This window comes from Salvia miltiorrhiza, chromosome 1 (assembly GCF_028751815.1).
Source record: "Salvia miltiorrhiza cultivar Shanhuang (shh) chromosome 1, IMPLAD_Smil_shh, whole genome shotgun sequence".
Lineage (NCBI taxonomy): Eukaryota > Viridiplantae > Streptophyta > Magnoliopsida > Lamiales > Lamiaceae > Salvia > Salvia miltiorrhiza.
In genome coordinates, this window is record NC_080387.1 from 33,744,415 (window position 1) to 33,801,372 (window position 56,958).

Sequence of the window (56,958 nt, forward strand, 5' to 3'; positions counted from 1 at the left end):
ACTAACTGCTAGAGAAACCTTAATCCAACTATCTGCTCCACCAAGGCTATTCGAAACTAAGTTTAATTTCCGCTGCGTGTGATATCAATCTGACTGAACTATCATCTGATAGTAAGGAAGAGTGATATCATCTCTATCTTTGCAAACACGACTGAAGCCCTTACGTGGATCAGTTAAGTTCTTGTGACTTAACTGATAACTCTTTACTGAAGAGCTTTCAGTATCAGTCGTCAACCCTGTTGGTCAAAACTAATTTCGGTTAAACAGGTGTCTGGTTTGCTTGTAAAGTTTCTTTTCTATCTCTAACTGAGATCCCTCTGATTGAGGTTGGTAGATAGACCAAAAATAGCCTATAGGTGTATTCCCCCCCCCCCCATACACCTATTCGAGATCCCCACGGACCTAACAAAGGATAAAACAAATTATTTGATGGTGCATATGCAGTAACTGAAATTAATTGTGAGCCAAACATGATTGAAAAATATTGTGGTCCACATATGGATGTTGAAGCAAGTTCTTAGCATGGTTTGAGGCAAATAAAAAAATATTTCAAAGCAAAAAAACTTATATATGCATAGTTTCTAACACGATTTGTTTGGCATATAGATAAAAATAAAAATGCATGAGAGCCAAAAAAAAAGAAAGGTGTTCAATTAGAAGAATTTTTTATTTGCCTCTTGGGAGTGGAGAAATGTAGTATTTGATATGTTTACTCAACATAGTACGTGAACCCACATGTTATGAAGACATAAGAACTGTTAGTGGAGTTGTATATGGTCCTTTTAAAGAAGCTTACTATGCAATGAGATTTGTTGAATGATGATAGAGAATACATTGATGGTATAATTGAGGCAAGTTACTGGGCATCTGGAAAATATTTAAGAAAGTTGTTTGTCATATTATTATCGTCAGATTTGTTAGGATGCGTGAGAGATGTTTGGAACACATGTTGGACATACTTATCAGATGATATCTTATACAATCGAAGAGCTTTGTTGCATCATCTAGGTAAAATTAATTATAAATTTTTATGGTATAGATGTACATATTTATCATTTAAAAATTTAAATTAGATTATGTAAATTTATTTATTTTATTTGCAGAACTACATTTAATTGAAGATCAAATTAAGTGTTATACACTTATGAAAATTGAGAAATTATTGAGTAGCCTTGGTAGAACTTTACGAGAGTTTGAAGGTATCATTTACCCAAGTTCAGAGTTCTTTGAATTTGATCAATGATGAATTGCGATATGATTGAAAAGCATTATCAGATGAATATAAAGTTTTGGTTACTAAGCTTACAGATGAACAATGAATGCGATAGAATCAAATTATGGAGGAATATTTTTCATATATAGATATGGGGGTACTGAAAAAAATTTCATATAGAACACGCTGTCTGCAACTCTTATATCTAAAGGGGAAATTGTTTTAAATGTTGCTTCAAGTGGTATTGCATCCTTGCTATTGCTTGGTGGAAGGACAACGTACTTATGCACGATTCAAGATTCATATTAATGTTAATGAGGATTCAACGTGCAACATTCATCAAGTATCTCCACTTGCAGAATTGATTGTTAGATCTAAGCTTATTATTTGGGATGAGACACCGATGATGCACAAGTTTTGTTTTGAAGCATTGGAACGAAGTCTATGAGATATAATGCGGTTTGTCAATCCGTCAAGTGCATCCACCCCTTTTGGAGGCAAGACAATTGTCTTTGGAGGTGATTTCAGATAGATATTGCATGTTATTCCAATAGAAAATAGACAAGATATTATTTTTTCAAAAAAAAATTCTTCATATCTTTGGAGATATTGTAAAGTTTTACGGTTGACAAAAAATATGAGGTTTCAAAATATGGGTTCCAATGCTGAAGCTATGGAGTTAGAAGAGTTCTCTAAATGGATTGTGAGTATAGGCAATGGAACAATTAGAAATGCAAATGATGGTCATGTCAACATTGATATTTCGAAAGATTTAATAAAATGGTCAGGAGATCCGATAGAACACATTGTTAATACCATTTATCCATTATATTGTGCTGATAATGTAGATACACGTTATCTACAAGAAAGAGCAATGATGTGTGTGTTTTAGTTATATTTAGATTCGTGTTGTTTGTCGTGGTTTATATTCGATATTATCCAATTTCGTTGGTGTTTTGGAGCAGGAATTGTATGGATGGTGAATAGAAGCTGGCGGATGCCGAGAGATCGAAAAAAGGCGGGAATTTGATGAAGATTAGAGTTGATTGTGGAGGAGTTTAGAGATTGGGCTTGGAGTTAATTATTTTACATTTAATTAAGCTCAAAACTCTTATTTTAATTATTTTGGGAGCTTATATTTTTGTTAGGGGCCGAAAAGCCCAAGGTTTTGGCTTGGGCGGTACTTTAGAGATTTTATTCTCATATATATGTTTTTGTTTTTCCTAGTAGTGGCCGAACTTTATTCCAATACACATTAGACTTGATTAGTTGTGAATTGAGTTTTTAGCTTAGCTTTAGTTTGGAGTAGAGATTTCGAGAACCAATTGTTGAAGAATTGTGGAGTTGACTTCGCATATCATCTTGGCAGACATGTTATTTTCTTCAACTTGGAGTGATTTGCTTTTTAGTTCTAAGTTATTTTATTAGTTCGAAATTATTTATTTTATGATTGCTTTTATTTATTTTATTGTTTTTAGTTTGATCATGAGTAGCTAAACCTTTGCTTGAAATAGAGCTTTTAACTATTTTGAATTTGTTGAGTTTGTAGATTTGTGGTCTCTTTTGTGCACGGTCACTCGAAGACTGATTCCATCGTGTGGAAATTGGAATGGATCAAGTTTTGGAAGTTTTCAACAAGAGAGATGTATTTTCTTCTTCATAGAGATCCGATGATTGTGGACAACATCCCGACAGCCTTCACGGTCATCTGGTTGAAATGCATCCTGTTCACAGTGTCCTCCTTCGTCTAGAAAGTTTTTCAAGATAGGATTCTTACGAGAGAGAATTTGATGAAGATAAGAGTTAATATCGATAATAATAACCACAATTGCCCATTCTGCCTTTCTCAAGTAGAGTTCGCCAATCATATTCTGCTACAATACTCTTTTTCTGGTATGGTGTGAATTAAAATTTGCAGTAGGTTGAAGATCCCCCTCAATTCTTCGCCCTCGATTTTAGGTCACTTCTATTTCCTCCGTCCCATAAGAATGTGCCCTTATTTTTATTTTAGAACGTCCCACAAGAGTGTGCATTTGCCATTTTTGGACACTACCCCACCACTAACTCCTTATTTCATACTCTTATTTTATACTCCCTCTGCCCTATTTCAAATGGCCCAAAACTATAGGATTGTCCTATAGTTTTGGGCCATTTGAAGTGGGACGGAGGGAGTAATAAAGTGAATCACTTTTTCAACTCTCAGTACACTCATCTAACATTTCATTAAAATCCGTGCCACCAAAAGTGATGCACACTCTTATAGGACGGAGGGAGTATGAGTTTGTTGAGGTGGGTGGGAACAAGGTGGGAAAGGTGCTCTTCAACAGTATCTGGCAATGTGTTTGTTGGAAGATCTGGAAAGTCAGAAGCTAAAGTGTCTTCATTGATAGAACTCATGATATTTGCTCGAACGATGGATGTTAGTATATTTTGTATATGGAGATGGGTGAAGGCGTGAGTTCCATTAATTTATGCTATACATCCCATGATTGGGCTCTCTTATATGACTATCTTAATGCAGTAGCGGAGCCGAAGGGGCTAGAGCCCCCTCACAATTATATATATATATATATATAAGAATTTAGGATTCTATAAGGTTGAATCTTAATTTGTCATAAAAAAACCGAGGATCCTTTGTAATTAGTTAAGAATGATAAAGAAAGGTTAACCAAAATGTTCAAAATAAGAGGTATTAACAATTAACTTAACCTATTGCATAACTAGGCTATCAATTATGCTTGAAAATAATGCTAGGAGTTACTATTATATTCATGCCATGAATGTATCATAAACACGAACCAATAAACATTACATACATTTTCTCTTGAAAGTAGTTGTCATTACTTTCTCAAATACAAATATCTAGCTCACCAAATATTTATTTATAAGTTATTTGTAATGCATTGAAACTATATAATCTATGAAAATATTGCTCGTTATTATTACTATTATGCTTATTTTTTTTAAATGTCTAAAATGTATGAAATACTTAGAAAAAAAAAATTGGAATCCGAACTCCCATATGAGTTCAACCCTCCCAACTAAATTCATGGCTTCATCATTCTCTTTTTTTTTTTTTTTTTTTTGAGGGGAATCATCATTCTGTTAATGTAACATAGATTTACGATTTTAACATAATTTTTAATTTTATTAAATTATAACCTTTAAAAATTACTACTATAACCTAAACTGCCACCATCTCATCTTGCGTGTCAGGCTTGACACACCAACTATTTTGGCATGGGAAATGATGACACTTTTGAATTATAAATGGGTTAGCCGGAAAATACACGAACTATTTTCAAATTTGCATATTGCACATGACCTTAAAAATTAGCCCCATAATACATCACCTTTCAATTTGATTGCAAATTGCACACGGCGACTTTTCCGGTTAGGCTTAAGTTTGACCGGTGATTATGTGGCAATTACATGGCATATGACGTGGCTATTTTTACATGCGGACTATACAACTGTAAAAAACGACGTCGTTTTTTACTTCTAATTAAAATTATCAATTTAACACAATCAATCCCCCTAATTAGCATGCCCTAATCCTCCGATGGCCCCAGCCACCAAGCCGCCGCCTCATCTCCATCTCTTCTCTCCCGGTGACACACACAAACAGCGCCGCTGCCTGTAAGACCCTAGGTGCGGAGACATGCCTCGAGGTGTGAAGCCACAGACCGCGGTCGCCGAAATCGAAGGGGTGGCGTCTGGATTGGCGATCTGGATTGGGGATCTAGACCGCGGTCGCCGAAATCGGAGGCAGGCGCAACCTCACCGGGAGTGTGCGTATGTTACAGAGGGAAGGTGTGAGGCGAGAGAAGGAAGACGACGACGTCGTCAACGTCAGTGAGGAAGAAGGGGGTGGCGCCTCTATGTGGAGGGAGAGAGAAGGGAGAAGCTGGGGGTTTTGGGGGTGGCCTCGCTAGGAGTGTAGTTCTGCGCATGGGGGTTTGTGGGGGTGAAGAAGCTTTGGGGTGGCGCGAATTTCCTGCTGGCTGTCGATGGAGATGAGAAATCGATTAGCGGCAGCCCTAATTTCGATGTGGGGGTTCCTCGTCGCCGTTGATGTCGGAGAGGTGTTCCTCGTCGGAGAAGCAGGGGGCGGCTCCAGATCTGGAAGGGTGGAGGTGGCGGTTGAGTAGAGGTGGGGGTTGAACGGAGCTGTTCCCGTCGCGGTTGATGTCGGAGAGGCCTCGCCGGAGAAGTAGGGGGCGGCTCCAGATCTGGAAGGATGGAGGTGGCGGTTGAGTGGAGGTGGGGGTTGAACGGCGCTGTAAAACAATTCCGGCGAGTCGGCGATTGCTGGAGAAGAAGACCCAAATTTCTTCTTTTTATTTTTTTATTTTTTTTAATTATATTCACGAAACGACGTCGTTTTGGATGTTGTAATGTAACAACAAAACGACGTCGTATTCCTACATCGGAAAATCGTCCACGTCAACAAAATCCGATAGCCACATCACCACCGATCAAGGTGGTGGTCAACGCATGTGCAATTTGCAATCAAATTGAAAGGTGATGTATTATGAGGCTAATTTTTAAGGTCATGTGCAATATGCAAATTTGAAAATAGTTCGTGTATTTTCCGGCTATTAACCCATTATAAATCTTTAAAAGTTCAGGATTGAAATCGAGATATTAACGATGACTATAGTCAATATACACTAGTATTTTGACATATATAATTAATTTAGCATTGTATTATATGGAAAATACGACTGGGATCAAATTATATTGACTATTGAGGAAACATTATTAATTATTAATTCATTTACCCTTTTTCTAACAAAAAATAGACTTTACGTATATATTTTGAGGGAGGCAACAAACTTAAAATATGAATTCACGAGAAAACAAGAGGCGAAAATGAGTTGCTGTGGACACGTGCGAAATGCCACGTGGATAAAGGGAGGCAAAAGCAGAAATGAAAAAGAAAGTAAAGAAAATGAGAAGAAAAAAACTAAATTCCGCAGTCACGTGCTCTGCTTTATTTTCTTCTTCTTTAAAACTCAGCCTCCTATTTTTGTTCCCACAAAACTGCCCTTCTCCTCATCTCTCTCTCTTTCTCTCTCTACATATACATACATATAAATTCCCACACACACCTACACACACTCTCTCTTCCTTCGCCCCGCCTCTTCGAAACACAGCTGCAACTCTCTGTTTCTCGCTCATCATCGAATCAGGTGAGTGCCTCCAGCTCGGAAACGGGTCAACTCTAGGGCTCTTTGATTTCTTATTTCACTTCACCTGCTCATGCGTCTAATTAGGTTTTCTTGTCACCGTCTGAGTTCATCGCGTGCGTCTCTCGTGGTCTTTCTTTTTGTTTGTTTTTTTTTATATATTTTTTGGGGGGATTTTCCTCCGGAATTTCCGAATCTCTAGCTCCTCGATTTATCCTTCGAAGTTGATTTTTGCGTTAAAAATATGCACGTTTTGTTTCCCTAGGATTGGGGTAGATATGTTTCTATTCGTTTAAAGATTTACTGCCGTTTCTTTTATTGACGCCGAGCAGTGTGATTTACTTGTGTTCGCTAAATTTAAAATTCTATATCACTCGCTGATTGGTGGTGTGTTGCCTTGTTCTTGAATGGTAAACGTTGAAATGTTAGTTGGGCATCTTGTGCTACCGATTCTGTATTTGTTGGATGTTCTTGTTTGTGTTTGGGTTCAGTAAATGTGCTAAATCCAGTTCTTGTGCGTTGCTTTATTTTGTTCAAATTGTAATTGCGAAATCATGGGCTTGGGCATATGTGGTTTTCTTTTCTTGATGGTAAAATGCTCTGAATCCTTTACTTATGTGTTGCTTTCATTTGTTTAAATTGCAGTTGTGAAGTCTTGGATGTGATTATTCGTTATCTGGGGCTTAATCACGGGTAAATTCGAGTACTCATCTAAAAGAGGGTTTTATTGTTTAAGAATAAAAGATTTGGAGGTCAAGGTCTCATGAGAATTGTCAGGGGAATGCAGAAATTGATTCGTGCTGAACAGAGCTTAGTGGGCTGGAAGAACAAATCACTTACCCGTGGAATTGGTGTGACTGCTCCCAAGGCCAGAACACGTGACAAACTGAAACCTTTAGCTGTTTATCTCTAAGTTGGGTAAAATTAAGGGAATAAAAGTGTCTCCTTGGGTTCTCGGAGAAGAGGGTAAGTATGACTCGGATTTTAGTGCAGCGAGGTTCTTCTGGTTCATCATCGTCATCTAACCAAAACAGATCAGCAACATCATCGACATCAGCGCCTAGTCCGTCGTCTTCTTCAGCTTCTCCGCAGCCACAAGCTACTGGCACCGCACAAGTTATTCCAACAGTAAAGGATGAAAATTTGGTAGAAGTGCAAGAGCAGAATGTACTGGATGAGTTGTCAGATCATTGTGCTGCTTCAGACAACAAAAGTGAGGATCTTTCTCAGGGAAGTTTGAACAGCGACCGGCAAGGTGAAAAATTGGTAGAGGATGAGATAGTGCACAATGATGATAGTGTCAGTTCTGGAAATTTGGTTAAGGGGTTTGCAGGGTTGTCAGTGGTGAAGGAGGAAACTGATGCAATGGTTGAAAGTTCATTCCAGAAGGTCCCTGGCAGTTCATATCCACCACCACCTCCTGTACCACCTCCAAAGCCTTCTTCAGTGAACTCCATATCTAGGAGATCTCCATCTGCAGACCCAAATGCAATGCGAATAGGGCCATCTAGGAGACCTGCTGCTGTCTTGCCTGGTGTATCGAGCAGGTCATCGCCAACTGGATCTCGCCCATCTTCACCTCGTTCTCATTGCGAAGGTGAAGGATATAACAGTGCTGATGAGCAGAGTCCAAACTATAGTCCATGCTATGATGATGCAGTGAGTTTTTTTTGAGGTTCAGCTTTTTCGAACAATGTTGTTTCATTTATACATGCTGCATCCTTGAGTTATACTATTAGACCTTTATAGAAATCAAATTAAGCAGCTATGTACAAGTCATTGATTTGCTTGGTATTGTTTTTACTCTTGCACGGTTGAATTAATCTGGTGGTCCAGGTATTTATGTGTTATAACTTGCTAAAGAATCTTAGTTCATGGACCAGAGTAGTGTGATAACCATTTCTTTTATCTGATACAGGAAAGAGAACACCAGTTTGAGATTGATTTAAGGCGAGTGAAAGGCTTGGAAGTGAGAAAAATGCTAGAGGATGGGAACTGCCTTTTTCGTGCTGTTGCAGATCAAGTATATGGTGATTCAGAATTATATGATTTGGTTAGGCAGATGTGCATTGACTATATGGTAATTTTCTGATTTTCTTAAATTTTCACAAGTAAATCCCTCTTGTGTTTGCGGTCAGTACATGTCACCTAACAAAAGAAAGTATTTGCTAATGAACTTTGGCTGACAACGCACTCAGTTGTACAGGCAAAGAAGAAGTAATCCTAATATTTCTTGTTGTTACTTTTTTACAAATCTTTAACAGACTATGCTGCTTGCAATTTCTCTGGTAATTTCACATTTAAAATGTCCATGCATTTGTAAACGATTTGTCCATTATTTTTTTTTTCCAACTTCCATGAAAGGCACATGCAAAAAGAATGAGTAGATCTTGCTTACATGCTAAGGATCTTTTTTTCTTAAAAACATATTATCTTTGGTCAGATATTTTCTGAAGTGCTCTTGGTGACTTATCATGTAAGTAGATTGGTATAAGTATGTGCATCTACTTACTTTGCTCATTATATATATTTTGCATCTAGTCTTACATTACATGTGTAAACACTCCCACCTTATACATCTGAATCTTTATTTAAAAGACTATTAACTTATCAGAGACCTTTTATGGGCCTTTAAAGATACCTTTGTTGATCGATTGGCACTATGTCGAACTCAATTATTTCTGGAGTTGGGATTTTCAAATCAATTTAACTTTCTGTTTTGGTTATTGATATGCTCTGTTGGGACAACTACAACACATTGATGACAGAAGATATGGAAAACATATACTGGGCTATGATAGTAGAACTTAAAAAAACACATGGGTTATTACTTGAATTATTATGACTGACTCTATGAACTTTTCATAGTTCATATTGCACTTTGTAAGTGAGTTTATAGTTAGCCAAATTAAGTGAATAGTATATGGTACAGTAATGTGGAATGAACAAAACACTATAAGTTTAAGATTGAGAATTCAAATGCAGTGAGGTTATCTCTACAGTTATGCCATTCAAATTATGTTTGATAATTTGGTGCTCTATCATTACTTTTAATGATATGATTTTGAGCAAAATAATTAGCATACGATGTATTTGTTTGGGTTGTTCCTGTTAAGAATGTAATGATAAATATCTGTTATGATTTTCATGCGTATTATAATTATAAACCTTATGTAATTAAACTTTTTTTTTATAGTTTTTTTTGTGTCATGAGAAAAAGGGTAGGCATCTTTTCCAGATGTTCTCTTCATGCATTCACCATATGATGTTCAATTTCTATTGCTGTAGGAGCGGGAAAGAGATCATTTCTCACAGTTCATAACAGAAGGTTTTACTTCCTATTGCAAGAGGAAGAGAAGAGATAAGGTACATATAATCTTGGAAGTTTTCTTCCTTAGCCCTCCCTTTCTTTCTTGTATGATAGAAACTGAAAATGTTACTCAGAAAAATAGTACTATATGATAAATTCTATTTCCTAATGATTTCATTCACCAATAACAAAAAATAAAGTCCCCTAACATGTTTTGCCACTTCATCTACAAATATTGCTGTCCTCGAGTCGAGGAATGAGATTCATCACATTGTTTTTTCACTGAGATTTAGCCAATTCTTCTTTTTGAAACATGAGCTTCAGAATGAGATCAAGTTAGAGCTGATAATTTCTTAGAAATTGAGCACTCGAAGCTCGAGGAAACTTACGAGTCTCTATCAAGGAGGAACTGGCTTTTCATGTTCTCGTAAATGTTATGATTTGAAATTATAAAGAACTAAGTCATTTTATTTATTGTATATCTATTAATAATTGTTTGACCCAACTCTAAAAACCTTGAGTCCCAAACTCTAAAGAGAACCAACAGGGTAAAAGAGAAGGATCCAATCCCAAGTGGTTGTGATTCTAATTTGGGGCTTATTCTTTTGTTTGCAGGTCTATGGAAATAATGTTGAGATTCAGGCTTTATCAGAAATGTACAACCGGCCTATACACATATATTCTTACAGCACAGGTGCTTTATATGCATATAATGATTTTTGAGTCGGAGCTTTCTATGTTATTTCTCTTGTTAGTCTGCCGATTAAATCACTATATGTGTGATGCAGAACCTATAAATATATTCCACGGAACTTACAATACCGACACGCCTCCAATACGGCTAAGCTACCACCACGGAAATCACTACAACTCTCTTGTTGATCCACGTAGGCTGACCATTGGTGCTGGGCTTGGATTTAGCTCCCTTCAAGGGGTAAGTGCATCTGTTTTAGAACATCCTTGGCGTCCAAAGTTCTCATCCATATTCTTATGCTTGCCACTTTTGGTGTTAATAATCTGACAGACGGACATTGATAAGGGTAAGGTAAAAGCAGCAATAAAAGCTCAACAGGATCAACAAATCGATAATGTAAGTAATGTAACATCTCTAAAGAATGAATAATAATCTCTACTCCAAAACTCATGTCAGATTTGTTCCTGTTGGTAGGCACTTCTTGCTGAGGGGCGCTTCTACTCCGATCTTGAGCTGACCGAGAAGGAAATAGAACGCATGGTGATGGAAGCTTCAAGGGCAGAGTATCTAGCCGATGACAAGTTCAAGCAACAAGTCGGTCCAAGGGAGTCCTCGACTTCTAGAGCTGAGCCCTCATCTTCTGCAGCAAGTGAGTGCTTACATTGCCACGCATTTGCTGAAAAGCGTAAGACAATTCTAGGAATTATTTGCAAGTAGCTGAACTTGTTTAACGTCGTTGACTTGTCAGGATCATCAGGAAGCGACGCCAGGCAGGAAGAAGGGCGCGATCAGGGGTCGGCCGGCTCAGTTCTGAGTGGCAGCATGCAGGTGCTGTTGTCTATGGGGTTTAGCTACCTGCAGGTGATCGAGGCATATAGCATTTTTGGTGACGATGTCGATTCCATGATCTGTTACCTAATAGAAATGAGCAGCAGCGGCAGAAATAAAGGCAAAGCAACGGAGAAATAAGAATCAGCAGAGCCTTAGTCAAGACTCTTTCATTCTCATTTACCAGCTTGTAGAATTTTGAACTCTCTCCATTTTATGTTACTTTTATATGAGAAATACTCGACTACAAAATTGGTATCTGTTTTCTTGCATGTTGAAGAGTCTTGTTCTTTGTTTTTTTAGTATGCTTCTATCGATTCATGTTGTGTGTGTTTGCTATTTGTCAAATTGGGTTTGGTTGCGTTTCGATCTCGTATATTATTTGATTGATATAGTATATGTTGGCATGTTGTGTTCTTTTTGGATATTGGTGAATTAAAATACAACGAGATTGAAATGTAATCTGTTTGGCTGCGATTGGAATCGGAATTGAGACTGGTTAGTTTGAATATCGATGAAGGAAATACTATGAGATTGGGATGTGAACGTTTCAATTGTTAGCATGAATGGTAAAATGTGATTTGATGCACCAACTTTGAGTAATATGTAAGAATAAAATATTATTATTAAAAGTTAAATTGAATGTTATGGGAGAATGGAGATGGGTTTAATCATTGTTGTACCAAGAAAATAGATGGTAATCATATATAGTCCTAAAAAGCGAAAATACTTCATTCGTCCCATTATAAATGTTCAATTATTTTTAGGTACGAAGATTAAGAAATGTGTAGAAAATAGATAAAATGGATTGATGAAAATTATTTAAATATTAAATATAGAGAAAATATATTGCTAAAAATGGAATTGAACATTGGGACATTCTATGATGGAAAATAGGACATTTGTAATGAGAGATAATTGGATGAAAGAGAAAACCCAAATCGAAATAAATTTTGAGATGAAATGACTAATATGCCCCTAGTAATAGGAAGAAGGAGAAAACTCAAATCGAAATAAATATTAGATTGAAATGACTAATATGCCCCTAGGCCGAGTTAACAAAAAAAAGGCGAGCAATCTGAATATAAGCGGCGAGTTGAGATAAACTATTCTCCACAAGAGTTTTGAGTTAGTTCTGCTGAAAAAAATAATTTAGGGCTCTCTCTCTCTACAGACGCAAGGAGGAGTGAGATAGAGCCTGAAACGATGTCGCAGAACGGGAAATTGATGCCCAATCTCGACGAGAAGACCACCAAAGTCCTCAACCTGACGGTGCTGCAGCGGATCGATCCATTCGTCGAGGAGATTCTCATCACCGCCGCCCACGTCACCTTCTACGAATTTAACATCGACACTAGCCAATGGGTACGCTGTCTCTATTCGTTAATCCAGCAGGAATTTAGCTGTTGAATTTGATAATTCGTTTAGGGGTTTTGTGTTGTTAATTTTGGGGATTGTGAATGTTGGTTGGCAGAGTCGGAAGGATGTGGAAGGTTCGCTTTTTGTCGTGAAAAGGTGAGGGCGTTCATTGCTTCACTTATCTCTTTTCTGTACTTCCTTTTTCTGATTTCGGGGGAGATTGATTTCTTAGGGTATTTGGAGAAAATTGTGGGATTTTTTATGTCGGCCGGGATATTTTGTGAGAAATTTGCATTACATTTCTGCGTGTGATTTGATATCTGGGGTTTTTGTTTGTTCAGGAATACCCAGCCAAGGTTCCAGTTTATAGTAATGAACAGACGGAATACTGGTTAGTTACTCATTTCCTTTCATTCTGTATAATTACTTGGGGTACTGATGGGGGTTTTGGCTCTTTCAAAAAGTATCTTTAGTCTTGCTTTTAGGTTGTATGCTTAGATAGCACTAAGCTTTTGGATGAATAATAAATTGGACTAATCTACTTGGTATGCCTATTTGGCTTTTCAGAATAAGAGCTCTCAATATCATGCTACACATAAGTGCTTGATAGATCTCTTCATTTACATGATCCAGTGGACCTATACAGTTCTGCTAAATAATCTTGTTAAAAACATCCAATTGTTTTAGGCATGTCATTGCTATCTTTGGATGTTAAATGTTTAAGGCCTGTCATTTCTGTTTCAAGCAGATAATCTAGTGGAGAATCTCTTGGGAGATTTCGAGTATGAAGTCCAGGTTCCGTATCTTTTGTATCGAAATGCTTCCCAAGAAGTGAATGGAATATGGTTTTACAATGCACGTGAATGTGAAGAGGTTGCAAATCTATTTAGCAGGTATTTGATCAAGTATTTGTTACTGTTTTTGTTTGCATCTATCTAACTGTTTATTTTTAGTTATATGGTAATTAAGGTCTATGGATTGTCTTATGATGATGTGTCGTCACTACCTTGGAGTTCAGTGGCACTGGGTCTCATGTGTGCACTTTCTTGATGGTATTGAAACAGTAGCTTATTTCCTGTACAATTGTTTGGATAGTGTAAAAAATGAGAAGATATTAGGTATTGATTTAGGAGCATGTTATTGTAAAATGCCATTTCAAGATTGTGGGCTCTTTACTATGGAAGGTTTGCTTTATATTTATGTTTGCATGAGAAATACATTCTGTGATGCTGATGCTTTTTGCATTAGTCAAGGCAAAGGTTTCTGGTCTCATGTTGGCATGTCGCGCATGATCCTCTGGCTGACTCTTTCGATCGTTTACATTTCAATAAATTTGATAGCAAAACAAAGCACGAGTCAAATGAACATTGCTGAAGCTTAGTTGTACATTTCAATAAATTTGATAGCAAAACAAAACACGAGTCAAATGAACATTGCTGAAGCTTAGTTGTATACTTGTAAAAACTACCTTTTCTTCATATTTGTCCCTTTTCAGACCATCCAGTGCTCTTGAGATCTTTTGTTTCGATAATAGCATAGAATTAATACTTTTTTAAGCAAAAAATCCATGTCTTTATCATCATCTTAATGCTCTGTTTCCTTTTTCTAGGATACTTAATGCATATTCCAAGGTGCCTACAAAGTCCAAAGTATCTTCTGTGAAAAGGTAATTATTTTCTATCTGTTTAATTCTTATTGACCATAGAGGTTCACTTCTGGTATTTTTGAGATTTGATTATCTTGGCTACATCATGATCAGTCTGACTGCTATTTCACAAGAATCAATCGTGCTGTTAGGTGTAGCTAATTAATTTCCACTCACAAATTATTTGGATTTCCATGCTAAAAATAGATATACTCCTTACCTAATTTTATTTATTTTCTTCTCAGTGAATTCGAAGAACTAGAAGCAGTTCCAACACTCGCTGTAATGGATGGTCCCTTAGAGCCAACATCTTCTATTGCTAATGCAACAGAGGTTTCTGATGATCCTTCTTTTATAAACTTCTTCAGTGTACGTTTTCTTTATCTTTTTAAATTCCTGATTGAGAATTAGGCAGAAGGTTAGACTTAAAGATCACCATTCTAAGCATATTTCCTTTTGCCATGTTTCTAACCGTGAAATTCTGTAGATCAATTAGTTAGTTAAGAGACAGATAGATGCACTTATCAATGAGATGTTTGAGTTAGAGAAAGGTGGAATACCCTGTTGTCGTGATTTCAAATTAGTCTCTTTAGAATATTTTTCCATTATTCTACTTCCTTTGGTCAACATAAGTTAGTATCAACAATCGCTCTGCAATGGTCCGAAAATGGGAGTTATAATTTTTTTTATCTACAATCAGGTAATGCAAATACAGTTGAGTCTTTCTGATGGTTAATTCTGCATATTATTACTTAAATGATTAATGTTCAAATTATTTATTCAGTTCCTGTATCAGTAGTGGTTTACCAAATGGTTATTGAAATGATCCATGTGTTGAAATGTATTGAGATAAACTTGATCATAGAAATTATAAATTTGCAGAATGCTATGAACATAGGAGCTGCTCCAAATACAGCAATTTCTGGACAGCCTTTCAACCCCTCTGCAACCGTTATTCCTTCATCCATTCCACAGAATGTTTCTCTGCCCACTTTGACAACTGCTCAGCCACCATCTAATTTATCTGCTTCTACACCTATAATGTCTATTCTTGAGAATACAGAACGTACTACAACACAGCGTTCAGCTGATCTGGTGAAACCATCGACATTTTTCAGCCCTCCTCCCACCTCTGCTGGACTGGTTATTCCTCCCGTGTCATCAGCAATGCCAACTGCACCTCCATTGAATCCTCCAGGAAATCTACAGAGACCTTATGGTGCACCATTACTCCAGCCATTTCCGCCACCAACACCCCCACCATCACTCACTCCAACTGCTCCTACACCAAATTATGGGCCACCTGTCAGCAGAGAAAAAGTTCGGGATGCACTTCAATTGCTTGTTCAGGTATGATATTACGATTCATGAAATCTCTTTTAATTTGCAAAATTCTTCCATGTGACTGAGCCCCTTGCTTCTAGATATTAGCACCCTTGTACATATATATCTTGTAGCAAATTCTTGCGGTATTGTCATCGAGACTATTGTTATGAGTAGTCTGCAGGCGAAGCTCTGTGCTTATAATGATCTTTGCTGAGACAAGTGCGTTTTAACTGTGCATGTATTTGTGCTCATAGGACAATCAATTCATCGACATGGTCTACCGAGCAATGCTTAGTGCAAACCAACAATCGTGATAAGTCCGGAGGTTGCTGCTCGAGTTTCCATTTCCTGCCTCAACTCTCAGTAGGAGGAAAATGTATAAGTCGCTGTTCATTATGTAGTTTTGCTACGAACCATAAATGTTCCTATGCAGTCCTTGTATAGAGTTTGCATTAATTCATAGTTGGTTTTACATTTTGCCATTTCCTTGATATATATCATCTTGTTTCCACATTTTGGTTATTACCTTTGTTAGCTCCGGAAAATCATTTTCGACTAAAAGTCATAAATTTCACGTACTTTCAAAACCTTAAAAATAGAGATGTTTGGACCATTTGGCGTTCGTAAGATTTTCAGCAAAATGAAAGTTAATTTCAATCTCATTTAAACAGAATAGCAGAAAAAAATATCTGCTCCATCCACATCTAAACAAAAATATTCAGCATACAATTACATGGGAGCTCCTGATTCCGTTGAGTACGATGGCGGTCTAAACAAAATTTTTTCTACATTAGTCTATCCCCTAAAACAAACGATTGAGGGACGAATTAACGAGAGATGTGAAACATGCTGAATTGCTTAAAGATGTGAACGAGTGAGCAGGCGCTGCAGGTCCATCCGAGATCTATGCTGCGTTAATCAAACTACGGAAGGGGGGCTGCCGGGACTAACCAAATTCTTTGTGAGAGAACAGTTAAGCTGTCTTCACTTTGCGGGAGGTGGGGCGACGAAATAGACTGATCAGATCATCAAGACCCTGCGGGAATACGGATTCAAATTGAGACTCCAATTCTAAACATACATAGCTGACATGATATGCAAACAAAATTAGTTAAAGCCATTGTTTTCATTTTAACATGTCACATTTGAGGCCTTATTTGTATCAGATGTCTTCCTTTATAAAAGATATATGAAGTGTGGGTGGAAAATGACGAGGCTGACTTACCCTTGTAGTTATAACCAAAAAACTAAATAGAGTAATAAGATAAGACCCGAGAACCAGCAGCAAAAGTAAGTCGAAAGTCACACTTGCGACCTGCAACAAAAGGAGAGTAGTTATTGTCTGTTGATTTCACACAAAAAGGAAAGAATTCCTCTGGACAAGGTAAAATATAATGCAGGGACTGGGACCATTGCATATAAAGTGAACTAGGATGCCAATCATGCCATTCACACAACACGACCATAAAGGCTATGTTTGACTTAGGGTAGGGTAGAAATTCCCGATAAATAAGGCAAAGCCCGCTGACCGTTAATTTCAGAAATTACCCTACTATCAACTTACCTCAAAAAAATATCCATATACTATCAATAATATCCCGATAATTACCCTACGTTCAATTTTTTATCCTAATCTAACCTCCTATTTAATAGTGCAAAGCCCGCTGAACGTTAATTTCAGAAATTAAAGGTTCTATGTTGATGCCACATCAGCAGTCAGTAGAAATTAACAGCTCCATAGTGAAAATAGCGGAGGTTATATTAGAAAAAAAATTCAAAAGTACTTGTATTATTGGATACTATTGATAGTATAAGATATTTTCTGTGATACGTTTTTGGGTTATTTTGGATAATTTAGCCTAAAACCAATTACCATCAAAGTTAGGACATATAGAATGGCAACCGATGTTCTTTTGCTCGCGACATAACCTCGAAAGAGAATAGCTAAACAAGAATATAGAAAAGATAGTTCCAAAGCGGCGCCTCTGAAGTTTTTATCAGATATTTATTCTGGATATGAAAGAGCAAGTGAGATTCAGAATTTCAGATTGTACCTGATAGATATGTAATCTGCCGCTTGTTGAGTCATAAAAAGTGAACATCCCATCAAGTACTTCGTGTTGCACTCTCACCTCAGCAGTGTGATCTTCTAATTCCTGTGGGTGAAAAATCTCACCAGTTAAAAGTGGATAAAAAATAATAATGATCACAGACATGAGATCATTTTCAGAATCCTATGAGAACGATACTAACAAACTACAATTTGGGAAGGAATATCATATGGAACAATGTAACTATGAACTGTTTTTTGAAATAGGAGAAATATACACCACCGGTTCTGATTAGTTAATGAAACAGATCTGATTAGCAACATTACTTAATCACTAGGTCTTAATAACTTATGAATAGGAAATCTTTTTCCAGATAGTATAAAATTAATTGAAAATACAGCCCCTTATAAGAAAATAGAGTGAACAAAAATTAGACCAGAGATATACCTTTTTCAGTGCCATGATAAGAGGATCATTCTTGGAAAGAAATGGAGCCACTCGGGGTGTCGTTGACAAAAATTGTAACCATGAATGTATATAAGAAGGATTTACAGATAAGCTACTATCATCTGCAAATATATCAATGTTTTTTCCCTCCTGGCCATAAATATGCCTCTGTTTATGAGAAAGAAACTTTAATTAGAAAATTGAGAATATAGTATAATTGCCACCATAGAGAAAAAATAGAATTCAAGCAAACACTAGCTACGAGGTCTTACTGCGAGACTTTCAGCAACTAATTTTGTACTTCTAGTTATTGAATCTTCATCAACAAAATGCCTGCAGAGGTGACCAGGGTTGACTAAAGAAAGATTCATACAGGAAAGAGAAGAAAGGAGTTCCAAATTCAAAGACAAAAAATAAGCGATTCTATTTCCTCGAGTTACAACCTGCTATCTGACAGACCTCCAGCACTTTCTAGAAAATCAGGTGCGACAGAAAGCTCGGACAGTGTTGCGGCAGTAACTCTCAGCCTCGAAAATTGTTCGTGCTCCCATGCAACCTAGAATTTTAAACAGCTTGAACATATAAAACCTAGAAAGTTGATGAATAGAGAACAATGAAACAGATCAAAGAAATATATTTGTTTTCATATTTTAAAGATGAAAGACGAGCCTCTTGTGTCATATTGCTTACTGAAACAAACAGTTTAACTCATAAGAAAGCACAAAACAACTAATGTTGACCCACCACATAAAACCCACAGTTCACATGTACTATGTTAACACATGTTGCTTACTGAAACAAAACAGTTTAACTCATACGAAAGCACAAAACAACTAATGTTGACCCACCACATAAAACCCACAGTTCACATGTACTATGTTAACAGAGAGAAATGCTTTTACTCTTATCTTTCTCAATCTCATGTCAATAGTTATACCAACAAGACACTGTTGGTTGGTTTTTTATTTAGGTACTGGCCAACCAATGGCACTTGAATATACATCTTTGCAGGAAAAATAAGTGGGGGTAAATGAACTCAATCCATTTTGTTCCAGAACTTTCATGATATATTTTCAAGAATAGAACTTTTGTGATGTATTAATGCTTCATTAGATATAGACATTTTATCTTTGCACCAAATAAGTCCCACTTTTACCTAGAAATAGAATAACCACAAGTTTAAGAGATAAGAGTAGGCAATTCAGAAGTATGGTCAATTTTGTATGAAGGCTATACTCCAAAATACAATGTTATCCCATCTATAGACAACTATAAATTCAGAAGTCCTTCAAGTATAAGCATTGGAAAAATAAAGTTCTAAAGGTGCAAGTGAAATGATCAGCCATACATATGGAAATTTCAAGAATCCTCAAGCAACCATGAAAAAAGGATAAAAGCATACTTTATCTTAGAATACTACAAACTAATTGTTAGATCATTGTCCAAATAAACAAAAGGGTAGTCAAATAGAATTCACATATATAACATTTTCAGCACTTTAAATATGTCGAGGAATTACTCCATTAATGAAATTCTAAGGTGAACTAGAAGATAAGCCAAATTTTAAATCTCACATTCTGGATCTGATGTTACCTACCCGAGGATTAGAAATGTTAATCTTCTTGTGCTTCAGCCCAACTTTAAGCCCAAGTTCTTCAGACACACTAGAGAAACCCTGCAACAATGCATTTGTAAATACTGCAGGAATCACTTGAGCAAAGAACAACTGTCTGAAGACAATCACGTCTTTTTTCACAAAAGACCTCTTAGGGCTTACCTCAAAGATTTGTTTGATGTAGACATTGTCTGGAGGCTTAGACACATGGATCCATAACTCATCACGGATAGAACCAATGCTATTCAAGCAAATAGAATAATCAATAGTCTCACGCAAGCGTTGATCCAAACTATGAAGCCACTATAACAGAAAGGGAAAATGTCAGAATATTATAACAATGATCCAAGTATATAAAAAGGGAAAATTTCCTTTGAAAGAATAAGCACCTTATGTGTCCCATTGTAGTTATAAGGCCCTCCAGATGTCAGCGCAAAGAGTATATTATACCTTCCTCTTGTCTTAGGATTTGAATATAAAATTGAAAACAATCTAGCTACTTCTAGGAGTGCCACAACACCACTTCCATTGCTGTCACTTCCGACAGATAATCCCTGTTAGCATTGAGATGCATAAGATGCTGGGCTGCCAACAATAATTAGATTTAGGTAGGAAAGAGATTTACTGGTGCAGCCCCAAATGTATCATATGATGCCACAACAGCTATGGTAGGAAGTTGATTTGAATCTCCATCAGCTCTCAGTCCCGGCAGCCAACCCTGAAAAAGTAAAATATTTGAAAAACTTACAAATAAGTTGAAGTCATAGAGGTAGATGAGCTCAATGACACATCAAAGTAGCCACCAAATTCACTAAATAATGTGAACTTTTTAACATAATATTACCGTAGATACCCCAATAGAAAATAGAAGGCAAAACTAGAACCTGAATATTTGCTATAGTTGGAGACACAATTTTCTTAGGTTCAGGGGCAGCAACAACAAGCTTGTATCTGAAACATTTTAGTAAAGGAATCAGCTACAATAAGATTATTTGAGAAGGACTCCCAAACAAATATATCAACTAACCCGCCAGTTGTGGCAGTAGCCAGCTGACCAGTAGCATCATTCTTCTTGACATCAGCAAGGACAGCACTGACATGGTCGTCCTCAAAACCGAAGTACACAGGATACTGTAAATGATAATTATAATCAGGTGACAAACAGTAAAAGCTAATTTCTGAAAATGAGAAATTAATTTATACAATCATATGATCAACTAGAAAATAAGCCATGAACATGTTAGCCAGAAGCTAAGCATATGATGGACAACATCATCGCTTTTCAGATACAAATTCTGTTGTGTGCACAGACTAGACCAGACCAAGACTTCATTTCCTTCTACTGAATGAAGAAGTTGGGAGTAAAAAAATAACGAATTTGATCAAATAAACATAGGGTTCATAAGTACGTCAAATACTAGCTTTTCAAAGGAATAACCTATTTCACTCACAGGGATGTTTGCATGTAAAAGCAACCGTTCCAGTTCAAGCAACACTTTCTTGATGCCTACTGAAGAATCATGACCTGCTTCGTCCTTGCTATCTATGTTTTGTGGATTGAAAACCTGGGGAAGTAGAAGCAATAAACCACCTAATGGCTTCTTCTCCTCGATATATTCTGCGATGATGAGGTGCGAACAAAGGAATAGGTAAGTAGGTAACTATCGTATGATATGAAAAGAATAAACTGGAGAAGTAAACCAAAATAATACATTGTTGGTGAGGATTTTGAGAAGCACAACCAACACTAAAGCATATGTCTTAATGATTATCCATTTACACTGCTAAAAAATGGGATATCCGCCATTTAGGATTTGAAGAATTTAAGTAGATTTAGTAAAGTATGAAAAACAATATAGCTGAGCAAAACGAATTTAACTCGATTACTACTTTATGTAAAAACTAACACCCAGACCCTCCAGCTTTTCTGGAAAACACGAAAAAACGAACCTCCTTTCCCACTTGATTTCAAGTATTCAATCAACTTAATTATCCAAAACAAACAAACACATACAATAATTCGGAACTTCGTAACCTAGAGAATCAGTATAAACTGCTTTAAAATAAAAAGAAAAATAAGTAGAACGAAATGAAGGAAATTAGCGACCTTTGATGAAAGTGAGATTCAAGTCGCGGACGGGGAGTATAAGGACGGTGCGGGAGAGATCGGCAGCTGCACCGGCGACGGCGGAGGATGAGAAGAGAGAAGAGGCGGCGTGGTGGTTGAGGGCGGCTAGTCTGGATCCAAACGGCACGCCGGCCAGATCGTACTGCACGAGGCGGTATACATCTACGACGGCGACGGCGTCGCAGAGCTCGACGCACGCCATCACTATAATCAGCAGCGCAATCGCCGACGAGTACACCGGCTCCACCAACGCCGACTGAGATTTCGCCATTGGTAGAGGTTTTGGAGCTTTGATCTGAAAAGAGTGTGGAGTCTCAAGTCTAAATAGTCTATATATGTGTGTGAGAGATTTTTAATATTGATAGTCTTAATTATACGAGCACTCATTAGTCATTAGTATCATGTAATTTATTATCAGTAATCAATTTTACTGCTGTAGTTTGTTAAATAACTACTAATTAATTTTGGAGTTACTTTTTTAAGTTCTCTGCTGATGATAATTATGAAAAAATTACAGTATCAAAAATATTTATTCTTTTGCAATATTGCAAAATTAGATAAAATAATGTAACAATCATATACCAGAGGCGAGGGTGAAGGCCTGATCCAAACAATAATAAAATTACACATGTATCATTAAATTTAATTCGAATAAAAAATACCTAGAATTTCGACCCTTCATACAGTCTAAGTGAACATAAAGATACGAAATAAAACCAATTATACAAGAGAAAACACAAGTCAGTCAATAAGTTGAAGAAAATTACTGTATCTTTTATAGGGATCTCAATTTTTTGGATCCGACGGATCTGGATCTGGATCTCAGTTTTGAAAACGGATCTGGATCTGAATCTTGAAATTTTAGATCCGGATCCGGCCCAGATCCGACCCGTGGATCCGTTTTATTTTATATATATTTTTTATATTTTATATTTAGTTTACTAATAATACTAACTAAATTAAAAATAATAAATAAATTATATTCAAAAGAATAAAAACTAAAAGTAATTAGATAAAAATATTTTGTGTTATATTTTTCATGATGGAAATTAAGTGTTGTTGATTTTGTGAAATTTTTTTAATTTAATTTAAAAATAGTAGATCCATGGATCTGGACCCGTGGACCCGCGGATCTGGATCTGGATCCAAAATTTTCAGATCCACGGATCTGGATCTGAATCTGGATCTAGTATATGAAAACGGATCTGGATCTAGTATTGGCCAGACCCGGTCCAGATCCGGCCCGTTGCCATCCCTAATCTTTTACAACCAAACCTACTTGTGAAAAAAAGACCATTTTCTGTTGGCAAAAATAAGATAATACAACAAAAGATCGATGAAACCAATCTAAGAAGCGACTCATATAAGCGTCTTTATATACATACGTACATCTACTTCATACTGCAAGAATCCACCCCCATTTCACAATGGTGAATCTGCATGATCCAGATGGCTGTGGAGCCAACATGAGAGCAAAAACTTGAGCTTCACAAAGAATTCCGATATCTGACCTAACAAGGAAGACGTTCCATGATTCGTCTGATTCTACTCGATATCTACTGCTAAACTTGGCCATCTCCATCATCAGTCCTCACAATAGTTTGAGTCGTTCTAGCATCATTACTAAAAGGAGAGGGCGTCAAGAAGTCCACATCAATTGTCCATGGATAAGTCCTCGTTTTACAGCATACGGCGTGGAAGGTTTACAAATGTAGGCTAAGTATGATGCAGGGAAAGCAGTTATAGTTAATTCACCTGCTAGCTGAGAACGAACCAACTCCTTGAACTAACAGAAGTGATGCGTGAAATTCCATGAGTTCAGTCACTTGATCCATCTGCAGCGTCGGGAAAGATAAGCTGAAGGTCTTCATTGTCTCGATAGACTTGTACCAATGCAGCTGCCTTATATGCAAACAGGCCGACCATAGCTGGCACTAGCTGTGAGACAACGAGAATAAGTCTTCAACAATGACAAATGCTCAAGAATTTCCTTATTTAGAGCTCACTCAACTAGGTTTAGCAAATCAAAACTATCAAATGTCGTGATACAATCATAAGAATTACCTGAAAGTCAAAAATGTCGTGGGTGAAATGTTGGGACAGTTCCCACAGACCGTATATTGCAGCAGGGATAACGAGCCTTGGGGATGAAAGGGCAAGACCTGCACCCTTTAGAGTTTTCTCCAATGAATCTTGCAGGTCCTCACTTCTTATCCCAATTCTGATATGATACAATCACTAGTTAGCACAGAGGACGGAATAAACAGAATTAATCGGTAGGTGGAAAAGGCCACACTACTTTTTTGGCTTCTTTTTTCTGAAAATTTCTGGAACCATTTCCCTTGATATGTTGTCTGCCTGTTTGCATAGTAGTTGAAAGTACAAGCAACTGCAGGAACAAAATTACCAAAAGTATCAATTTATCATGTGAGCATTAATATGAAGAACACAATAGGTACTGTTCAACATTTAATGCTCCTCTAGGTAGATATCTCTGAGTTACAAGTCTAAGAGCTTACACAAATAACGAAGATGATAAATCACAAGGGAAACGTACCCAAAGCACACAAGAATCATCAACTATTTATTCGGACTAACAAATGTTTACAAGAGTTACCTGAAAAGAACTCCAGTTGCATAGCTCACAGCAGCCTGAGCAACACATGAAGAGGTGACTTTGTTTTGAGATTTTCAAGGACTTTTATGTTAGATGTCAAAACTGACTTTCAACGAGAAAAATAGAGAAAAGAAAAGGGAGTATAAAGTGGGAATCATAAAACAAACATCGAATCAGGTCTCAAAACAAAGGCTGAGGTTGTGAAAGAAACCCTCGTGAATATCTAGAATGTCATTTACTCCCTCCGTCCCAACAAACTTGATCAATATTCCTTTTTGGGCTATCCCAACTAAGTTGATCAATTTCCTTATATGGAATAAATATAAGCAAAGAAACATCTAATCACTTATTCACTTTATTACCAAACACACTTAAAACACTAGTTTCTTAAATCTTGTGCCGAAAAGAAGTTGATCAACTTAGCTGGAACGGAAGGTGCATTTCAGAGCAGAAAAGCTTTTTCTTGTTTTCCAAAAAAAAACAGGTCTGGAGCTCATGGAAACATGTAGTTACCTGGACTGATAAAGTTACGAGACAGTATCCACTACATGCAGTTCCAATGGCCACAGTCAAAAGAAGCAGCTCCCTCTTCAGCTGCACTCAAAATGGCAAGCATCCACATATTACTACATTGGAGAAATCCTATGGAGCTCCCTCCGTTGAATGCTATATATGAGTGTATATTTCTTAAGACCTATAAGATTGTTTTGTCACACTCCATGACGTTGTAGTTATTACAAGATTCGACTAACACCTAGAAAAGGTACAGATTCAGCTACATGAAACAGGTAATCAAAATTATCTAAGTTTATCATTTTCCCAGCATAATTTACCAAGATTTAATCGGTGCAATGCTTAAAGCTATCAGTACAGTTTAGACAAATAGAAACTAGTGGAGGCGATCACTAGAGTTTCAGAGTTCGTACAGCTTCATATCTGAGAAAATTCAGTCTTTTCCTTTTCTCACTGCCGTCTGCTACTTCCTAACATCATCATCAGCAGCAGTGCAAACAGAGTCAGGGTAATCATCTTAACAGAAAACAAGAATTGCTCGTTGCACAAATAAACCAGATAGTAAAAGTCAATGCACTTTAGTATACAACCTTCATGGTCATTTTCTTATTCATTGGTGCTGAGTCAACGTCTCCCAACAGCCATTCACTTGTTTTCTTCAATTTCAGAAACCCGCCTTCACTTTCCTGCCCAAAAATTGAAATTGTTGGTAAAGCAAATATAGAGCATTATAAGAAATGGAGCTTGAGGCACAAGTAAAATTAGTAGTATTTTAATTGAAGCCTAATTCGTTCAAGAAAACTCAAGGATATATACAGCTGCTAGTAGACCAATCATCACAAAATGCTCACATAAAACATATTGCATCAACGCAAATGCAGCCACAATGCAAACCAACACAGATATATGCCCACTACAGTAATAAACAAAAGGAAAGCAGAAAATTATTGAAAAATTGAAGAGACAAAATGTAGTATACCTCTTCCAAAGCCTGTTCGGCATTGAAGTTCTTATTATCAGAAACATCCTCGAAATTTCTAGAATTTTCGTTGGCACCCCTTAACCAAAGTTCATCGCAGATTCTCGCAATAATATCTCCATCCGATTTCCTCTCTCTGAAGAAAGCTTGCAAGACATCATCTCCGCCCAATTCATCCACTTCCACTATCAAAACAATAACAAATAATTATCATTCACATTTAATTAGGTGATAGTAAAATTTCCCCCCAAAAAATATACTTAAACTAAAAAGTGGGGGCAATTACCAGGAGGAGTCGAAGATTTGAGGCTGGAGAAAACGGCCGGTATTCTGGAGAAGAAGCGACGACGCTTTACGCAGTGAATACGTGAATGATTTGGGAGAAATCCAGTTGCTGAAAGGGAATTCATTGTTTATTTGTTTATTCTTTTTCTTGTTCCTTGATTTGTGCAGCTACTCAGATTGAAGAGTGCAGCCAACAGTTACAGGATAGGCTGATGAGAAATTGATGATGCCACAGTGAAGAAGCCTTTTAAATGACGGATTTGCCCATCCAATTAAACGATTTTTATTTTATCCCACACGCAATTTTCATAATTTTTAAATGCGCGAAACTGATTTTTCTACTTAACAAAGTATGAGATTTTGTTTCAACTATCAATACTCTATATAATTTTTTATTAAAATTCGCATTCCAAACATGAAACATCTATGTATATTTATGGTATTATAAATTAAAGCCTTATCATTAATTTGAGGTCATATGTGATATCTCTATTCTTTATTTTAAGGTGGTCTTGGGTACACTCGAATGTACCGTACATTCGGGTTGACCCGTACCCAAATCCTGACCTGTATCCTAATTCAAATTCGCATTCTGACTCAAATCATATAACTGACACTATTCGATTATACAAATAACACTGCCTATAATTGACACTATTCTGTTATACAAATGATATTGCGTATAAATGACGTTATAACATTGTAAATGACACTGTGTATAATTGACATTGTTCAGAAATATAAATGACACTTCCTGTCATTGACACTATAACATTGTAAATGACACTGTTTATAATTGACACTATTCATAAATATAAATGGTACTTCCTGTAATTGACGCTATTATATATATTTAGAAATTTTTGTAGTTAAAAAATTTATACATATATAAAACTAATTATTAGACCATTGATGAGGACAATATTATGCACATCTCATTGGGCCAAATTTAGTGAATAAAAGATATGAATGACGACAAGGAGTTCAACTTGATGATAGGAAGCTATCAAATAAGAAAGGCAATACACTTGTGTCAACCTTGATGACAGCCCTGCCAGGGTCAGCATCGATCAATCAGCTTTGGTCAAAGTCAACACTGGTCAACTCTACCAAAGCAGTATTGACTGGTCAACTCTCTCATAGTCAGCGCTGACGACTTAGCCCCAACCGCTTAGCGCTGCCCACACATGACAGTTTAGCTCCGAAAATAGGAATATTGTTATGAGGCTTTGGCCCCAACTGATTAAATGAATGAGCCTTTAAAATTAGGGTTTATTTGTATATTATAAATAACATCTTCACTTGTAAGCTAGGGAGACTCTCTCTCTCTTTCCACAAGCAGAAAACTTGTAAATGTAAACTCTCTTAAATATAATTAATTTCTCTGGCGACCTCTCGTGGATGTAGATCATCTGATCAAACCACGTAAAATCCTCGCATTATTTATCGTTTTATTTAGGGTGTTAATTATTGCTTCGCCAAATATAATATTAACCAATTTCTAAGCTCATTGCCAAGTTCAGTCTCAAATAAATAAATAATACTTCCTCTGTCCCATTAAAAATTACTTATATTTTATTTTGGGTCATCTCCTATAAGTGACCTGTTTTCATAAATGAAAAATTTTTACTCTTAAAAAAAATGTATGTCCTACCATTTTTAACAAATTGACATTTTCGCCTTAATTCTCGTGCGGAAAAGTTTTAAGTTATTTATAATAGAACGAGGGGGGGTACAATTTTTTTAAAAATCGTATCACTCTTCCTTAGACATCTTTTTATGGACGGAGAGAGTAAAATATGCTGCTCCCAAAAGGAATGTTCAAATGATGCCAACTACATTTTGTAAGCAACGATTTCTAAAGTTCAAACTTGAATACTTACCTTAGCAAATCAAATAAAAATTAAAAGCATGCATTAGCTCGGGTCGTACATATTTAACTGTCATCATGCAAATGCTCGCACAACAAATAACATAAATAAAAAACTTGTCGCACGAAATGTTTTGGGGTTTAAATTAATTTCATCGAAGTCAGCATCGATCCTATATAAGCCCCACACTCTTCCACATTCAAAATCAAACCCAATCCACAAACATTGCCGCTCCAAATCAAAACTATATAATCTTTTTATTAAGCTTAAGATTAAGTGTGTGTGAATTAAAAGTAGAGAAAGTTTATGGTTATGTCTAGTTTTGGTTATTCTTCCATTTACTCGGAGTCCGCTCCCCTCGCCGGCATCCACCCCGATATCATCCAATCCCACATCTTGAGCAGGCTTGACGGCCCCACTCTCGCCACCGCCACCTGCACCTCCGCCGCACTCCTCTCCATGTGCAGCGCCGATCGCCTCTGGAGGGACATCTGCACCTCCACCTGGCCCTCCACCGCCGCCTTCCCCTCCGGACACCGCTCGCTCTACTCCGATGCCTTCCCCGCCTCCCGCCCCGTCCCCTCCGCCGCGCCGGCGGACACACCGGAATTGATCTCCGCCGTGGATATCTACTACGACGGCGCACCTCTGTACTCGAAGGTTTTCGCGACGGAGGCGCGTTCGGCGTGGTTCCTGAGCACGCCGCTCCGGCTGGAGCTCTTGGGAGGAAAGGAGACCGTGGCGCTTCCCACGGAGCCGGACGGCGGCGGCGGCGAGGCTCCGTGCGCCTCACGCGCCGCGGAGCGGCTCGGTGTGAGCTGGATTGTGATCGACCCGGCGCGGGGGCGGGCGGTGAACGTGGCGGGCCGGGCGGCGGTGGAGGCGGGGCGGGACTGGTTGAGCGGCGACATACAGCTGCGGTACGCCTCCGTGGCGGAGGACGGCGAGATGGTGTGGTGCTCGGTGGCGGTGACGTGCGGCGGGAAGGAAGGGGGCCGGCTGCGCGTGAAGGAGGTGAGCATGCGGGTGGAGGATTTAGAGGGGAGGCTTCTGAGTGGGGCGGAGTGCTTGAGAGTGTTGGGGGCGGCGATGGAGGGGGGAAGGCGGAGGAGCGACGGAGTGGTAGAGAGAGAGAGTTATCAGAGGTTTTTGAGGGTGAGGAGACGGTGTAGAGAGAAAAACCAGAGCAGAGAAAGGGGGTTGGACATGGCCTGCGCCGCCACCGGAATTTCTATTTTCTTTGCATTTTTCTTATTTTTTTTGTTGAGATAGATCATAAAATCAGTGTGTAATTGTATGAATGTGTGGACGTGAGTTCTAATTAAAACATAACTTCTTTTCTTTTTTCACTTGAAGGCGGAGAAGGAATGAAATTTAAATCATAATACTAGAATTTATAAATAAGAGTTTGCACAGCTTTAAATCTCTTTTTTAAGACAACTAAAATTTAAAGATGTTAGATAATTAGTTGCTGGACTGGTTGTTATGACAGTTATGGATAATCGGCGGAAAAAATCCCCAAACATGATAAATATCTGTTTCATTTTGGAATTATTAGAGCATAATAAATCAAATGAATCAACGATCACGCATTAAATTGTATTTCTTGGAATTTTTTCTCTACTACACATTGCCATGCAGAGTATGTATTCTTTTTTATTTGATAAATTACACAAATAAACAAGGAAATTTAACGACCGCACAAGACCTCAAGTTTTGAGCATTAATTAATCACTTACCACTAAATCAAAAAATATGTTTTCTTCTTCTTCTTTTAGTTATATGATGTTTTGGATAGCTATTATTTTATTCTAAATACATTTCAAGTCTAGCTTATTAAATTGTGACTTATTTATTATGAAGACATTTAATTTGATGGATAAGATATAGTATAAAATTAATAGAAATTAAAGGACATGATTAATCTAACTTTTAGAGTATTAAATAATCATTTAATTGAATGATAGAATAACACAAACTAAATATTTAATTAAATTAAATTATTTTATTAATCATACTTTATTACTAAGCTAAACGTTTTCTTAGTAGATATATGATATTGTTTTAAAAATGATTACATGCATAAAAAATAATTCATTTTTAAAAGAAAATGCATTTGAGGGTATTTGAGAGAGGGAAAAAAAAATACTGTCAAGATCAGGAAAGAAGAAATATGTGTAGTAACCTGTTAAGTTTGCTTTAAGAAAATCCCATTCTAGGTGTAGATATTTTGAGAGAGGTAGCATAAAATTGAGCCACTAATTCAAGATATTGGATCAAACCCTATCTGTATCATTCACCACTAATTCAAGATATAATAATAATAATAATAATAATAATAATAATAATAATAATAATAATAATAATAATAATAATAATAATAATAATAATAATAAACTCTATCAAATTTGGAATTAATTATTTTTATATTGAATTCAAATTTGGAAGAACACGAATATTAGTATGAAATTTGTGTTCTTCTCGAATCTTCCAAGACTATCTTTTTATTAATACAAGTACCAATGATACAATTAATTTGACGGGACTCGACTATTACCTAAAAATGACTAATTAATTATAAAGTTAGAGAAAGCGAATAACTATATGTTAGCTATGACTTAGAGCATTGGCAACGCAGCTCCTCGAGCATTACTCGAGTAAGGCAATTTCTTTGTGTATGGCGTTGTAATGGCTGTTTCCTCGAGCATTACTCGAGTGCTCGGGTAGCACTCGAGTGGCGCGTGATGTGCACGCGCCTCAAATAAAAAAAAATTATTTTAATTTTCAATGGCTGTTTTTTTTTGTTTTTTTTTTTATTTTATTAAAGTTTTATGTAATATTTAGGATTTTATAATTAATGCAATTTAAATTTGAAATAAATTGTGTTATTTAAATTTGAGCAATTAAATTTAAATGAAAAACATAAAATCAAAACTAATGTTATCAAGTAACCCCAATGCAGCACTACCTACTCAATAACACAACCACTATCAAGTAGGCTATCAAGTAACCCCATTGCGGATGCTCTTAGTAGTATAGGGGTGTTTATCAGCAAATGTAACTTTCGAACTTTATGATCGAAATTAGGCTTCCTGCATGCGTACCTTTTTACACTTTGCCTAAATTGGTCCCAAATGATAGCTAGGTACTTTAGTTGCGTTAAAATTAACTTCATTTAATTATGGTCAAGGTATAAATTTACGTATATACTCGAATTTTTCTCAATACAAAAGTTCATATAACAATAATAATAAATGGATATATGCTAATGAGGTCTAATAAAGGTGGCAAAGCTGAGGCACTAGAGACTCTTTTTTGTGAGAGGTCTTAAATTCAATCTTACGTGCGTGTGTCTGCTTGCGATGTAATTTTCCTATTTTTGTGTGGATAGTGTTTCCACCTTTAATTGTGTGGATAGTGGTTCCTCATGCGTGCGATTATTTTCCCACTTTTGTCTAGTGTGGAGGTCCCAATGCATATTTTTTCATTTTTATGTGGTGTAGAGGTCCCGTCTGTATGCAGGTTGCTTATTTGATTATATTTAGATACCTCTTGTAATTATAATTAAAAAAAATGTATATATATATATATAGGGTTAAGTACCAAATACCCCCCAACGTTGGGGCCCCTATCGCGTATAGGACCCTATAGTCAGGGTATGTGCTGTTTACTACCCCAACGTGGCTAAACCTAAGCAAATCCCTCCCCCCCCCAACGTGGCTAAACCTAAGCAAATCCCCCCTACGTTAAGTCACCGTTGGGGGGGGGTATTTGGTACTTAATACCCAACGTTGGGGGGGGATTTGCTTAGGTTTAGCCACGTTGAGGTAGTAAACAGCACATACCCTGACTATAGGGTCCTATACGCGATAGGGGCCCCAACGTTGGAGGGTATTTGGTACTTAACCCATATATATATATAGGTGAACTCCATTGATATTGCTATTTTTCGTGAGATCATGAGTACAATGAATAAGTCAGTATATAGTGTTGAACAATGTAGAATGTACTGATAAATAACGATATTAAAAAAATTGGTAAAATTTTCGGTCCCTCCAAAATTCGAATCCTGGTTAAAAAATTCGTTTTCTAGGTAAATATTAGTCATAGAATACATGAAATCAACATTCATAAATTAATTTAAGATCTCACCACATATAATATGAGGGATCTTATTGGAGCACTCCCCTATATATATATATATGTGTGTGTGTGTGTGTGTGTGTGTGTGTGTATATATATATGAATTTTCCTCAACCATGAGCTTACACTAATATCATGTGAATTTATTGTAATTTGTTACTATTATCCTTTAGGTAAGTAGTTTATTGATTAGTGATGGCTAGTTCTTAAAATCATATATACTTTAATCTTAAAGTGTGTTTTATTTGGTTGTAAATTTATCATTAAATTTTTTTTTAAAAAAATAGCATTGAAGATGAAATTAATCTAACAGCAAATTTCTAAAGAAAACATGAAAATTTTGTGAAAGCTTGATGACACAATAAAGAGATAAAAACATAAGAAAATTAATAACACCATCAAAAAAATTTATGTGGTTTGATCGTAAAGATCTACACCCACTTAAGGTTATCAAAAAAGATTCACTATCCATGACTAGAAATTACAATTACAAGATTGCGCGAAGTATAAAGGATGACCTCGTAGTTTTACACATGAGAGTCCTATGTATAGGTTACAAAATAAACCTAGCCCTAAAACCTATTAATCAAGGTAATTGGGCCCAAATCTCGTTACAATAATTTTTGTCTTGGAGTAGATTATCCAGCTTGGCAAAGGTGATATCCAAAGCTAGCATAGCTGAGCGCCAAGGCTGGCGATAAGCGAGGCTGAACCGTCAAAGTTAGTGCTCAACATAGTTGAAGTGTTAAGGTTGAGATGGTGCTAAGTTGTCAAGATTGACGCTTGATATAGCTGGAATGCCAAGGTTGAAGTGGAGCTGAGCTGTCAAGGCTGGCGCTTGACATAGTTGGAGTGCCAAGGTTGAGGCGGAGCTGAGTTGTCAAGGTTGACTCTCGACATAGCTAAAGTGCTAAGGTTGAGGTGGAGATGAGCTGTCAAGATTAGCTCTTGACATAGCTGACTTGCCAAGGCTGAGGTGAAGCTGTAGTGCCAAGGCTGAGGTTGAGCTGAGCTCCAAGATTGACGATTGACATAGCTGAAGTGTCAAGGCTGAGATGGAGCTGAGCTCCAAGGCTGGTGGGAAAGAAAACTCCTTTTTGTCTTATCATTTCGTCTTTTGACCGAATGCTATCCCCTAGACTTGACCCGAAGAGAAGACCATAATATCATTCGCATCAAAAAGAAGAGAAAATTTTATCAAACTTTAGTGGTCTCCACTCTAGTGAAAAATATATAGTATGAAAATATTATGAAGAGAGAGAGAGAGAAAACGAAAAAAATAGAGAGACGAGTTAAATTGTATTCCTCAGTCCCACTATAAATGGTATAAAACTTTTGAGCATGCAAATTAAGGAAAATATGTAAATTGGTTAAAAGTGATAGGACATACAATTTTTTAAAGGTTAAATTTTGTCATTTATGAAAACAGACCACTTATAGTGAGACAATTCAAAATGAAAAAAAAAATGAAATATATATATTCTATCATTTTTCAACAAAGAGAATGCACCCTTATAAATTATATTCACCTTACATAGTGTAATTATAATTATTTTTTCATAACACTCTTTGTGTACATAAGACAGATCTAAGATTTGGATCTCCATTGCTCTTGGAGAAAAAAAGTGTATCTATATTGCAAGATGTGACAAATGCCCTATGCCCTTACATTTGATGATTCAACTAAAACAGTAATTTAACAAATAAAGTTAAAATGTTTTTGCTCGAGATAAAATCATCTAGTTCATAATTGGTGTCCCACGCGCTCTCGCATTTTATGTTTAGAATTTTTTAACACAAAATTTTGGGTGCAACCGGTTGCACCATGTAATCTGATTGTCTGCGCTCCTGATTCGAAATTTGCACCTGATTCGAAACTCGCATCATTTTCCGTACTTTGTAAATGACACTATTTATCTATGTAAATGATACTACCTATAATTGATACTATTCGATTATACAAATGTCACTGCATATAATTGACATTATTCGATTATATAAATGACACTATAAGATTGTAAATGACATTATAACATTTAAAATGTTATAGTGTCAATTTCAATATTATAATGTCATTTGTATAATAGAATAGTGTCAATTTCAATCTTATAGTATCATTTTCAACCTTATAGTTTCATTTAAAATGTTATAGTGTCTACCATAGTGTCAAATATAGGAGATGTCATTTATATTTCTAAATAGTGTCAATAATAAGCAGTGTCATTTACAATGTTATAGTGTCAATTATACGCAATGTCATTTGTATAACCGAATAGTGTCAATTATAGGCAGTGTCATTTGTATAATCGAATAGTGTCATTTACACCATGCAAGTTTCATATCAGAGTGTGGATTTTGAATCAGGAACATAGTGCAATCGATTGCACCTAAAATCACCTCTTTGTTTAATAGGAGTATTATATTTTACTAGTCTCAATCTATATAAACCAATCAAATTGAAAATATACAAGATTATCTACATGAATTTGGAAGTTGCTAATATACCCCAACCCAAACGGCGTGAAACCTATTAGAACTCTCTCTCCCTCTCTCTCTCTCTCTCAAGGCCCAATCCAGACAACCTGAGGCCCATTAAGAGTCTCTCTCTCTCACAGTAGCTGAGTCATGAATATATCCAGAGGCAAGACCAATTTTATCCATAGAAATCTAGGTGGCAAGATAGCATTGTTCCACAGCCAATCCATGCAATCACAGAATCAACCAATCACCACATCATCAAATTCCCACCACTATGTTTGCCCTTTTCTTAAACTAAGATACTCTGTCTCAAATTTGGCCCAATCACACACACACACTAAGAAAGAGAAATGGCAGCAACAACAATGGCTACCGCTTCAACTGTGGTCGGATTGGGCACTTCCACTTTGTCTTCTCCAAAGAAGATAAACCTCTCTTCCGGTAATCATTTTTACAAATATTTAGCATTTTGTTTCTTTATTATTTTTTGGGCCTCTATTTCAACAATCTCATGTCTTAAATGATGATTCAGTTGTTCTGTTATGGACAGATGTGGACTTTTGTGGTGTATTTATTCATAGATTTTTGAATGTTTAAAAAATATTAGAAGAGTTTCATTCATCTGAAATCAAAAGGTAGTTACATTATTGAAACGTTTTAAAAATCGGATTAGAATCACAAATTGTATCAATGGTATTAGTTTATATGTTAACCCAATTTAGAAAGTAGGAGTATTATTAAGTGCAGCATTCTGTATTAGTAATTGATAGCATTTTTGTTTCTTCAAATTTTGTCTTGTCTTAGGATTCCTAAAGTCCCCCATGGCTGCAAGGAACCCTTTAAGGCTTGCACAAGCCTCAGGAGGAAAATTCACATGGTAAAATAATTAGTAGTATCTTTTTAAATACAGTATAAATTTTGAAAGTAAATCATGATTCTGTTTTTTGATGATGAAGCTTTGAAAGAGATTGGCTGCGAAGAGACCTAAATGTGATCGGTTTCGGTTTGATCGGTTGGATTGCGCCGTCGAGCATTCCGGCCATCAACGGCAACAGTTTGACCGGACTTTTCTTCTCAAGCATCGGCACCGAGCTCGCCCACTTCCCCACGGGGCCGGCCCTCACTTCCCCCTTTTGGTAACACTCAACTCTTCTCATCAAAATACTCTTCTTTTATTTTGCATATATTATTTTTTATTTTACCCTTACTTATTATTTTCATATATGTTAAATAAAGTTAATTTGTAAAAGAAAGTTTTAAAACAATTTAAATTATACTTTCAGGTTGTGGCTGGTGCTGTGGCATTTGGGACTCTTCTTGTCCCTCACCTTTGGTCAAATTGGGTTCAAAGGAAGGACTGAGAATTACTTTTGAGATGGATGTTTTCTGTGACATATATTTTATGTTGGATTAAGTGTATGATATTATTACAATTGCCCTGGTTTCTCCTTCTAGTAAATTAGTATTGTGTTTTGTAATATCTTCGCTATAATTCTTATGGTCGCATGCTATCTTTATATATATAAAAAACAAAGTAAATGTAATTTCATTCAATTTGAAGGACATAATTGGAATTGAAGTGAAAAATTATATACAACCGTTTTTTTAGGAAATTATAAAGCAACGTGACTTGATTCCGCTTTCCAAAAATTTCGCATCACTATTTTATGTTTTCTTTCTTATTACAACGTGACTTAATGGTACTATAACTTACCTTATTGTTTTTCTTTATTATTGTTCTTAATGACATAACTTAATTAAAATATATAAGTTTTTTTAATCAAATTTTGTCTTCAAGGCCGCCATTTTTTTAATGTTTTAATTACAAAATTGATTATTATATCTCTAAACATACTCAACAAATTTGATATTAACAATTTTAATATAACTGACTCTTTTAAAAAAATAATGTTAAATAATTGAACTTTTATTTATGTATAAAAATTTAATTGACTCTTTTATTTCTGCAAAAAAATAAATTATTGATAGAATAAAATAATATTACTATCAAAATACATCAAATTATTATAATTTATTCTATGAAAGAAAAATATTACATTCTAAAGGATGATGATGATGTAGCTATATATCTTTTTGAATTCATTGATAATTTATTTTAGTTAAATAATATTAACATAATTATAAATTAAAGTCTAGCTACAAATAAATTATGAGGAGTTAATTAACTAACTAAAATAGAGAAAAACAATGATTAGTTATTATGTCGCAAAATGTTCTAAATATGTTGAAGTTTAATGAAATTAATAGTCTAATAGAGAATATTAAGCATAAGTTACAATTTAAAGTATAAAAAATTCAAATTAGAATCAATTTTTTTCGAAAAAGACATGGAGTGTGTAATTTTTTAATATTATATATATATATATATATATATATATATATATATATATCTAGCGTGGTTTCATCGAATTACATATGTTGCTGAAATGGAAAGTTTATTGAAAAAAAAAGAAAAGCAGAAAACCCTTGAAAGCACAGGCGCAGACAAAGGAGAGAGCCTCAGGAAAGAGAGCTCAAAAAACAAAAAACCCTAACTGCTGAAAAGAAAATAAGAAAAAAGGATAAAAAAACCATGAGAGCACACGCAACAAAGGACCGGATCACAGAGGACCCGAGAAAAAACAAAATAAAACCAGACGAAAGACACCCGCAAGAGATCAACCAAAGAGATCGTCTCCATCCAAAGAATCTTCATCGTCCAACATGTCTCCCCATTTTTTCTTAGGCCGAACAGTGTCAGGAGGAGAATGAGACATTACACCTCCAGCCACAGCCGACATAGCTCGAGCTGCATCGGACTGAGAGTGAATCACAAAATTCTGCATAATTCTGCCTTCAGATTGAGCATGTTGCACTTTGTTCAAGAACTCAGTCGGCGAAGGGGTGTCCAGAACGGTTCTCTGCAACACGGCACCCACAGCAAGGCCAGCTGCTTTTTGAAAATCCGAAGACATACCATTCTTGATTATACGCCGGAGCCGGTGCTTGATAGAGGAATCTGAAACTTTCCCCTTCTTGGTAGCCCCCTTTGGACGCCTTCGGCCTCGATGCTCCACCAACGTCTCTGGCGTCACAATCTTAGCCATATCTAGGCAGACAGTATCAATCTGTGTAACTGAAACAGTATTCGTAACCATCGGTTGTGGGGAAGGAGAAGCAACCTCAGTTAAAGAGCCCATGGCAACCGTGGATGTTGCTGGAACCGCCGTGGGAGTTCCCCGTTCAGACGAAGGATCACCACCTGACATAGCAATGGTATTCGGCTGAGTAAGAGAAGCAGTAGGCTGGTCATCCTCTCCATAATTAAATGGGCGATCATAAACCGAGTTGTGCACCGGCTGCATGAGGGATGCTAGAATATCCGGACCAGACATGTTTTGAGAAACATCGCAAGTAACGTGTTGAGGTTGCGTCTGCGGAAAGGTGGTCGAAGAAGCAGGCTCCGAATGAGCAGTATCAACAGCATGCTCGCCAGGTATTTGAGGAAAAGTGCCAGAACCGAGAGGAACTCCCTCCTTGCTCCCAGAAACTCGCCCCATTTCATGAATAGCATGCGAAGTGTCCTTTTCATCATCTCTATCCATTGCAATAGGATTGCTGCTCTTTCCAGAATTTCGCCACTGTGGCTGCTTGTGATTTTTCTTGTGAGTTACCATAGTGAAACCATCATTTTTCGGTCCACCTTTATCTCCTCCTTTATCTGAGTCAGGAGGAGCATCCTCTGTTGGAGCAGATTTTGGCCGCCGCCGGCAGTGCGTGACCGAATGACCAATCATATGACAAAAACCACAGAAGTGAGGAAGATTCTCATAACTAAATTCAATATCAAAACAATCCGAGCCTCGGCTGACCGGTATGGTGTAAATGAGCTCCTTCGAGATATCAATCTCAATCAAGATTCGAGCAAAATGACCCACATCGCCGTTGTAGGTAGGACCGTCAATTTTGATAGGTGTGCCGATCGCACGAGCAATTCCAGTGAGAAACTCAGGGTGCCAATAATCATGAGGCAGATAGTAAATTCGAGTCCATACTTGTAAAAGAGAAGAATTCTGCTTATAAGGATCGAATTTTGGTGACCAATCTTTGATAATAAGTAAACCATTACGAAGTTTCAATGAAGGATGTAACTTAGCTTTAGCGTAGTCATCCATGGACGAGAGAATGAGAGAGAAAAACCCGCGACCTAAAGGCATGACACGGATCGGTAGAGAGGGCTGCCACAAGCTAACGAGCTCGTCATGAATGTCTGCTGCAAATCGAGGTAAATCTCCCTTGCGAAGAATCAGTCTGGCATGAAGAGCAAAAGTATAAGTTTGCATACGTTCCTGATAAAGACATTCCGGCATCTCAATAGAGCGATGGCCGTTGATCATCGTGGGATGAACCGCGTTGAGCCCGTGGACGAAAACCTCCGGAGGTTTAGGGCTGCGGTTGCCCAGCATCGCAGACTTGAAGCTTCGGGTTTTAGGGTTAGCTTGAGAACCCTTCTCCTTAGTGTAAGGATTAGGGTTAGGGTGTGAAACCCTATTTGGCGGCGGCTCAAAATTAGGAGAAGCCTCGTTAACCCCCGACGGTGATTCAGCGGCAGGAATTATCGAGCCGCCAACAGAAGGAGGTTGGGAGTCTTTCTTGGATTGACGAACTGCCAAGGCGGAAGCCCCACCGCCGGCGCGAGAGTGGGGATTATCAAAGTTAGAAGAGACTTTCGGCAAACCTTTAGAGCTCGAAATAAAACCAGCAGGAAGAGAAGAGCCGCCATGAGAGGCAGAGGTCATGGCGCCGGAGAAGGCACCGGCGAAGTCAGCGAGGTATCGGACCTAGGGTTTTCGTGAGAGAGAGCATCCTAGGGTTTTCAAAAAAACTAGAACTCAGCCCACTATCATCGAATTACATATGCATCTTAAATGAAAAATTGTGGAAAATCATTTAATTTAATATGTACTGACTCTGAAATAAATAAATAAATAGATTATATTATGATATTTTGATTATTATATTATGCATTTAGATTTATTTAATGTATGAAATTTACTAATAGAACAAATTACAAAATATAGTTTAATTTTTTATAATTATGTATCTATATATGGTTCTTATTTTATTTTTTATTATTATTTTAAATATATAATTTGCGTGCATCACACGAGTGGTATACTAATATATATAAAAATGAAAGATTGCGTAAATAAATTCAATTAGAAGAATATAATTGAAAGTTTATAATTAAATTAATCAAATATAAATTATCAACGATTTTATATCATCAAACACGTAATATAAATACTCTAAGTATCCAATGCTCAAACTAAATTCATGTTTATTTCAAAATTGAAAAAGAACAAATGAATTCACTTATCAAATCAACAGTTAGGATGTGATAAATTATGATTTTTTTTTTTTGCAGAGATTATTTTCTTTTTTGCATGTAAATGTGTTTTGAATGGAATGTCAAAATGTATATTAAATAGTAACAACTTATGACGCTAAAAAAAATAAATAGAGATTTAATTAGATATACGATATTTATGAATTGAATTCGTTATGATAATTTAAAGTTTCAACATATTATTTGAATGAAATAACTTTTTTATTTTTTATTATTTTCTTATATATATATATATTACTTGATTTGACTATTAATTATAATTTTGAATCTGAAAGTAGTTGTTAATCCGGTTTATATCATTAGCAACTTATTATATAAGTGATACTATATCTATATATAAACAACTGTTATATATTTGCATAAGTTACATTGGTTATATTAAAATATTAAATCAATTTGCAAATAATAAATTTGATATTAAAATTAATTTTTTTAGGTTATACTAATAATTACTCTCTACGCCCACAAAAACGTTCTATTTTTGCCATTTAAGGACGTTCACAAATATTAGTCTTATTATAGTTTTGGAAAATTTGCATCACATGATGGATCCGATGGATCTTTTTATTCACTCACAATATAATTAATTATCATTATTACACTACTTTCTAAGTGTGATCCTTATTAATTCACAATACACTAACTATTTTTATTAAAATTTATATCATCTTATTTTAGGATCATAATCACCGCGCATAGCGCGGGAGATACACTAGTTGATTTAAAAGACTAAAACAAACAAATATTAGTTTCAACTATCACCAAAACATAACAACATTTACTTTGAATGATTAGTTTTGATAGATAAAAATAGTAAAATTAATACCTTATTTATTTTAATACATTGGAGTTTTGAATATCTCGAGGCTCGTAATTATTTGAATCAATTGAGCTAATTTTGTTTATTTTTTATCTCATTAAAAGAGTGAGATTAGAGAAATCTTCTTTTAAAGATAAAGGTATTCTATCAGGCATTTTATCAATAAGGCAAAGTAAATACCCCCGAAAGAATTAAAGCTAAGACTTCACATCTTAATTTTTTATTTTAATTTTTGTGATTTATATGCGATTGCACCCCTTTTTTCTCTTTCCTTTTTCTATTTTTAGTGATACGAGTGATTAATTTGTAACTGCTATATATGGAATTATTCTAGGTAACTCTGAGGTGATGGCTATTATGCAATAATGGCTCGTTTGCTACGTAATGTGGGATAATATGTGATATCTTTGATTAAAGATGTTACGCTATTACACCTCTCAAGTGTGATACATAATCAAAAAGGCATGGATAGTAGATAGCATACCATTAATTTATAAAGGGCTTTAATTTTTGAAGCAAACAACATATTGAAATGTTATAGGTATCCATCATATATTATTATTATTATTATTATTATTATTATTATTATTATTACTATTATTATTATTATTAGTATTATTATTATTATTATTATTATATGAGATTAAATTTTTCAGAACAAAAAAATAAATAAAGATAATTTGATTAAAAAATAAATACTGAAATTTATTTGACTAATTCCATATTCGTGTGAGTATACAATATCATGAGAGAAGGGAGGAAGGACTAATCCTATGTCCATGAGAATATGTATTTTATCGGAAATGACGATTTCCACTTCAAAAATCGTATTAATTACTCTACAGCACATAAAGGTGAGAAAACTATTGCACGCAGCAAACACGACCACTATCCACACAAATGTAGAAAAATTAACCGCACGCAGACAAGATTGAACCCAAGACACTACCCACACAAAGGTGGGAAAACTAACCACGCACAGACAGAATTGAACCCAACCTCTCACTAAGGTGAGTCTTTGAATACTTCAATTTTACCACTTGAGCTAGACTTTGTTAGGGTGTAAATCTGTATTTCGAAACCTATATTTTCATAGATGAATAATATTGTTGTGTGGGCTTAGATCAGTTGAGCAATACTTTAGCAGATAATTCTATTGATAATATCCATTTTACTTATCATATATGTAGCCTCCTATATAACTCCCTCCATCCACCAATTCGTATCATAGGGAAAGGGTTATTTATCACTTACCCTAGGACTAGGAGTCTAGGACATAAATTGGTGGACGGAGGGAGTATAATAATTATTAATTTATTACTCTATCTCCTATAATCCATATCCCAAATTAAAAAAAATATTTTCTCAAAACCAAATTAAATTTCGAAACTTGGAGGAAGTGAAGCTAAAAAATGAAGTGAGGAAGTGAAGAAAAGCGTCAGAGGAATTTGCATGGATGAGAGGTGCCATTTGCGGATCTCGATCAACTTCTTGTTTCTCGACTGAGAGATAGAAGAATATATGGTGATTTCTAATGTATTGCGTGGTTGGTGAAATTTTATTTGGTTATAAAAAAATCCATCATTAATTTAGGAGTCATGGACTATAAGATAAAATAATAAATTTATTATTATTTTTAATATTCTCTTAAATAGGAGACTATAATAAGTAAAATGGATTGTGAAAAGAATCATCATATCCAATTAGTCAGTGACTACGATCATTCTAAGCCTAAATTTTTTCATATATGTACTACTTCATCTGTCCTAATTTAATAGATAATAAGATTTAAGCACAAATGTTAAGAAACGAATAAGTTATAATAAAATATGAAAGAGAAAATAATTTGTTTGAGGATATATTTATCAAAAAAAATATGAGAGATAAATGAAAATATTTTTTTTAAAATAAAATGAGAGATAATCATGTGTGGAGCACAATAATGTATGGTGTAAATAATGAGTTATATAAAATTATTTATTATGTAATAACTTTTTATTTTAGAAAGAGACATTTAAATAAATAAATATGATATTTAAATAAATATGATCCAGAGGGAATATTAATCCAACCAAAATTTAAAACATTGGAAACAAAACAAAGTTACAAACAAATCAAAATTCAGCTTTAACAGCAGATGGAGCCCAATAATAAAATAAACATCAGTCGCCTGGCCCAATAGTCAACTAAGATATCAATGCTCGTTTAAAACTCCAATTCAAACAAATTTTAATCTTTTTGAGATCGATCTAAATTCAAAATTTGGTGTTATTCCATTGAAAAAAAACTGTAGCAGCCCAATACGCTCGTGAGCTCGACAATAGCTCTATTAGTTATGAATTGTGGGTCAAGTGAGACTAATTTTGATTCGCTAGCTCGTGAGCTGAGATCATATTAAATTTCATTGAATTCGAGCTTGAACTTAACAATTAGTGAAAATAGTTGGTACATGAACTCGATTCAAATAAGTTTGATTTCTAGATGAATTCACAATTTATCGTGAGCCAGTTCTATGATATACAAACTTAGTACCATGTTGAAAACATATGACGAGCTGATATAGTTATTAATAATAATTAATATTGATGGTTTTATTTTTACAATGATAAGAAAAATTTGCATTTGCTATTTAAAATGCTCAAATAATATAGAAATGTTGACGATAAAGTCCAACCAATAGATTGAGGGGAGTCATCTGTGTGTGTGTGAATCTTGAAAAATATCACAAATGAAATAAAATAATTGATGGCATTATTAATATTGTTCACAGTTTTGATTGAGTAAGCACGAAATAAAATGTAATAAGATTTTAGATTATGCATTATTGATTGATGATTAAAATAGGTACGAGTATGAAACGGCTATGTTTTAATAGTTGAAGGATCATATGTTGAAGAGTAGGGCCACGTTAAGAATTAGGACATATCCATCTAATAAAATGGAATTAGTTCGTCTAAGCCACCAGAATTTATTCCCTCACCTATTAAAATAAAATTGGCACATCTATGACTATTACCACCACAAAAACTTCATAACATGTCACTTGGTCAACAAAGATTAGCACCTACGAGCCTCCCATTATTTCTCTTGTTCCCAGATTAACCATGTGCTATCATAATTAAATATAATTTGATTGTTAGAAACTCAGAATTATTAGAGAGAGGCTGCTACCTTTCTTATTTCACTTTCAATAAACAACTTTTTACTAACTATACAACAGTTTTACTTATGGATGTATTCGAATTAAATTATCCTAAAATTATTGAACGTGTTCTAAGATTCGCGGAAACATATATGGGTGAGGAAGGGCTCAAGCCCCCAACCAAATCATTTTTGTTTTATCTAAAGGTGCATTTATTTTGATGAAAAACGAGAATTTTCACAAATTTTCACCATTTTCACGTATTTATTATGATGGATTTTTTTTTCGAATACGGTAAAAAAAGGAGAAAAGAATAATATTTCTCATCTTTTCTCATCCATCATTTTCCAATAAAAAATTTACTAATAAAGTAAAAATGCACCCTTAAAATTTTCGAATTATTTGAATTTAGTGTAATTAAAAGCCCTATTAGTGAATTGAATCGGCCGAAAATCGATATACCTACTTTATGCTGAATTGAAATTTTTATTGAAAAAAAAAACTAAGAACCCATTGATAGCACAAAAACATCAACTAAATACCAAGCTTCATAAAAACTTTTCTCGCGAAAATCGAGATAACGGAACATTTCAATTCAATTTCATATCAAAGTACCCAAATACTCATGTGCTTGCAACAGCAAAATATAATTTCAACAAACGTAGAGGATTTGAATCTGCACCACCCAAAACAATCTTGTACTCATCAAAAATCCAAACGCATGATCATCAAAAATAAATATTGGGTGCATGGAATTGGAATTTGAGGCCAAGTCATGTGGGGATGGGCCCCACTCGTTTATCAGTATGTAGGTGTTTTGTGGAAATTTATGATTCCCCCAAATCCACAATTTCTAAATCCCTAAAAATCCCTTTGCCAATTTCTTATTTGGAGCCGTTAAAATGGGCCCCCGCAAAAAACCTCAGTTCCCCTCTGTTTTATTGATGGAATTCTGCATTGTACAGCCAAATATTTCTTTTTCTTTTTATTATTTTTAAATTAATTTAATCTGCAATTATTATACCTTTCTCCGGTATTTACACACGGCCCCATCCTCTTCCAACATTTTGCATTATCTCCCATCTTTTTCCCCTTTTAAATTCGACATATTTTACGTTGAATTATGGTATTCATGAAACTTTGATTATGATTATAGGACGAAAATTTAAATATTTACATTTGGTAGTGCATATGTAAGTAATATTTATTAAAATTGGTTAATGACTATTTGATTTATCACTGATAAAAAAATATTTCAGGCAATCAATATCAGAGTGTCATTAATTTTTATAGAAATGGATACTTTTACATGCACATTTTAAATGTAAATAGTTTTACCCAAGTAAGGTTTCTTGTTGTCTTGATAAAAAGGAGCGCGTGTCTTTTTTATTTGTTTCATTTTACAAACGTGGTACAATTTATATCAGAATATTTTTATTTTCCTATATATTTGTATACAAAAAAATTGAAACAGTTTATTAGGTAGATAATTGTTCCAACATCTCGGAGGCAATGACTATTTTATTGTGGTCCAATTATTTAAGAAGCCAAGAAAAGTATATCAAGATTGCAAGGCACACATAAGTTGCATTTCATTTTCTTTGGCTATGCTTTCATGATCTAAATCGTGATGTCTAATTCAATCGATACTTTTTTGGGACATAATTAATACTTTTTCGTAATAACACACAATGAAATGAAATGTTTTTGAAGTTACAAGCATGTGTTGGTTTTTTAAATACGATAGCTAAACTTTCTATATATATAATTTGCTACTATTCTTCTTCCAGCGACATTTCCATAGCTCAAGTTAAAGGATTAATTATATTTTATGATCCATCGCTTGAATGGAGATGTCAAAATAAAACCTTTGAAATATATATATATATATATATATATACAAAAAGCTTTCGAGCTTTCAGAAAGTTGTTATAATGGGATTGAACTTGTTGGAGTATGGGAAGAATTCTTTTGCATAAGATTCAGCGGTAGTAGTTCTTGAACAAATTTTTTATGAGCAAATCTGTATAGTTTTAATGAACTTATGATTACAATTCAGTCAGTAGTGGAGTTAGAAATTTTTATTAGCAATAAATCTATGCAGAGAATAAAAAATAAAAAAAAAATAAAAAGAAACAATTAAGTATATGGAGTAGTTAATTAAATTAATTTTTTTAATTAAAAAAAATTATAATTAGATTTGCAATGAACAGTTTTACAAAATAAATTAATTTTTTAATTAATGAACTTATGATTACAATGTATTCTCTACATTGTACTTATTTTTAAATTTTTTTTTTGCATTTTTTAGTTTTATTTTATTAATATAAATAAAAAATTTTATAAAAAATTACAAAAAAATTACTACAATGAAGTTAATACTATAAAATAACTAAATCTTATTTTTATTTTAAAAAATAAGTTAAGTAAATTAATTTTTTTCTATTAAGTAATTTGTGGGTGGTCACAATGTGGCTGTTTAGCATCACTCTTTTATTAGAGGGGCTGAACTTGTATGAGTGCCCCCGAGTCAATTTTTTTTAGTTAGTCAATACAATTATTAAAAAAAAGTATAAGTAATAAAAGAAACAATATTTTCATACATTAAATAAATCTAGGCGAACTAATTGTTTTTGTTTGAGAAACCAATGACAATTGATTTCAATGTGTACTCATAGATTGAAAACATTCTAACATATTTTCGTTAAAAATATCTTTTTAATGTACATGATTATATGTTATGTTATGTTATGTTCCCTCTTTCTTCTCTTAATTCAAAAAAAAAAAAAATTGAAAATGTGAAGGTTGGCTTCAGCCCACCCTAGCCTCCATGTGACTCTGCCACAAAGTTCAGTCATTTGTTATTGGAAATAGTTATTATCTCATTGTATGTTGTATCGGTAAATTATAGTTAAAAATCTTTAACTATAGACAAATTGATAACTAATTTTCGTGTATTTTTTTCATTTTTTTTTGCGATTGTGTGTGTGTTACATTTCTTAACAAGCTCAAACTCAACATTGAAAATTAATTAAGAGAGGAAAATGTACAAAAATAAAATAAATTTAACAAACTAATGCAAAATGCTAAACAATTAGCATGGATGGATGATACAAATTCATAAAACTGAGTACAAAATTTTCTATTGAAAAAATGCTTGTATTGAAAAGTTCGGTTCAGAACCGTTGATCATGGTTTCGGTTTTAAAATTGTTGATGCCGGTTCTGTTCAATGATTGGTTCTCGATTTTGATTTTTTTGAGCATCTCTCTCTATAGAGGAGGCGGGACTTCAACCCCATGGATCCGCCCATTCGTGCTAGGCAAAAATTTTATTTTTCATTGTTCAACTCACCTTTAAAATATACAAAAAGATGAGTTGAATCATTTTTATTAAAAAATTGCAAATAATACGAAACAAAATTTTCAGTTGTTCTATTCATCTTTTTTATCGTAAAATTTATCTCATGCCATATATGGTATTTTTACAAAAAAAATTCAGATCATAAAATGTAATTAACCTTCTAACTTTTCATAAATATTGAGAGCCTTAAGATAAGTGTCATCTTAAGAATTTCAGATACTACTACTAGAGGGGATGACTACCTGCAAATATGTCGGTTGTATTATATCGCTTCAATTGAACATAAATCATGGGGAACCAAATGTAAATGCAAAGAATCAAGTCAAAATTTGCAACTATTCATTATTCACAGCGCCGTACATTATTTCATGTGCGATTTGTAAAATACAAAATTAGGAACATGCAACTATTATTGGTAAGCACACCCTATACAAATTCTACTTTTGTAGAAGAAACCAAAAAAACATAATGAAATGTATCTCAAATATATATATACATTAGGGGTTATTGCCCCTAAATACATAAACTATGACCAAATTCTAATTTATAACACCATCTTTAGATTTTGCCCCATAATACATAAACTTTCAATTTTTCTAGAATCTCCCATGGCCAAAATTTGGAATATTTAAAAATAACCCCATTATAAAATTCTTTGTACTTTGACCCCTAAAACTCTTGGTTTTTGACTAAAAGACAATTTATACCTAAAATATGTTTAAGATGGGGCTTAACTGGTATATCGGCTGGAAACTTTCCTCGTGCCCGATAGATTACTATGTAATCTGGGTCTGGACTGTGAGACAACGCCACGTACTATTAAGCAAAAAACAGTTTAAAAGATCCTTGTTTAAAATGGTATCAGAGCGGGTTTTTATAGAGGAATTATATAATTTTTAATGTATTTTATGATTAACCCATGTGGGAGGAGACTCCGTTTAAAGTTTATGGATCCGGACGAGTGTCCGAGATGTGTACCATACAGGAATTCTCTCCAACATTTGGAGAGTGAAATTACCCGTCTACTAGACGGACTCAACTGGAACAATCGAGCCCTCGTTACCAACGTACGACGAGGAGAAGATGTCGAGATTATTCGTGAAATTATCACGAGTATCCAATTCTACCATGAGAACCTCATGGGACTCGCCGCCACCAGAACGGCGATTGAACGAACCAGAGACGAGGCCCATCAGTCACACGATTGATGGAACCAAAAGACAAGGCGGGAGTAGCTTTTCCAAGCTACCAAAAGATCGAGCCAAGTTCTTCCGACAACGTTAACTTGCGGGAGATCCAAAAGACGGTGGAATATTATGGCATCAAGCTGTACGATCTACCGATGGAGATAAGCAGAATATCACTCAAACAAGAGGAAATATTAACCCTCTTGCGTGATATCCAGAAAAGAATGGAGGAGATCGAAAGGCGAAAACCATGTTCCGGAAAAATTCAGAATCAATGGTCCAAAGACCCGACGTCTACATCTCTATTCGATGCAGCACCCAAGGAGTTGCAGCCGAAGGACATAATCCGAATCATGAAAGGCAAATATCATGAATAGCCTTGACAGAATCGGATTAGAAGATCTACAGGAATTAGCAGAATCTTTTGCTAACCTCAATATGGTTGATCTAAAGATGAACCAAGGAGATGAGGTTCCCAAAACCGAGTCTCACGAAGGAGAATCGTCAAAGAAAGGGTCAGCCCAAGACGATGCAAGCCAGTTCCAAAGAACCAGGCGACAGAGGCCTCAGATGCAGGATACTCCTGTAGGAAAGGTCACATTAGAACCAATCCATCCATACGTATTGATTCTCAACCTTGACGAAGCCAGCTTCAAAGAATGGGAGGGTCTTATCGACGAATGGGCTTCATCATTAAAAGTCGTGGTTGCCACAATTGATTACGACAAAAAAGAATTTGCCAGAGTCTTCGAAGCAAGCTTAGCAGGCATGGCAAAACAATACTGGGAAAAACTTGAAGTTTTGACCTGGGAAGAGTTGTTTAGTAGTACATCATTATATGATATCATTAAGGAAACTACTAAACAGATTAAAATCCATTTCTTGGGAATGAGTTTTTTCGAAGGATCCGCAGAGGAGAAGCGCAAGAAATATCAACAGGCACTTTACAATCTAAGGTTGATGGTGCTAGAGCCAAAAGCTCTCGATGAATTTCTGCGTCTGTATACCCTATATGTTCATATGGGGGAGGTGGAAGATCAGAAGGCCATGGACCTCTTCTTTCCAAAATTTCCAAGTCCATGGAGAGAGATGCTCATCAATGAGTATGTTTCACCAGGAGGATATCCACTTGACAGTGGTTCGAGGAGAATGTCTTATGTTCACAAGAAGCTGTCCGAATGGTGCCAGAAGGCGGCGGACCTGAGGAATCTCAAGAGATTGAGAAGACTCAACAAGAAATCCCCATTGATGTGCGACAACATTGACCTTCCAACAGAGATTGGTGCTGAGTTGCTGTATCAAAAGAGGAGCCGAAAGAAACATAGGTACCAACCCTATGAAAGGAAGTCCAGAAGAAGTTCTTGGAAGCCAAGAACTATGTGGACCAGACAGAAGGCACGCTCCTATAAATCAGGCCAACGGAGCGGACCATCAAGAAACCGTTTCTCTTCTCAAAAGAAAATCCCGGCGAGGAAAACTTTCAGGCGTACTCAAGCCAAAACAAATGAAAGTTTTAAAGATTGCAACTGCTGGACATGCGGTGCAAAAGGGCATATATCTACCAATTGCCCAGACAACGAGAAAAAGATGATAAGGAGATTCGAATCCACACCGGATATCGAAGACGCCATCTATCATCAGGAATTGATACCCGTGTATCAGTTCGAAGATATATCCTCTGATGAGAGTATATATGAGCAGGAAGAAGTCTTTAGTTCTGAGGATTCGGAGATGACCGATGGATCAACCGGAGACGAGTCAGACTAAAGAAGAGCACGAGGTTCATCACACCCAGAAGGAGGATCAGAATGGATTCACTAGCCATTTTCTGATTCCACAGGAAGAAGTGGTGAAGAAGCTCGTGAAGAAACTCAATAGAGAAACCGGAGAGGTACAAACATACCAGGGGTTTTCCAATGGAAGATTGAATCGAGTTTTAAAGAGCTTGATTCCATCCAAGAGGAAGCATCATGTCTATTTTGGTGTTACAAACCGAGAAATGGCGCTTCCAATGGAGATTACAAGTAATCAGGTGGAGATCCAGCTGGTTCCTGCCGAAGATATTATGCAGGATCTTAAGAAAATGAAGCCAGAAGTCGCTAGCACGATGAAATGGATTCATATTGGAGCAGTTCAGTTGGTAATCAAATCGTCCCTCTCCCCAGGAACAGACCAACCAATTGACGTCGCACTTTGCGACAAAAGGATTAGAGAAGCTAGAGCTTCAGTCCTTGGAGCATTTTCGGGCAATCTCTATGCCAAAAGGATTATAACCGAGTTCTACCCACAGATCGCTTATAATCTGCAGGATTCATCTTTCAGCCGAGCCCTGACCCTCTATCAGGACTACAAAAAGAAGGAGTTCATGACGGGAGGAAATAGGCCATACTCACTGACTTATCAAGTCTCGTATGCCTTATCAAATTCCCATCACACGGAGTTATTTCTGGGAAAAGAATTTATTGAAATTCCAGAAATATTCAAGGAGGTGGCCAAGGCAGTCAATCCAAACCGAGTGGAGATTCCTTAGATCGGAGAAATCGACATCGACATTGGAGACAAGCCGGTGCTTAGCCATACTCAGAGTCTCAGACTAGGAGCACCAAGGCTATCATTCCAAGGAAATAGGCTAACCTCAGGGTCTATAACAAGGAGTTTCTCTCATTCATATGAGAGAAGGGCGATCCAAGAAACACCAGTTCCGGACATAAGAATCAAGCTCAAATGTCCCGAAGGGTGGAGACAAATTTCCACAAGATTTGATGCAACAAGCAAGGAGAACAAATTTCCTTGTAGTTCGTTGTATTATTTGGCAAATCCAAGAGATAACCGATACATCGGAACTCTGGAGGTTGGAGGTTTCGAAATCCAAACCGAAGGCCAGGCCGGACAAGAAGCAGATGTCCTGATCTTAGGAAGAGATTTCCTTGACAAATTTAAACCATGGTCATGGAAATCAGGAGGAATGGAGATCACCATTGGACGCCAAAGAGTGATGATCAAATGACCAGCCCATTCTCGATATACATCTCTGTAGGGATGTTATATGAGAAATACAAAGCAGAATATTTTGCTGCTTATGTGGATTCGGGAGCAGGAATCTGTACAGCAAAACGAGGAGTCTTTCCAGCAGAAGTGGAAGAAGATCTACCTCGAATTGCAGGAAGGGATTTCTCCAAAAAGATTTTGCTCCTATCAAAGGGAGTAAAACAAACGGAAATATTGATCGGCGGAGCAGGACAGACACCTTGGTACAAGGTCAAGACTCCACCAATTTATTTCCATGATACCGGAGCAGATATATTATTCGGAAATAATTTTCTGCAAAGCTTCAAGAGGTATATACAGGACAATGAAGCCAGGAGGCTAGTGTTCACAATCAATTGTGATCACAAAATCATTGTGCAAAGGCTCAATGGAGCTTTTCATCGATCAATGCCAATCAAATTCCGCAGCAAGCGTGGTGATGATGGCAGACTCCGGCGACCCCAGATGAAGGATCAAAGGAGATTCGGAGAAGTTTTGCTCAAATGCAGAACTGAGGGATTCCCAAATCTCTCTGAGGAAGAAACTCAAATCCTCAAAGTATCCCTGATATCACACAAAGATATCAAGGAAGAAGAACAGGTGTCCATTGCCGACGTCAAAAGGAGGATTCAGAGATGTTACCATGAGAATCCTTTGGCATGGTGGGACAAGAACCAGCTCAGAGCAACCTTGAAAGTTAAAACTGGAAAGGAGCATGAGTTCGTAAGGTTCAGACCTATCCTGATGAACCCTCGAGATCAACAGGATATGACGAGTATAATCAAGGAACACCTTGATTTAAAGCTGATCGAAGAAGGAAGATCACCCTACAGCAGTCCGGGATTTCTGGTGAGAAATCATGGGGAGATCAAGCGAGGAAAACCAAGACTGGTCATTAATTACAAAGGAATTAATGATATTCTTGAGTTTGACGGATATTTCATCCCGAGCAGAGAACACCTTATCAACTGCATCAGAAGTGCAAGGGTATTCTCAAAGTTCGACTGCAAATCAGGTTTCTACCAGATTCGCATGGAGGAAGGAAGTAAGAAGTTCACAGCCTTCTCAACTCCTCAAGGACATTATGTTTGGAATGTCATGCCAATGGGGCTAGCCAACGCGCCTCAGATATTCCAAAGAAAGATGGATAATCTCTTCAAAGATTATTCTTCGTTTATGTTTGTTTATATTGATGACATTCTTATTGCATCAAAAAACATTCATGAACATGTCAGGCATCTGGAGATCTTTGCGGATGTTTGTCAACAAGAAGGACTTGTGCTGTCTGAAAAGAAGGCAGTCATTGCCACCCAGAAGATGGAGTTTCTGGGGATTGAGATCAATGAATCTGGAATCATTCTACAAGATCATATTGTGGAGAAGGTCCAGAATTTTCCGGAGGATCTCAAGGAGAAGAAGCAGCTCCAAAGTTTTCTCGGAGTTGTCAATTTTGCAGGGATGTTTATCAAAAACCTTGCAGAACACAGAAAGGTCTTCAGTCCACTACTGAAGAAAGATGTTCCATTCATATGGAAGGAGGAACATCGAGAGGGTATGAAGAAGTTGAAAGAGATTTGCAAAAATCTCCCGAAACTTTCGATACCACAAGACGAAGATGACCTGGTCCTCTACACCGACGCGAGTGATTCATGGTGGGCAGCAGTGCTCACAAAGATCACCCCTTTTGGAGAAGAACCTTGCAGATATTGTAGCGGTCTTTTCTCCAACGACGAGGCTGTGCGATGGCACATAAACGAGAAAGAGTTTTTTGCAGTCAGGAAGGCGTTCAAAAAATGGCCGCTATTCTTACTTGCTAAAAAATTTGTTTTGAAAGTAGATAACACCAACGTTAAAGCTTTCTTAACTAAAAAGATTGAATCTAAACCTGAAAAGGCTAGATTAATTAGATGGCAAGCAGAATGCCAATATTATGATTATGATATTGTTGTTTTGAAATCTGATCAGAATGTTCTTGCAGATTTCCTTACAAGGGATGGAGCTCCCTGAAGTGGAAGCCATCGAGGCAATACAGGGGCAGCTCTTTGAAAGTCTAGAGCTGCTACAACAAGAGTGGCACAAGTGTGTGCTACATACCAAACAAGCAGGAAAGATACAAGCGGCTGACGAAGCCAAAGTATCTAGCCAAATCGATGTCTGTTTCATGAAGATGTTCAATCTTCAGGAAGCAACCAACAAGCCGCTCTTGCGCGCTGTCCGTGAAAATCGGGCTAAAGCAATGCTTTCCGTACAGGGCGGATTACCTGTAGCAGGGGATTCAAGTACCCCTAGCACAAGTCCTGAGACAATGGTTTCACAGCCAGATTCTCGAGGAAAAGATGTTGTTAAGGGGTCACACCCTGAATTAACATGTCAACCCTCCACCTCTGGGGTAAAAGAGGGAGAGATCAATCTTAGGCCCATGACAGGCCAAGTTAAGGTTGATAATGACTTTATTGAAATTTCTCATTCTTGGCAGATGTACTAGGACAGGTGGGAGAAACTTCTCACAAGGAAGGGGATTAATCCGGGAAATTGCCGGGTTGATGTTGCCGGAAAGTATCCAAGGGTTTGGACGACTCCAGGAGCCAATCCAAACGATGTCAAGGAATGGTATGAGTTTGGGGCTTTGGCCTCAGTTTATACCACCGCTCCAGCCTTCACCGAAATCAAGGGTCTACCAAAATGGATCCAGAAAACGGTGTTCGACACATGGGAGAACAACGAGTCTCTCAAAAGGGGAGATGTTCTGGAATTGTACTGTTTCAGTGCAGCGCCAGAGCCAGTCGGAAAAGGAATCCGTGAAGCTTTTCACTTCATTAAGCTTCGGAGACCTGATACGGGAGCCCTTAACAGGATCAAAGTTCCCGACTTCCAGGCCGCAATCGTCTCAACATTCACGGAGGAACAAATCTCCACTAGACGAGCATGGGGTCTATGGGTCTGTCTTACAGAGATGGACAAAATGAAGTCCAGATTCAAGTTCTATCAAAGCTCGGATCTGGGAACGTTCCTAGTTAATACAATGACAGGAACAACAACTCCTTTTGCCGAAGAATCCTTCGAGAAGAAACGGCAAATGATTTGGAAGAACAGGATTGCGGGGAGCCAGGAGACTCGTCGCAAGTTTTGCAATATGGCTCATCTAGGCCATTGGAACGATAAAATCTGCGATCAATGCTCATCGCAGAAGGAGCCAGAATTCGGCAAGGGATTCTTTCCAAAGCCGGATAAAAGGAGGTTCCGGTCTGATGAATATGACAAGCATCAGACTCCAAAGGGAAGGACACCTCGGGCACCAAAAAAGTAAGGTGGCCGACAAAACTTAGTGAATCATGTGATTCACAGCAAGGATCGCACCCACAAAAGAAACGACAAAAGTGGGTGGAAGAACAGGAGGACCACTCACCAAACGCTCCAGGACAAAAGTGAGTGGAAGGAAAAGTAGCCGGCCCCTACCAGCATTATCACAAGGCGATAAAGCAAGGGTCCAGCACCATGTGATACCACTAACAAGGGTCGGCAATAAAGGCCGACAAAAGAAGGTGGAGGTCATATTCAAGCAAGCTGGCCACGAGAATGGAATCCAAGGCCAACAACCAAGCAATTATAGAAGGGATCAAACCTCTATATAAACACAAGTGCTGGAGAGAAGAAGGGCATCGGGAAAATTCACAACATTTTCACACACCACTCCCTCTCTCTAGAAATTATCTTTGTAATTTTAAATTTTTCAAAGTTTTTCGATTTAGTTTTAGTTTCTTTTTATTTTATGTACACAAGGATTAGCTACCATGGGTAGCTAAACAAGTTAGTCTCCTCCCTTGGGGAGTATTTTATGAAATAAATTAATTATTATATAATTCCTCTATAAACGCTTAGTTTTTGTCCAACTATTCCGGTTTAGTAGAAAATATTTTCTTTTCATTTTTCAACAAAAATATTTGACGTCGAGACACAGTGAAGGAGGGAAACTGATTCCTGAAGGTGACCATTCGGCGAAAGCCGGAACACAGTGAAGGAAGAGGGTTGCAACCATCACTTGCGAGTGTGTGGTTGGACGAAGGCCGAGGAGGCAAGAAGTCCGTAAAACGCGATAAAAGCTCCGGAAGGTGACCAGTCGACGAAAGGTATACTGTTGATTAATGTTTTGAATTATTTTCGAAGTGGTACGGAAGCATGTTGGGCCTGATTATGTATTAAACTGTTTTAAATCATAATAAGGGTATTTTGTCTTGTTTTGTATTATGTTGGGGTCATTCTACAATTCTGATTATTTTGGGGTAGTCTTTGAATTTTCAGAAATTGGTCATGGGAAAACCAGAAGAATCATAAAGTTGGTGTATTATGGAGCAGAAACTAAAGTTGATGTTAAATTCTAGAAAAATGGGAAAGTTAATGTATTTATAGGCCAATTCCCCTATACATTATGTATCTCAAATATATATATATATATATAGGGAAGGGGCCACCGTAAGAGCTCCTCTTAAAATTAGAAATAAGAACTAAATAAAATGTATAAATTTTATATAGAACACATATGAATTTGTTGTATAAAGCTATGAATTGCGAAAAATAAATTTTTGCTACCACTGAAATTCGAACTCATGACCATGAATCCATCCAACATGATGATGAATCAATCGTAGATCTTAATAATCTAAGGACTGAAAATGATTCTTATTTTATATCTTAAGAAGTGTACTTATTTTAGCTATATATATATATATATATATATATATATATAGGGAAGAGCTACCGTGAAAACACTTCTTAAAATAAAAAAAAACGTTTTTAAATGTACGAATTTTATGTAGAATACGTATGAATTCATCCAACAAGGTTACGAATTGTGAAAAATAAATTTTTGATACCTTTAGGATTCGAACTCAGGACCACGAATTCATCCAACAGGGTTACGAATCAACCGTAGATCTTGATGATTTAAGGGCTGAAAATTGTTTATATTTTTTATTTTAAGAAGTGTTTTTATTTTAGCCCTCCTATATATATATATATATATATATATATATATATATATATATATATATATATAGGGGGCCGCTCCAATGAGGACACCCTAATTTTAGTGAGATCTAGGGCACGATCTGGTGCATTTATTTTATCAATCCTATGGCTGATATTGTATCTGGAGGGTGATTTTTTTTCACTGGGTTCGAATCCTGGAGGGAGCAGAATATTTCAAATTTTGTTATTCATCAGTATATACTGCATTGTTCATCAGTATATAGGCCCTGTTCATCAGTATATATGTCTTATTCATTACGAATTTTTTAAATTTTATTTTTCATCAGTATA

The 56,958-nt window shown here is 36.2% G+C and overlaps 6 protein-coding genes across 9 annotated transcripts; 4 read left to right on the plus strand and 2 right to left on the minus strand.

Annotated features, from left to right (window-relative positions):
• Positions 1-6,196: 6,196 nt before the first annotated feature.
• LOC131021423 (OVARIAN TUMOR DOMAIN-containing deubiquitinating enzyme 6-like) lies at positions 6,197-11,509 on the plus strand. Of its 2 annotated transcripts, XM_057950611.1 has the most exons (10): positions 6,247-6,408; positions 7,051-7,098; positions 7,193-8,064; positions 8,324-8,485; positions 9,694-9,771; positions 10,331-10,409; positions 10,504-10,649; positions 10,740-10,805; positions 10,884-11,058; positions 11,158-11,509. In XM_057950611.1, exons 3-10 carry the CDS (start codon positions 7,378-7,380, stop codon positions 11,376-11,378), a joined length of 1,614 nt encoding a protein of 537 aa, XP_057806594.1. In that variant the 5' UTR covers positions 6,247-6,408; positions 7,051-7,098; positions 7,193-7,377; the 3' UTR covers positions 11,379-11,509. The 2 variants fall into 2 exon arrangements, with proteins under 2 accessions (XP_057806601.1, XP_057806594.1); XM_057950618.1 differs by having other exon boundaries at positions 6,197-6,408; positions 7,051-8,064.
• An 804-nt stretch (positions 11,510-12,313) lies between these two features.
• Positions 12,314-16,080, plus strand: LOC131021447 (mRNA-decapping enzyme-like protein). Of its 2 annotated transcripts, none has more exons than XM_057950638.1 (8): positions 12,314-12,602; positions 12,712-12,752; positions 12,938-12,987; positions 13,345-13,489; positions 14,206-14,262; positions 14,487-14,610; positions 15,124-15,591; positions 15,822-16,080. In XM_057950638.1, exons 1-8 carry the CDS (start codon positions 12,444-12,446, stop codon positions 15,879-15,881), a joined length of 1,104 nt encoding a protein of 367 aa, XP_057806621.1. In that variant the 5' UTR covers positions 12,314-12,443; the 3' UTR covers positions 15,882-16,080. The 2 variants fall into 2 exon arrangements, with proteins under 2 accessions (XP_057806621.1, XP_057806630.1); XM_057950647.1 differs by having other exon boundaries at positions 14,487-14,574.
• A 149-nt stretch (positions 16,081-16,229) lies between these two features.
• LOC131021438 (uncharacterized) lies at positions 16,230-22,146 on the minus strand. Its single transcript, XM_057950626.1, has 14 exons — positions 21,788-22,146; positions 21,132-21,298; positions 20,708-20,811; positions 20,565-20,631; positions 20,306-20,398; positions 20,070-20,234; positions 19,843-19,983; positions 19,663-19,740; positions 18,509-18,621; positions 18,338-18,398; positions 18,066-18,233; positions 17,622-17,723; positions 16,793-16,882; positions 16,230-16,603 (listed from the first exon to the last, which is right to left on the minus strand). The coding sequence occupies exons 1-14, from the start codon at positions 22,077-22,079 to the stop codon at positions 16,541-16,543; spliced, it is 1,704 nt and encodes a 567-aa protein (XP_057806609.1). The 5' UTR covers positions 22,080-22,146; the 3' UTR covers positions 16,230-16,540.
• A 999-nt stretch (positions 22,147-23,145) lies between these two features.
• On the minus strand, positions 23,146-26,464 carry LOC131021461 (uncharacterized). 2 transcript variants are annotated; one of them, XR_009100955.1, is made up of 10 exons: positions 26,204-26,450; positions 25,918-26,102; positions 25,529-25,624; positions 25,352-25,408; positions 24,939-25,019; positions 24,426-24,460; positions 24,108-24,197; positions 23,873-24,029; positions 23,564-23,746; positions 23,146-23,431 (listed from the first exon to the last, which is right to left on the minus strand). XR_009100955.1 is itself a non-coding variant. In XM_057950660.1 (9 exons), the coding sequence occupies exons 1-9, from the start codon at positions 26,325-26,327 to the stop codon at positions 23,627-23,629; spliced, it is 945 nt and encodes a 314-aa protein (XP_057806643.1). In that variant the 5' UTR covers positions 26,328-26,464; the 3' UTR covers positions 23,146-23,626. The 2 variants fall into 2 exon arrangements, 1 of the variants encoding a protein (XP_057806643.1); XM_057950660.1 differs by having other exon boundaries at positions 23,146-23,746; positions 26,204-26,464.
• A 1,675-nt stretch (positions 26,465-28,139) lies between these two features.
• LOC131021472 (F-box protein At2g27310-like) lies at positions 28,140-29,474 on the plus strand. The gene has a single exon (XM_057950671.1). The coding sequence runs from the start codon at positions 28,380-28,382 to the stop codon at positions 29,343-29,345; it is 966 nt and encodes a 321-aa protein (XP_057806654.1). The 5' UTR covers positions 28,140-28,379; the 3' UTR covers positions 29,346-29,474.
• Positions 29,475-34,880: 5,406 nt separating this feature from the next.
• LOC131021481 (photosystem I subunit O-like) lies at positions 34,881-36,172 on the plus strand. Its single transcript, XM_057950684.1, has 4 exons — positions 34,881-35,135; positions 35,499-35,571; positions 35,651-35,830; positions 35,978-36,172. The coding sequence occupies exons 1-4, from the start codon at positions 35,045-35,047 to the stop codon at positions 36,066-36,068; spliced, it is 435 nt and encodes a 144-aa protein (XP_057806667.1). The 5' UTR covers positions 34,881-35,044; the 3' UTR covers positions 36,069-36,172.
• Positions 36,173-56,958: the final 20,786 nt, after the last annotated feature.

Coding starts and splice junctions, on each gene's coding strand:
- LOC131021481 (XM_057950684.1), top strand. CDS start 35,045: ATGGCAGCAACAACAATGGCTACCGCTTCAACTGTGGTCGGATTGGGC. Junction 35,136..35,498: donor GAAGATAAACCTCTCTTCCG/GTAATCATTTTT, acceptor GTCTTGTCTTAG/GATTCCTAAAGTCCCCCATG. Junction 35,572..35,650: donor TCAGGAGGAAAATTCACATG/GTAAAATAATTA, acceptor TTGATGATGAAG/CTTTGAAAGAGATTGGCTGC.
- LOC131021447 (XM_057950638.1), top strand. CDS start 12,444: ATGTCGCAGAACGGGAAATTGATGCCCAATCTCGACGAGAAGACCACC. Junction 12,603..12,711: donor ACATCGACACTAGCCAATGG/GTACGCTGTCTC, acceptor GTTGGTTGGCAG/AGTCGGAAGGATGTGGAAGG. Junction 14,611..15,123: donor CTTTTATAAACTTCTTCAGT/GTACGTTTTCTT, acceptor ATAAATTTGCAG/AATGCTATGAACATAGGAGC.
- LOC131021423 (XM_057950618.1), top strand. CDS start 7,378: ATGACTCGGATTTTAGTGCAGCGAGGTTCTTCTGGTTCATCATCGTCA. Junction 8,486..9,693: donor AGATGTGCATTGACTATATG/GTAATTTTCTGA, acceptor CTATTGCTGTAG/GAGCGGGAAAGAGATCATTT. Junction 10,410..10,503: donor CATATATTCTTACAGCACAG/GTGCTTTATATG, acceptor TGTGTGATGCAG/AACCTATAAATATATTCCAC.
- LOC131021438 (XM_057950626.1), bottom strand. CDS start 22,079: ATGGCGAAATCTCAGTCGGCGTTGGTGGAGCCGGTGTACTCGTCGGCG. Junction 18,622..19,662: donor TTAACATTTCTAATCCTCGG/GTAGGTAACATC, acceptor TTAAAATTCTAG/GTTGCATGGGAGCACGAACA. Junction 18,234..18,337: donor TAGTTGCTGAAAGTCTCGCA/GTAAGACCTCGT, acceptor TCTCATAAACAG/AGGCATATTTATGGCCAGGA.
- LOC131021472 (XM_057950671.1), top strand. CDS start 28,380: ATGGTTATGTCTAGTTTTGGTTATTCTTCCATTTACTCGGAGTCCGCT.
- LOC131021461 (XM_057950660.1), bottom strand. CDS start 26,327: ATGAATTCCCTTTCAGCAACTGGATTTCTCCCAAATCATTCACGTATT. Junction 25,625..25,917: donor CCGAACAGGCTTTGGAAGAG/GTATACTACATT, acceptor ATTTTTGGGCAG/GAAAGTGAAGGCGGGTTTCT. Junction 25,409..25,528: donor ATAAGAAAATGACCATGAAG/GTTGTATACTAA, acceptor TGATGATGTTAG/GAAGTAGCAGACGGCAGTGA.